This window comes from Corticium candelabrum, chromosome 8, assembly GCF_963422355.1.
Source record: "Corticium candelabrum chromosome 8, ooCorCand1.1, whole genome shotgun sequence".
In the NCBI taxonomy this organism is placed as follows: domain Eukaryota; kingdom Metazoa; phylum Porifera; class Homoscleromorpha; order Homosclerophorida; family Plakinidae; genus Corticium; species Corticium candelabrum.
Genome location: NC_085092.1, coordinates 7,118,284 through 7,176,116, shown reverse-complemented (window position 1 = coordinate 7,176,116; position 57,833 = coordinate 7,118,284). Strand labels below are relative to the sequence as shown.

The 57,833-nt window shown below is 41.3% G+C and overlaps 4 protein-coding genes, 1 long non-coding RNA gene and 1 pseudogene across 9 annotated transcripts in view; 2 read left to right on the top strand and 4 right to left on the bottom strand.

The window, feature by feature from the left end:
- Positions 1-5,386: 5,386 nt before the first annotated feature.
- LOC134182993 (cilia- and flagella-associated protein 20-like) lies at positions 5,387-11,028 on the bottom strand (annotated as a pseudogene).
- On the top strand, positions 7,793-8,935 carry LOC134183746 (uncharacterized). Its single transcript, XM_062651338.1, has one exon. The coding sequence runs from the start codon at positions 7,862-7,864 to the stop codon at positions 8,849-8,851; it is 990 nt and encodes a 329-aa protein (XP_062507322.1). The 5' UTR covers positions 7,793-7,861; the 3' UTR covers positions 8,852-8,935.
- Positions 11,029-11,225: 197 nt separating the features above from the next.
- LOC134182992 (uncharacterized) lies at positions 11,226-26,369 on the bottom strand. The gene is made up of 15 exons (XM_062650436.1): positions 25,971-26,369; positions 25,808-25,899; positions 25,589-25,687; positions 25,532-25,535; positions 25,389-25,487; positions 24,585-24,598; positions 22,405-22,411; positions 22,340-22,345; positions 22,187-22,285; positions 21,142-21,255; positions 20,437-20,550; positions 20,297-20,372; positions 12,088-14,334; positions 11,983-12,030; positions 11,226-11,831 (listed from the first exon to the last, which is right to left on the bottom strand). Exons 1-15 carry the CDS (start codon positions 26,367-26,369, stop codon positions 11,458-11,460), a joined length of 3,792 nt encoding a protein of 1,263 aa, XP_062506420.1. The 3' UTR covers positions 11,226-11,457.
- A 6,038-nt stretch (positions 26,370-32,407) lies between these two features.
- Positions 32,408-34,154, top strand: LOC134183503 (uncharacterized). The gene is made up of 4 exons (XR_009970519.1): positions 32,408-32,593; positions 32,668-32,741; positions 33,749-33,870; positions 33,938-34,154. It is a non-coding gene; the product is annotated as an uncharacterized LOC134183503 (long non-coding RNA).
- Positions 34,155-36,061: 1,907 nt separating this feature from the next.
- On the bottom strand, positions 36,062-42,705 carry LOC134183434 (uncharacterized). Of its 3 annotated transcripts, XR_009970505.1 has the most exons (3): positions 41,842-42,604; positions 41,694-41,767; positions 36,062-36,294 (listed from the first exon to the last, which is right to left on the bottom strand). XR_009970505.1 is itself a non-coding variant. In XM_062650967.1 (2 exons), exon 1 carries the CDS (start codon positions 42,640-42,642, stop codon positions 42,064-42,066), a length of 579 nt encoding a protein of 192 aa, XP_062506951.1. In that variant the 5' UTR covers positions 42,643-42,705; the 3' UTR covers positions 36,062-36,294; positions 41,694-42,063. The 3 variants fall into 3 exon arrangements, 2 of the variants coding, with proteins under 2 accessions (XP_062506951.1, XP_062506952.1); XM_062650967.1 differs by having other exon boundaries at positions 41,694-42,705; XM_062650968.1 differs by lacking the exon at positions 36,062-36,294 and adding an exon at positions 40,679-40,899 and having other exon boundaries at positions 41,694-42,705.
- An 861-nt stretch (positions 42,706-43,566) lies between these two features.
- LOC134183552 (ankyrin repeat domain-containing protein 17-like) overlaps positions 43,567-57,833 on the bottom strand; it is a 14,984-nt gene continuing 717 nt past the window's right edge. Inside the window, exons 3-11 of one of the 3 annotated variants that reach the window (XM_062651130.1) lie at positions 57,247-57,345; positions 55,046-55,144; positions 54,047-54,160; positions 52,230-52,340; positions 52,090-52,165; positions 46,620-46,687; positions 45,380-45,908; positions 44,822-45,144; positions 43,567-44,319 (exon numbers count right to left, since the gene is read on the bottom strand). In XM_062651130.1, coding sequence (XP_062507114.1) covers positions 43,840-44,319; positions 44,822-45,144; positions 45,380-45,908; positions 46,620-46,687; positions 52,090-52,165; positions 52,230-52,340; positions 54,047-54,160; positions 55,046-55,144; positions 57,247-57,345 — 1,899 coding nt within the window. In that variant the 3' untranslated portion in view covers positions 43,567-43,839. Of the gene's footprint in view, positions 44,498-44,821; positions 45,145-45,379; positions 45,909-46,619; positions 46,688-52,089; positions 52,166-52,229; positions 52,341-54,046; positions 54,161-55,045; positions 55,145-57,246; positions 57,346-57,833 lie in introns of all 3 variants that reach the window. The other 2 variants (XM_062651132.1, XM_062651131.1) reach the window with 2 other exon arrangements.

Below are 57,833 nucleotides of genomic sequence, written 5' to 3'. Positions count from 1 at the left end.
AATATTGGAGGCGAGCGACGCGGGAATAAGACTAATTTCTGCCCCCGTGTCAACGAGAAAAGGGTGATAACCCGGCCCACCAAGTTGTACATCAACACAAAGAAGCCCGTGCTTTTCAATTGCTAGGGCCATAACACGGCCTTTTCCGAAGGAAGGCCTGGACGGTTGGTTAGCTCTACACTCACGTGCGTAGTGCCCCGGTTTCAAACAGCGGTAGCAATGGTCGCGATGAGGGCAGAACTTTCTCGTGTGATTGTCTTCACCGCAGATGGAGCATTCGTGAAAAATGCGTGATCGCATTTGTGGACCGCTATTTGAATAGCCAGAGTAACTGCCTCTTGACGGGGCTGTCTTGTGTCGTACTACCTGCATGTGGCTGGTTTCCGTCTCGCTGGTGCCGTCGTCGCGATCAGTCATAAACTGATAGACTCGCTCTGCAATCTGATCTACTAAAGACGGGCTAGCGTGAGGTGCATCCGGGTCTGTAACCGTTGCCTGGGCAACGCGTGCAGTCTGCGTGTCGTGCTTCCCACTCCAGCTAGTTGTAATCGTACGACTTCTGCGGCTAGGTCTTGAACCTTCTTGGTTGTAGTTTGCGGGTCTCGCCGTAGAGCCACGCGTAGCTCCAGTGGTAGTCCTTTCAAAAAAAACAATCCCTCGCTATGGTATAAAGCGCATCCGCGCCAAATCCGGGATATGCCAGTTTAGTAAGGCGGCAAATGTCATGTGCAAATGAAGCTGGAGACTCACCTGGACGCCAAGATCGTCCTGTAAGCTCGTGTATAGCGGTATCTCGATCTCTCTCTGCTTTGACAAACTCCTGCTTGAGCTCGTCTGCAACCACTGCTGGGTCTTTTTGGTGTTCTTCGCTCATGCGCGCATAGCACTCGAAAGCTGGTCCATCTAGGCGCGATGCCATGGCCAGAGCTTTCTTTTCCCAGCTGTAACCCTTCAAGGCGGCCCTCACGTCTACTTTCTTTAACCACACCACTGAGTTTCCTTCTCCTGTGAAGGTGCGAGGCGTGTTGACTTCGATCCCACTCCGGTCACCAGTTGTAACGGTAGAAGTACTGTTAGACATGTTCGCGCTCAAAGCTAACTCAACACCAACTCCCCGTATAACCTCGCATACCCTTACATGTCGCTATGTTTGTACCTATGTTTGTATGTTTGTTTGTAAGCGTGTGTCACGCTCAAGGAGTTTGTCGAGCCAATCAGCAATCATTTTGGGACGCGAGACGTAGGTGACGTATAACTAGCTTGTCAGCGTGAATCACTCTCGGGAATTTGTTGAGTGGAAGACCAACAATGGATGACGTAACAATCCCGCGCACTAGGACAGAAAGCCGAGATGTCGTAAACCTCCATTTTATGGTCAAACTGTCGTCAAACCGAAAAGCGCAGAGTAAAGTTCAGGTAATAGTTGTATGTGTTTGTTACTTTTTACAAAAGAATCTCAAAACAAACGAATTCATCGTTCTTCAAAAAGCCAAGCGAAGGTCACATGGGACCATACATCTAGCTAGGCACCGTTGCATGCGCACCACCAGCATGTCATCCGCGATCTTCGAGACAGCAATATGTTCTAAGTAGGACTGGTGATGAACGATCGACGTCGTCTTGTAAGAAAGATTCGTAGGAAACGTTGACGCTGCTTTCTTCTGGATCCGGTCGCTAGATGTACATGATGTCGCTTCACAGTATTTTCTATGCAGTTAGGAGACGTACATCGAGCTCTAGCTACAACGAATTAGCGGAACGAAAAATGGCGACGGTTCAAAAGTATGATAATGATCTGATATTCCATCTCAATAGTTAATTAATTTATTAACTTGCAGTGATGCAAGAGCGCTATACATGCAGAATTGAAACATAACGTGGATAAGAAGCCCGCTCCGTGTAAGAGTTGCGTAGCTGTGTGAATTCGAAGTAGTGTGGGACATTGATGGTATCTAGTTAATTATCTTTAATCACATTGATAAACCCATGTGTTTTCAAAGAACTACCGTTTACATTCTTGCAACTATTAAGCTAATAATTAATTAATGAAAATGACAATAAATAAACAAAATTTAATAAATATACATAGATATTTACAATAAATACACACACACGGACAGACACAGACACACACAGACGAACAGACACACATACACACACACACACACACACACTCACACACACACACACACACACACACACACACACACACACACACACACACACACACACACCGTCACTTCTGTCACTTGTGCCGAATTCGAAGTATCTTTAGGGTGGGACATTGATTACTAATTATCTTTAATCACATCGACGCATCCCTGTGTTTTCAAAAAATTATACGTTCTAGCAACAAGATAATGATTAATTAATGATACAATAGATAAACAAAATTTAATAAAATTTGCATTAATATTTACAATAAATACACACACACACACACACACACACACACACACACACACACACACACACACACACACACACACACACACACACATACTGCAACACACACACACACACACACACACACACACACACACACACACACACACACACACACACACACACACACACACACACACACACACACACACACACACACAACTACATGTACATATACACAAATATATACGCTCGTAGCTCTGAAGCGACGGTGTAAACCCAGCTTCATTTACTAGTTAATTATCTTTAATTACATTGGCAAACCCATGTGTTTTCAAAGAACTACCGTTTACATTCTAGCAACAATTAAGATAATGATTAATTGATAACACACACATCTAAGCAAATATATACGCTCATAGCTCTAAAGCGACGGTGTAAACACAGCTTCATTTACTAGTTAGCTACGAGCGTAAAAGAAGGACACCACAATAAGTGGTGGACTGCTTCGCGAGAAGCTCACTCTAAACGGGATGAATTGACTTCCGGTCTCTCTGTCAATATGTCGCTATGTACCTACCTACCTATGTTTGTTTGTAACCGTATGTTCCGCCTGGGGAGTTTGTCGAGCCAATCAGCAATCGTTTTGGGACGTAAAACGTAGGTGACGTAATACTAGCTTGTCAGCGTGAATCACTCTCGGGAATTTATTGAGCCAATCGGCAGTCCTTTGGGACACCACAATGGGTGACGTAACAATCCCGCGCATTATGAGAGAAAAGCCGAGATGTCATATCCATAGTAAAACGTTAATTAATTAAACCATCTTCAAACTGAGAAGCGCAGAGTAAATCAGGCTACAGTTGTACGCGTCTGTTACTTTTTTACAGAAGAATCGCAAAACAAACGAATTCATCGTTTTTCAAGAAGCCAAGCGAAGGTCCCATGGGACAATGCACGTACAGTAGCGTTGCGCACGACCGACACGTCATCCGCCATCTTCAAGAGAGCACTAGGTTTTAGCCGTAAGTAGGACTGATGATGAACGATCGACGTCGTCTTGCAAGAAAAGATTTCTAGGAAACGTTGCGCTGCATGCTTTCTTCTGGATCCGGTCGCTACACATACATGTCGCTTCACAGTATTGGCCGTGCACGTACATCTGTCTCTACGGTAGCTACGACCAATAAATTTTAACGGAACGAGAGATGATAGCAACGGATCGACGAAAGATGATGGCAACAGCTCGACGAAAGCATGATCATCGTGTCCACCCTAAGTGATCCAAGCAAAAGCTCTAGACATGCAGAATTGAGAAATAACGTGGATAACAAGCCCGCTCCGTGCAAGAGACGCAGCTGTCGGTCATGTGCATGTACTGAATTCGAAGTGTAGTGTGGGACATTGATGATATTTAGTTAATTATCTTTAATCACATCGACGCATCCCTGGGTTTTCAAAGAATTATACATTCTAGCAACAAGCTAATGATTAATTAATTAATGGTAGTGACAATAAATAGACAAAAAATAATAAAATTTACATTAATATTCACAATAAATACACAAGCACACGCACACACGCGCGCATACACTGACACCACACAAACACCAAACACACACACGCATGCAAGCACACCATACACAACACACACACACACACACACACACACACACACACACACACACACACACACACACACACACACACACACACACACACACACACACACACACGCTTGTAGCTCTGAAGCGACGGTATAAACACAGCTTCATTTACTAGTTAATTAATTAATTAATACGCCATTGTTTATGTGTGATAACGCAAATAGGACTCACTAACATTATACTGTCATAAATTGCACGCGTTTTCTGTGTCTGTCTGTCTTCCTTTCAATCATTTTCCTTGATTTGATGCAGCAAACAAAATATACAATTCCAGTAATACGTATATCATGTTGGACAGAATCTCGTTAAACTATTGTTTACAGATATTATTGTTCAATTTGATTGATAGCACATCGCTATACTTTACAGCACATTTACAAATAAATTTTAAAATAATGACACAAAGATATGTCTCTAAATCAAAGTCACGTGACACATAATTTACTTAATAATTTGTTTGAATAAACGAGTTCTGCTTTCTGTTCGCGTTGACTTTGCGCTCAGAAGTGACTAATGTATTTGTTTACCACACTCAGATGTTAAGTGATATCCCATTAATGTTTTTAATTACGTATATTCAGCTTATTAAATAATGACCATCAACCTACATTCTATCCTCATATGAACTATAAAGATACAGATACTGCACTGGTATCACTTTCTCTTGTTGCAATGAACTAAAATCTATAGATTGTAAGTTGTAACATGTAAATGTGTGTGTGTGTGTGTGTGTGTGTGTGTGTGTGTGTGTGTGTGTGTGTGTGTGTGTGTGTGTGTGTGTGTGTGTGTGTGTGTGTGTGTGTGTTATTTGTAGGAATAAATAGAATAAACAAATAGATAAATAAATAATTGAAATAGTTTTTTTTATTATTTTCAGCGTTTACTGAGTGGTCAGCTAGATAATTTAATATTTGACATCAACATTCAATAAACATTTATTTTAATTAATTTTGTATCCACAATGCACACGAGTCATTATTTGTAGTGAAAGCATCAATGAGTGTCATTCTTATGTTACACAAATGTGTCACACTCATGACAACTACTTCCAGTAACAGAGACTGCTGCTCTAGAGAAAGCCACTTAGCCTCTCTATTTAGTGATCCCAACCATAGAAACTGTTGTCAACAATACAGTCTAGGCTATCTTTCTTTTCTTTCTATTGTTTATGATATAGAATGGAGAATCTCTAGAGTTTCTTGATGTCACTTCTGCTCTGCTGCTTGAGAGACCGGCAGAAAAAAAAACTTGAATTCTGCTGGCAGTTCATCTTCAGAGTAGAGACGATGAAAGAAATATACTCTACGAATACGACAGTTGGCATCAAGTTAGACTCAAAGAGTTTCAATGTAGTTTGTCCCATATGCCCTCCGTGTAAAGTCAGACAAGTTAAACAAGAAAGACAATTATGAATGAGAACAAAATACATTGCAATACCGTACTTGATTTTGGTCAAGTCTCAAACCATTAAAATCTTAATTAAACGTTAAAGTCACGCCTTGTGCTAAAGTTTCGTGTCTGTAAGAACATTTCAATTCCCTTACTGCCTTTAGACCACTTGTTGACCACAGAACATTTACATTCTATTTGCCTACGACAGTTTGAAGCTCTCTAACTAACTGTTCCAAAACTGCAACTGAGTTACCAGTAGTTGTCAACTAGACAATTGCAGCCACATTAGAATCACTCAACTTTGAGTAAAGTAGCTACCACCCTTTATCACCTAAATCAATTAACATGTCAATATCTCAAGTAAAGCACTTTTTAGCTCATACTTTATGGTAGGTGATGACCCCCTAAGTAGATGTTTACAAGTAGATGTAAGGGAATTAGTAGAATTGTACAGATGCAACTGAGTCTTACACATCAGAAAGAGGTACCTAGCTAGATGCAACTATTATGTACAAAATTGAAGACAATACGAACATCAATTTACCACGTGCCGATCACCTGTAAAAATTCAATATTTCAGAAAAATACATCTCTAAGTCTTGTAGTCTTATAAGACTGAAATGTCTATAAATGTCTATAAATGTGTATAAATGTATATAAATGTCTATAAATGTGTATAAATGTGTATAAATGTATATAAATGTCTACAAATGTGTATAAATGTGTATAAATGTCTATAAATGTGTATAAATGTGTATAAATGCATCTCTCAGTACACTAGAATACACTACAGGATGTAATACTAAAAGATAAAATCCACAGTAAAGTATTGTACATAAAGCATACATTTCTCTCTGCACTAAACACAGTAGTAATATAAGCACGGCTACTCGCAATATCTGAATTTAGTTCCATCCCTCATCAAGTCTCATAGGCATTCTACATATGAATGGTTTCACTCTTGTTGTCGACTGATAATTGGAAGCTCTAAAATGTCGTCTAACTCCTTTATCATCCAGCACCTACCACCACAACCATTTCATTAAAAAAAAGATGAAATAAAGCAGCAACAAAGTATCGTATACCGTCACTTCAAATGTGAAATATTTCTTCAAGTTCTTGATGATCATTACAAGGAAAGGTAGTTTTATGCCCAAAGTTTTCTTCTGTCCTTGTCTGTGACTGACTGTCTCCAGGGCACGTGATGTAAGTCATACTGGTGCGTAAAATTCACTCATCACAAATTCTTTCATCATAGAAATTTATCATTACCTGACATTTCTTCCCATAATTTCCAATACGAGAGACTGAATGTTGTTGTCAGTTATCCGCTTAATGTAACCGTTTCTGACCTAAAATTTAAATTATAAACATTATCCCTCAAAGGAAGCCCCTCCATTGAATTGTCTAACCTTTTCATCCCAGATCTGCAACGAATTGCTACCAAAGTTTGTGCCTGTCAGTATCCTTCAACTCCCTTACTGCCTCTAGACCACTTGTTGACCACAAATATTAAATATTTATTTCTACATGCAGATTGACAGTTTGAATCTCTTTTAGTGTACTTACCTGCAGTTGAGTTAGTTGTCGACTAGACAATGGCAGCCACATTAGAATAACTTCCTCCCTTTATCACCTTATCAAAGTTTCACCTAATGAACAAACAATCAGACAAACAAACAGATAAATAAACAAACAAATAAACAAATAAACGAAAAATAAGCAAAAAATAAAAAAGGAAATAGACAGACACACACCATCCAATGTGAACTATATCCATCACCTGTGTCTCTTGGTGGCAATATGACAATGCTGGTACACTCTCTCAACTCCTAAACTTAGCACTGCCATTCATGACTTCTTCACTCATGCCAATCGGCACGTACAGCCACTCAGGATACGTCTGACAAAGCTACAACAAACGACATGTCACACCAACTCTCCACTCTCTTACACAAATCGCACTAACCTTGTAGTTCTCATTCAATGGACTGTAATGCCAGTAGCCGTTGGGAATGCCCATTTGACCAAACCCTTTATCGTAATTGAAAATAGACCGGCCATTCTCACGGCTAAATTTCTTCTCTTGTAGAGAGTAGTGAAATGCATATATCTCATCATATCAATCTACAACATCAACAGAATGACTCTCACGTAATTATGTGTACAGTATATCACCCATGATAAAGTATAAATAAATAAAAAAATAAAAAAATAAATAATAAATAACTATAAATAATAAATAAATAAATAATAAATAAATAATAAATAAATAATAAATAAATAATAAATAAATAATAAATAAATAATAAATAAATAATAAATAAATAATAAGGGGGTTACAACAGATTGAGTCGACATATCAATCTTGTATTGTAAGGCTGAGCTGTTACCTTGCTGACAGTTCTGATCCTTTCATGCAGATGATACGGGAGTGTGACTCTGGAAAATCTTTACACTCGATCAAGCGCATGGCTTGTCGGTTTACTGCACAGCTGCGGAGGAGTCTTGCTTTGGACGACAAGTCGCAGAACTTACACAGGAATGCATCCATCTCGGTTGAAGGTGGCTTCGAGCAAGCGCCTAAAACAGATGCGAGACATTACCGCACGTGTTGCAGTTCTCTTCGTGTGCGATCCTGGAGCGGGAAGCCTATGCACGGGCAGTATCGTCGTCTCACTGAGCAACCGCCTGTGGACATGAAAGAGACCTACGGATGGCTAAAGGCAGCGAATCTTCCTGCTGCAACTGAGGGACTGGTTGTTGCTGCTCAAGACCAAGCTCTTCGGACTCGGTACTATGAGCGCAAGATTCTACATCGTGATGTCAGTCCTACTTGCCGCATGTGCAGTGTAGGCCTGGAGACAGTCGACCACATTGTGGCAGGCTGTAGTGCTTTGGCACCGACGGACTACACTGATCGACACAATCAGGTGGCATCCATCATTCACTGGGACGTTTGTCGCCATTTTGGGGTTCCAGTGGAGAGCAGATGGTACCGGCATCATCCTGATAGGCTTGTGGAGACGGATGACATTACTATGATGTGGGATACCACCATCCCCACTGCCAGGAAGATCAAAGCCAATCGTCCAGACATCTGTCTCAGAAATAGGAAGACAAACACTTGTCTTCTTATTGATATCAGCTGTCCTGCTGATGGCAACATTGGCAAGAAACATGCTGAGAAGTTGGCGAAGTACAGCGACTTGCGAGTGGAGATAAGCCGCATGTGGCATTGTCGAACACTGGTGGTTCCGGTGGTCTTGGGAGCTTTGGGCACAGTGCACGCAGGTATTGCACGGTGGCTGGACATTATTCCAGGTCATCACAACCTGCAGCACTTACAGAAAACAGTGCTTCTGGGATCTACTCGGATCCTTCGTAAAGTCATGTCTTCTTTCTAGACAGCCGTGATGGTCTAAGTACTTCTGAAGCAGGGTTTGCTTCCGGTACTTGTAATAGACTTTACAAACCAGACTGATCTGGTTGAGCACGACACACAATAAATAATAAATAAATAATAAATAAATAAAAATAAATAATAAATAAATAATAAATAAATAATAAATAAATAAATAAATAAATAATAAATAATAAATAAAAATAAATAAATAAATAATAAATAAATAATAAATAAATAAATAAATAAATAATAAATAATAAATAAAAATAAATAAATAATAAATAATAAATATAAATAAATAAAAAATAATAAAATCCTGCGGCAGACGTTGACAAGCTGTACACTCCGTGCACCCAGGGTGGTCAAAGGTTACAACAGATCGAGTCAACATATCAGTCTTGTATTGTGGGGATTTATGCAAACGGCCAGGAGTGTGATGTTAGGAAGTCCTCTCATGCGATCCAATGCATGGCCAGGCAGTTTACTACACAGCTGCAGGGGAGTCTCTCTAAAGACAACAAGTCAAAGAGCCTGCATGGAAGTGGGACCATCCTGTGTAATGGTGTCTTCGAGCAAGCACATCAGACGAATGCGAAATATTTCTATACATGAAGCGGTTCTTGTACAGTCCTGGAGCAGAAAACCACTGCATGGTCAGTATCGCCGTCTCACTGAGAAACCACCTGTGGATATGAAAGAGACCTACAGACGGTTGAAGCCATCGAATCTTCCTGCTGCAACTGAGGGACTGGTTGTTGCTGCTCAAGACCAAAGTCGGTGTTATGAGCACAACATTCTGCATCGAAATGTCAGTCCCATTTGCCGCTTGTGCAGTGTAGACATGAAAACAGTTGACCACATTGTGGCATATTGTAGTGCCTTGGCACCGACTACACAGTAACACTGATCGACACAATCAGGTGGCCTCCATTATCCACTGGGACATTTGTCGTCATTTTGAGGTTCCAGTGGAGAGCAGATGGTACCGGCATCATCCTGATAGGCTTGTGGAGATGGACGGCATTACTATGATGTGGGATACAGTCATCCTTACTGCTAAGAAGATTGTTGCCAATCGTCCTGACATCTGTTTCAGAAATAAGAAGACAAACACTTGTCTTCTTGTTGATATCAGCTGTCCTACTGAAAGTAACATCGCCAGGAAACAGGCTGAGAAGTTGACGAAGTACAGTGACCTACGGGTAAACATAAGCTGCATGTCGCAGTGTCGAACACTGGTTGTTCCAGTGGTGTTGGGAGCACTGGGCACAGTGCACGTAGGTATTGCACGGTGGCTAGACATTATTCCAGGTCATCACAACCTGCAGCACTTACACAAAGCAGTGCTTCTTGGATCCAGTCGAATACTACGTAAAGTCCCCTAAAGTCGGACCCTACTTAAAGTATCTATGCCCCTAAATACCAACATCTTCTATCTTTGTTGATCATGCTTAACACTCACTTGGTTCAGAAGTGCACCAGAGTATCATAGAGGTCTTGGCATTCACGATCTTTAGCAATGATGAATGTGAATGATCTGAATGTTTTGTAGGTTATCTTCAAGGGCGAGCCTTTTGTGTTTAATGGTAGCGTTTCCACTTGTAAGATGTGAGTATGCAAGGGCTAACCCCCAAAACACAAATTGGAAGACACATACCATATAAACAAAATTCTGGTGCCTACAACAAAGTCCTAGATGTGACATACAAATACAAACAGACAGACACATGCACAAGCACATACATGCACGCACGCGCGCGCGTGCGCGCACACACACACACACACACACAATAAACAAAACAGGCAAACAGACAGACAACAGGAAACGCAACAAACAAATAAATAAAAAGACAAACAAGCAAACAGACAGACAAATTGACAAACCAGTAAATGGACAAACAAACATACATACAAACATGTATACGTACGGTTACTGTACCCAGACAGAGTATCCTATCACTCATCATCCTTACCCATGTTTCTCTTCCTACGGTTTGATTGTGAAAGATAAGATGGGTTGGTGTCACGTAAAGACTGCCTTTGTGTGTTTTCTTGTGTGAGAACTTGCTCTGCAAGTGAACGTCATCAATCTACAAAAAAACGACGACTTCTACGCTTATTCAACACAAAACTATTAGACAAACGAGTTTATACCTTGGGTGTACTAATGTGCTCCATCTGCAGGCTCAGGAAAATAACTCTAACGCGCGTTAGCATGTCTTAACCTTCGAATCCCAAATACACAAACATAAAATGTTGGAAATATTTTAATTAATTAATTAATTCATTAATACGCCATTTCATGTGTGATAACGCAAATAGGACTCGCTAAGACTATACTGCCATAAATTGCACGCGTTTTCTGTGTCTGTCTGTCTTGCTTTCAATCATTTTCTTTGATTTGATGAAGCAAACGAAATATACAATTCCAGTAATACGTATATCATGTTGGACAGAATCTCGTTAAACTATTGTTTACAGATATTATTGTTCAATTTGATTGATAGCACATCGCTATACTTTACAGCACATTTAAAAATAGATTTAAAAATAATGACACAAAGATATGTCCCTAAATCAAAGTCACGTGACACATAATTACCTTAATTATTTCTTTAAATAAATGAGTTCTACATCATAACCAAATATATCACATGCCTCCTTCCTCAAACCCATCTCCAAAAGCGTTTGAACAATCAAGTCACAAGTAGCTCTTCTGCCCATTGCCTCTCTCCATTCTTCTAACATGGCTTTAGCACGCAAGAATGGCTTTCTGTATGTATCAGTGATAACGTCCGTTCTCTTTGTAGGAAACATATCTGCTGACAGAAGAGACCCGAATTCCTCCCAGCTGTGAGATACTTTATGAGCAACTTTCACTAACAGCCGAGAACTCAACTCTTCATCAAGATTAGACATTTGCGACTGTTGGCAAACTCCAGATGTTAGAGTTGACACACTTGAATCAGAAGATTCACTTTCTGAAAAAAGGAAAAAGAGATGTTTCAATTATACCATTTCAGACATTACATGATTCATAGCTACAGTAGACAATCCTCATATTCACTACATGCTACTACTCAACTGTCAATGTACACAGTAAAACACAAACAGAAAGACAACTAAACTCACTCGTTGTTTGCTCATCTTGCTGTTGTCTATCACTTCCAGTTTCAATATCTATAAGGTAACATCAATTATATACTAACCATCAACATCACAAATAATCATATTTACCTAAACTTTCCCTTGAGTCACTAAACCAGATATCCAAAGTGGGAAACTGTTTTTTTCGTGACACAAGCTCACGCTTTTGGTTTATCAAACCTTGTTGATGTGGGTACTTATCAATGGACACCAAAGTACCATCATCTATTCTTTTAGCATCTTGAGAGTCACTTGTTAAAGGCTTAACACACACAGTAAAGTTAAAGCCATCCATTCCCCTCTTTTTGACCTCATTGAGCTGACGAATGAGAAACTGGCGAATGATGCTACATTGCTGTTTCAGTCTATTCATAGGAATATCGTCATCTGGAGAGTAAACAGTAGCGATAATGTAACGTAGTTCATAGTAAACCAATTCCAGATTTAGCTCAAAATTCACATGAAAGACAGTATGACCTCTTTTCAGTATGGGAGGAGGATGGGCATATTCAGTGGCACAACGAGATACAAGACGAAAGTAGATCGACTCGGGAGTTGTGTCAAACCCATCAGGACGAAAAATAAGCGATGGAGGAAATTGATTAGAACCTGCCATTTGTTGCCATGCCAACTTGTTATCGTATCTCTGTTCCAGCAAGCAAGGAACAAAGAATGACTGTCCAACCTTCAGAACAGCCTTCAGCATCTCTGGTGATGTGATTGTAGGACAGATGACGTCGAATAGATGCAACACGTACAAGATGGACTCAAACTGACTTTCCTTGACACCTTTCTGCAGCAGCAGATAGTGAGCCAATGACCATGACATCATTCCATCTTCCTTCAATTTCTTCAGATCTTCCCAAAGTTCTGGTGGCACGTTGCTCTTATCGAGAACGGTAACAAAAACATTGAGAACATCAAACAGCCACTGTCGATCAGTGAAGACCTTCTTCTTTAACTCATTCACATCAGAATAAAATGCAATTGTGCTCAAACTTGATAAATACTGAAGTGCCGATCGACATTCTCTTCGTGTCATAATGTCACAGAATTTTCGAGCCAACTCACACACTTCTTCGATGTCCAGTATTTTGCCTTCGTTGTCATCCAGTTGAGACACTCTGCTCAACAATTTATCCAGAACTGCCCACGGCAAAGGAATAGCATCTCGTTGACTCCACAGTGACCGCACCATTGCTACAAATATCTCCTTCACCTTCATTAGCACCGGATCCGGACTGCCAGTGCCTGATCGTGTGTTGTCAATACGAAAAGTCAGTTTATTCGGGTTTTCCTCTGCCAACATCATGTGACCACCAAACTTGTTCTTCTGTACAATGTCTTGCAATATTTCTTCTTGTTCATCTAAGAATTTTGGATCCATGTCCTTTGTTTTGTCTTGTCTTGTCGAAATGGCGAATGTAACTGGTGTTTGCTTGACGTAGTCCTGACCAAGAAAAGGACCACAACCCACTACTGGATGTGCCATCTTGATGGCATTCATGTGATAAGCCAACAGCTCACGTCTCGTCGTAGGGCCAAAACGTGGCATGACCAACTGCTCGCTTCCTTGTTCTGGTCGAAACAAACATTGAGGTATGGGATCTGCAAGACTCTTTGTTCCATCCATCACTATCATGTAAGCGGTTGCACTGTGCTGACTGCTGTCTGCCATCAATGCTGCGTGTGTCATCAGAAACTGCTCTTGACCGCCGCGATCACACACTGTGATCAACATCATCTCCGCACTTTGTTCTAATGCAGCTTTGTCACGATGCAGTTCCTCTGCTAACTTTGCTTGCTCCTCGGTTAATTCTTTAGAAAACAACAAATCACGTAGCGGCTTCCTCAACTCTGTCGTGTTGCCTTCTTTACTAGTTGCTTGTCTGGCTGTTGGTAAAGCTACCATGGTGGTACTACCTGCTGGCTGCTGTTCTGCTTCTTGGATGATCTGTCCAATAGCTTCCTCTCCATTCTCATCTTGTGTCACTTGCTTTGTTTCCTCTGTTGCCTCAATTTGTTGCTGGCTTTCTACAGATGCAAGAAAGCCTCTGACAAGAACTTGATCAATGATCTCTTCTTTGTCTTTTGGTTTCAATTCCTTCCAGTTCGTGTTTGGACCACCTCCCGTTCTCATCACTTTCACGTTTGCTCCTACTGTACTTTCTCTCTTCTCTATAAATGGCTGATCTAGAAAAGCATCTCCCAATGTCGTCTTACCTGCATCTTCTTCACCAAGCATGTCAATGTTCCCTCGCATTATTGGCAACTTCCCCTTTTTCACAGCAACTTCAAAATCAGCCTTAACAATTGGACCGAGACGATCAATAGCACCTGCACAGACAGAATGATGAAGACACTGACTTACAATAATGACTGCACAACAGCTACAACGTCACCAAACAACAAACAAAAATTGTATGTCAATTAGAGACAAACTTGTACGACATCATTGAATTCAATGTGCAAAAATCTTTGCTACAATGAGATTGTAAAATAACATTACTAAAGTTATACACAAAAATTTGGGCCATGAAAACAGCTTGCATATAGTAACTTTGTTCCAGTGGTCTGGCAGCTTCATAACACTGTTTGCATGGTGAGTCACCTGCTGGACTCTTGTAGTCATGCGTAAGAATTCTTCAAACAAGTCACAGTCAGGGGACCTTCAATCTGGGAATAGGTTGTGTGAGATATGGGCATGACTACTGAAGGGTGGAGACAACATTTGCTGTGTAACTATCTATACCAGTGTGACAACTGGCATTGTTGTGTGGAATGATTCAGCATGCATGAGTTCACGACGTCTCGTTATTTAAGTAGCGCTGCACACAGCTTTTCGCGTAAAAACATGCTGTAATGTTCTTTGTTGCCCAAAGTATCCAATAAAAGTTTGTGGCAGACAAGAACACCTTCACGATCCTATGCAATGATTGTCAGGGTCATCACATTCGTTTTTCTCCCCTCCTGTACCAGTTTCTTAATATGGTGACGAAGAATGACGTCATTTGGCTGACTGCCTCTTCAGCACTGGCACATAACATCGCAGCCAGGTTTCATTGATGTCAAGGTTTCTCTGCAAGTACCTGGTGATGTGCTGCCGAGAGAGATTGACTTGACACGCATCCACTTCTGATATTCAGTCAAGGCGTGCAAGACCCATTTCATTGCAGCTTTCCTGAGTAATGAGTGATTCCTCAGAATTCGATGGGCACATGTACCTGACACCAAAACATCCACGACCACATCCTCACTACTCAAACGTAGATCTTCTTTCATAAAATACTCACACTTTCAACATGATCGTCGTCTCTCGACTCACTAAAATGTCCAGTACGAGGCTCATCTTTGACCGACTGTCTCCCAGTGCCTCAGGAAATCTGGATCACAATATTCAGACATGACCATGCCAAATTTCCTACGAGAGTGAGCAAGGTTTCCAGAAAATCTGCCTTAGGGTTAGGGATAGAGTTAGTGGCTGTGCTTGCTCTCTGAGACCATGCAGCAGCGTCACCAGCCTTCCATGGTTGGGTGCTAACTGCCAGTTGATATCAAACTTAATTAATTTAAACCAAGTAAATAAGAAAGTAACAGAACTCCTTCAAATTGAAAAAAACAGAAGCAGTAACTGGATATGGATGGGATATATGCATGAATAGTCTGCCTTTAATTAATAATCAAATTTCGCAAGAAATTAATGAGCAAACAGAATCTAAGGCAACAAAAAAGTTACCACACCCCAAAGTTTTGAAGGGTTCATGGCTCCAACACGTACCCCATAGCAACGCTGCTGGACCTTGCCCGACTTCCTAGAAAATTTGGAACTATTGAGTTTGATTTCCTGCTGTGTCCTATCTTCTGTGACAACAAAGTGAGTAAACTTTGACAGCTAATTGCGTGATTACCACTAAACAATATGAGATAAAAATTTCAGTTGACATGTAATGAAGAACATAGTGTCTAAATCTGTAAGTAGCAGTACTGTTGCTAATAATACAAACAGTTTATCAACAAGTGTCTCAAACTTTGAAATGACCCTCATAAATAAATTTGTCTATTGTATGACGTCATTGGTTCGTTTACATCGTAAACGTAGGTTAACATCAGGAGTAGAAGATTACAGAGGTTAGCCAAAACTTTGTAATGTCAATAGCTAGCGGTTGAACTATGTATTAATACAAATGACTGTGAGAACGTTGCATTGTTCGGTTAGCATTGTCTAGCTGGTAGCTTTCTTGATATGAGTAAGCGCACTAGTCGTTCAACCCGAGCATCATCCCTCACTCTTCCTCAAGAAATTGCTTTGCTTTCAAACGTGTCAATTCGATTGCTCGTAGAGCAATATCACCTTGTCTCCACTGGCTCCAGACCGGAACGGATCAAGCGACTGCCCGTTGCTCTCTTTCCTACTGACAGAGTGACCACAACAACTACAGAGCCAACAGCAGCTTTATCCACGGTGGTGACGACGGAAACACGCCTACCATGGCCACGCAAATTGACAGCACATCACTAGAGAATGTGATGCAGTCAGCAGTACAAGCATCAGTAGCTGCCATGTCTGAAGCTATTCGTCCCATGATCAGTCTTTCGAGATCCAGGTCAGGCTTTTCCCGCCACACCACAAGAGAGGGCCATACCCGGACGCAAAATTGCAATCGTGGGAACCTGAACAGTGACAGCAGCCGAAGCTCTCGCTCATTGTCAAGGTCTCCATCACCACACAAACAATGATTTAGATCGCCCAGTCGCCGTTCCCCGTACAAGATCAAAATTACGTTCCAGCCCTCGCGCATCTCTTGGCCACGCATGGATGGCAGCAGGATCTAGCAATCAACCGGCATCCTGGATGCTATCTAGGAAGACAAAGAGGAAGATACTAGCAGATGAATGTGTTGATTTTGACACCTTACTTACTAAAGTAACGACTAACATAGTGGGGTCCCCATGGCAATGAAAGCCTCGGTATCCGGTGCAAAGCGCAGGCATGTCTGCAACATCGACTCTTGGCTTCAGGCTTGTTCTGCATACACAACTACAGTCTTACTAGCAGATCTGCCACGAGGTTACAAACTTATCGGCTACCAGTCTATTGTCACTAAAGCTAGCTCAGAATACCAAACCTCAGCCTGACTGAAATACGATAGAGCCTTTCGTTATTTTGCCAGCAGGACCACGAGCGTAACATGGAACACGATTGACCATCACATGTGGGCTCAGTGCTTCAAAGGTCATGCAGCAACCTTGATCACCTGCTATACATGCAGCCAACCAGGTCACGTGGCAACAGACTGTGCACACACCGACCAGTCCTTTTTTGTCCCCCCAGGCAAGCAACCACATCTTCCGGTGACATCTTCAATCCCTCTTCGGGCAAACCCAAAATCTGCCGTCTCTTCAATGCTGGTAGATGCAAAAACCAAGCCTCACCTAGCCTGTGCAAATACCGACATGAATGTTCCATCTACCACGACGATCACCCTGACGCCACGTGTTCCTGCACGGGCACCAATAAACAAGCATAAACCAAATACTCCACTTCAGCCTGAGGTTTTGCAATGTCACTACACAATCACCCTGATTGTATGTTTGTTGAATCACTGCTTTGGTCACTACATCATAGTTTCAATCTTGGCTACACTGGTGCATGTTACTTTCGTTTATCTTCCAACCTAAAGTCCGCACTTGAGCACAAGGTTATTGTTCAGCAAGGCAGGGCTCGAAAAATAGGTCGTCAAGTCGTCATTTGACGAATTAAATTTTACAACCGACGACTAGCATTATAGTCTAGGACAACTATAGCAGACCAAGGCTAGTTTGTAATGGCTTTCTCAGTGCGCAGACGGATAGCTGTACTGTACTGAAACATGCGCCGGTTGACGCTCACATTGGGACATTTGTCGTACAATGACATGTATGCACAGTAAATTATTACGCCAACAAGATACGTTGACAAACTGCTCATATCCCGGATAATGAAACGGGGAGTGCAAGAACCATCTCAGGATTCCGACAGAGTACAGGCATGAAGTTTATGACCAGGGAGCACGCGAGGAAGCAGAGACAATGGTAAATCCTGTAGGTCAAAATAGGGTAGATATGATTTTAGTAGCAAGAAACAGACAACTTCCACAATGTGATATGTGGAAGTCTGGTTGAAACCCCGCCTTGTTTTGACAAAGAGAGGTGGTATGCGTTTAATCACTAATTCAATTAGCCATCACTCTTGCAAAGATGTCTTAGCTCTGTCTAGTGTAACACGTCGTGTCCATTGGCTCAGCGGTAATGTGTGGATACGCTTAGTTGCATGCCATTGTGGAGTACGGAATACTGCGCTGTATGTTTACTATACTCATGCCCAGTCCTCTCCTCGCACACGCTCCAAAATAGCGGTATACCACTAAACACCATGACTGATATCAACATGATGTCTTAGACTAAGTCTTGACAACCTAAAATTTTTGGAAACTCGTCAAACGACGACAACTAGTTGGACCAATTTTTTTGAGCCCTGGAAGAGCTCGATGTAGAAAGCAAACGCAGTCACATGACAGGCCCTTACAACGAACCCCCTCTGCCAACTCTCCAGTGCTCTGGCATAGGTGTTGTTCCAAAGAAAAATGATAGCTGGAGATTGATTATGCACCTGTCCTGGCGGACTCGTCAGCTGGGCTGAGATGCAAATTAGTTGCGGAAATATGATATCTCAGCCCAGCCGACGAGTTAGCGCAGCCCAGCCGATGGAATTATGACACACATCACGCGCCAAATATAGCATGGCATGAATTGTTTGCCGTTGTCGTAGCCTGTTTGACGCGGGGCAACCAATGGTCAGGCAAGCAGGTTTTATTCCACTGTGACAATCAGAGCGTAGTCAACTTATGGCAACATGGCTCATACCGCTGTCCCAATCTCATGACACTCGTCCATTGCTTGTTTTTTTCGGCGGCAAACATTAACTATACTGTCGTTATTAGACATATACCTCCCACACCTTGCCTTCCAATCACTATCAAGATCATGAGTCAAATGAAATCGGCGCTGCGAGAATGTCTTGACCTATTAACCGACGACCGTCAGATGTACTGGGCCGCATTACTAGGGCTGTCTTCGGCTTTATTCGGTGCTCAGAATTTACGGCTCCAAGCCCCAGCAATTGTGACAAAGACCGAAAGCTATTACGCTCTGATCTCACAACCGACGGCAACGGGCATCGGCTGCACATCAAGGCTTCTAAAACGAACCCGTTCTGCTTGAGCGTCGACTTACTTCTTAGACGGACAAACCATTCAGTCTGTCTGGTAAAGACGTTGAAAACCTACCTGGCCTGTCCTAGAGCATCAAATCTACCACTATTTGCACAAGCAGACGGGTCCTTTCTCACTCCCCTCTGTCTTACCTCTATAATTCGATCTTTGCTTCACAAATTGGGGTACAATGAAGACCATTACGGTGGTCACAGCTTCCGGATCAGAGCAGCAACAACTGCAGCCACCGCTGGCCTGCCAGATTGGCTGATCAAAACTCTCGGTTGTTGGTCTTCAGACTGCTACCAACGATACATCCAACTGAGTGGCAACGCCCTCTCTTCCGCGGCAAACACGCTCACTAAAGCCCACATTCCTACCAACTTTCCATCGTGGTCCGCTGACTGACATCTGTTTTCTTTCACATTTACTTACGATAAAGAAAGTTAATACTCATATATGTTGAATTTGATGTGCAAAGGTTGTATCCCAGCGCCCTGGTACACACGCAGTCTCCTGGCTCTCTTTGGGAAAGCGTGCCATTAGGCAAGGGGCCTCGTTCAGTCTTGGCTCAACATTACTACTCAGGTTGCAACGTCAACACAACTAACATCTTCCGCACAAGGCAGTTGTCTCACATACGTCATTAAACGGAATGAGTTCTGTGATAGTGTGCTGAGCCTCCAATGTCAACTCCACTGACCTCTTGGGCTCAAGCGAGGTGAGACAGTCTCCAACGTCAGCTTGACTGACCTCTTGAGCTTAAGTACCTTGTTGGTTCTAATGGCATTGATCCTCCAACGTCACTCTGAGTGACCTCTTGGGTTCATGCAACTTGTCGGAGCTCAGCGTATGAGCTGACCACTCTGGTTAACCCATTGTTCACAAATCCCTCACAACCTAGCACGTTGCCCATTGAAGCCCACACTATCTCATGTCTAGGTGGTATAGCAACTAGCGGGCATGTTGCTTACAACATAGTAGTGTATTACGAGTGATGTTAATGTCTATTGTATGACATCATCAAATGTTTTTATTGTCTCACTTACTTGGATGATCGTTGTCAGCAACTGCAGTTGTACTATCTGTGATGTTTGATGCTGAATTTCCAGCTGCAACAGAACTCTAACATCGCATACAACCACTAATCAATACACATAACCTATACTGTGTGACAATCAGCTCATACATTCTCATTCAATTCTTTCAAATAAGAAATAATTCGACAACGATTTTTTATATTTTGATCATTCCGGTCTTCTTGCAACTGTTGTTCTGCAGCTTGTAATGGTGTTTGTCCTTTCTGTCCAATAGACAGTATTATTAGTGTAATAAAACATAACAATATCACACAGTACAAAGTACATATAATCAATAAATAGCTAACCAACTTATTATCCATCACATACACAATGCACAATCAGCATAGCAAGTGTGTCATAAAAGTGAATGTTAGAAAGACAATTACGGTTACAATTACAAAACATCTCTTTAGCTGTTGTGCCACACAGTTGTGCAGCAACTCATTCTATTACTGCTCACACATTAACTAAGCAAACTGATGTTCACTGCTGATTCAGTCATCATTTACAATCAACACGTAGCTATGTCATATGCTGTCATGTGACTGACCAATGAGGATAATAATTCATTACTCTCCATGAATTCCAACATCATAATCATGACTTCAAACAAAATCATTATCAATGTATGATTCCACTTCCATGCAGTCACACCACCAACTAACAACATCATCACTTCACCATTATAATTTACAATACCACTCTGATTATAATTTACAATACCATTATGACGACTGATGGACCCAAGCGTTGAAGGATCAGTCAACATTAGCAAGATATACTGTAAACAAACACAACAAATGTACACTTACATTGTCTACTGCTGACAAATCAGCTCCTGATAATATCAACAACTTGACAATTGACAGATGACTATCATAACAAGGATACCATGAGCAGGAAAAATGTAAAGGTGTTGATCCATTCTAAAACAAGCAGTTGAAATGAGATAAAAAAACCAGTAAAACGACAAGAGATTATAGTAAGTAAGCCGCTCACAACACACGTGCATGTCAAATTCTGTCACATTGCCATTGCAACTTTGTCATCACTTAATCTTTCTTGACAACACGACACACAAATTAAAGTGTTTGCTCATGCATCTAATAATTATTAGTGTTTGAGGGTGCTTTCAGTTAGGGTTACTGATGATCCTGACATGCACATTAAAGTACACAGATATTACTTGAAGAAAGTCTACTTGAATCAACATGCCCAACAGGTTCATCACATAAACACACTAGTACTTATAGCCCATTCACACAAGCACTTGTACCTGGGAAAATACAAGTCAGCATGGGTTGGCTAGCTCTGAAAGGCTGTGTGAACACGAGCCGATCTAAGTCGTGTTGGAATGGCCCACCTCAAACAGCAATGCCAGTACAGCTTGGCTCACCTTGACACTTCATCGTGTGAACAGTAACCAAGCTGAAATGGAGTCTCACATAACCAGACCCTCTCCCCTCGTCATACTTTAGCAATACAACTAATCTTCTCAATGTATTTCAGCATTTGACTGTTGTAACACTATCGAGAAATTTGCAGGCAGATTGTAGCCGATCCATGATCAAGGAAAGGTAGCGCAAGTGTTCCAAACACACATGTGATCGTCTGTAGCTTAGCAACAGATACACACACTAAGTGAGCTGCATGGCTCGCTTTTTCTGAACGCTGTGTAAACAAGGGGATGGCTTGACTCGGATTGGAAAGAAATCGCATGAAACTTACATGACTGACAGCAAAATTAAGAGTGATGACTGCATGCTAAACTTTTAGGTAAAGAGTTGTGACACTCATTCACATCATTTCTCAATTCGCAAAGTACACACAAATACTATTACATACAAATACACTCACATAGGCCCTGAGATCTTTCTCACAACCAGAAGTCAATAATTTCTCCACAATAGACAAATGACCATTCTGACAAGCACAATGCAAAGCTGTCCATCCGCGCTACCATTGATAAGAGACATCACATGTTATTATCAGTGAGTACATTATGAATACATGCATCTACAAGTATCAACACAAACTGACTATAAAATAGCACATCAACCTCACATACAACTCACGTCTGTCCTTAACCAAACACAATTCCACAATGTAACCTCAATACTCTAATCCTTTAACTGTTACACAAGCAAACACTCATATTGGTAGCCACATACAACATTTTCTATGTGTAATTTAATATTCATCTAAAGTAAATCTAGTAAAATCAAGTCATCACTAAACCAGTTTTTGTCAAACTTTCTTTCAATACAGTAAGTGCATTTGCCATAGAACTTCATCCCACCCTCCTGTTCAGCATCAACAAACAAACAAACAAACACAAGTGCACATGCAATGCAAATACTGTTACAGTAGACTATAATTAGCTAGGAGAGTAAATGAAGGACACCACAATAAGTGGTGGACTGCTTCAGAAAGGCTTACTCTAAATGGGATAAATTGACTTCCGGTCTGTCGGTAAGTTGTTATCTATGTTTGCACACCTGTATGTTTGTAAGGGTTTGTCACGCTCGGAGCCAATCGGTAGTCATTTTGGGACACAGAAAATAGGTAACATAACACTAGCTTGTCACTAGCTTGTCAGCGTGAATCACTCTTGGGAATTTGTTGAGCCAATCAGCAGTCCTGGAACACCAACAGTAGGTGACATAACAATCTCGCGCATTATGACGGAAAGGCTGAGATGTCGTATCCATAGCAATGAAGTTAATAAGGTCAAACTGCTGTGGAACTGAGTAGCACACAGTAAAGTTCGGGTAATAGTTGTACGCGTCTGTTAATATTTTACAAAAGAATTACAAAACAAACGAATTCGTCGTTCTTCAAGAAGCCAAGCGAAGGTCCCATGGGATACCGTTGCACATGACCAACATATGTCATACACAATCTACAAGAGAGCAATATGTTTTAGATGTAAGACTGATGATGAACAACCAATGTCATCTAGCAAGAAAGATTCATAGAAAACCTTAAAGCTGCTTTGTTTTGGATCCTGTCGCTAAATGTCGCTTCACAGTTATTTCCCATGCAGCTACAGGAGACCTACAAGATCTCTAGCTACAGCAAACTAACGGAACGAAAGATGATAGCAACGGCTCAATGGAAGCATAATACCGTGGTAATCGTGTCCACCTCAACAGTTATATTCAAGTGATGCAAGAGCACTACATCAGAATTGAGAAATAACGTGGACAAGCCCCCTTCCTGCAAGAGTAACGCAGCTATCACGCATGTGCATGTGCTGGGTTCGAATTATCTATAGTGTGGGACATTCATGATATTAAGTTAATTATCTTTGATCACATTGACAAACCCTGTTTTTTCAAAGAATTATACATTAATTTTAGCAACAAGCTAATGATTAATTAATAATAATGACAACAAAGACCAAAAGTAATAAAATTTACATTAATATTCACAATAAACACACACACACACACACACACACACACACACACACACACACACACACACACACACAAACACACACTTACATGCACATACGCTCGTAGCTCTGAAGCGAGTAGAACACAGCTCTATTTACTAGTTACGAAGTAGTAGTATGTAAGCTACACAAACACATACACATTTCCCAAATTAGTGTTTGTACTCATCTACAGAAGTGACACTCCTACATACTTCTATGTATCCTACATAATATGACACTCCTCAGTCCCTCTAATTCAGAGAGTTTTCCTACATAAACTTGCTAGTACAAGATTTCTTGCAAATCAGAAATAGCACATCTACTAAACTGTGTTGATAAGAAATATTTTGTGTTGATTTATAAGTGGATGCTAGAACTATAATATGTGTAGATCTCATACCATAAACTACATCATCATTGTCATCATCGTCATCACCACAACCACTACTACCATAATCATCATATCATTTTCATTGAGTTAACTGCAATCTTGTGCACTTGCAACAAACTGTTTACAAACAATAGGCGTAGTTTACGTTGTAGTGTGTGTGTTTGTGGCATAGTACACAGCCAACCGACGTGTTTTTTCCAAAGTGTGGCAGCTCTGCATTAAGCGACTTAATTACACATCACAGTCTAACACTCGTATGTGTCATACAAGCCTCTTACATCACCCATCCCTATTAACTGCATACAAACACTTATTATTACATTCTTGTGTCTACTGCTGCACAACAACTCAACCATCACAGTTTGTTGATATAAACAGTGAAAGTAAATCTTGCCAATAACATTCTATCGAGTACAACAAACCTCCCACAGTTGCACTGTAATATAATCTAATGTATTATCCATAACACAACATATAAACAAGGAATAAGTGAAATAACACACTCAACAGTTACTGCTTCATGCATTTTCCTAACCCTTTCAAACATGCATCCTCGTCTATTGCACAAATTTAGCCAAGCCCCCAAGAGGCGTGGTCAAAGTTGGTGATGTAGGTGATGTTATATCCTGACCCTAGCTCTAATTGGAGCTCACAAAGACACTAACTTTGGACAATACACTGTACAGTTGAGTTCCCGCTGTAGGCATCCGGGATTTGTGTTGTCATTTTGCATTCACATGCACGCACTCCTACTGTTTTGTCTGCCATCACTGTACTATGATTATCTATCTACACACAGGCATCCAGAAAGGAGGTGTTTGCAAGTGTGAAGTTGAAGGGCCAGCAGCACATCAATAGCTTTGCTTCATTAATTTTATATCTATGTTTATTAGATTATTTAAGCCCTTCCTACAAAGAACCCCCAAGGAGTCATAACTTGATATCTATGACTCTATTTTAACATGTTGTCTAGTTCACTACACTTGTATATAAGGACATCTCCACCTCAAAGTTGTAAAGTCAATATTACAATAACTTTTACTGTACAAGTTAATTTAGTACAATAAGTGTCTCTACCAAATACTCAATTGGTATGCAAATATGAATGTGAATGACTTGTGACTACTAATGTGTGTTGTACTGGAAATTTCAAAATATTTTTCTGTTTCTCTCTCACTCATCCACTAACACTCGTCTCTCTTCTATTCTCTCCAGTTAATTCTTACTGTTACAACACTTTCACCAATATTCTCTCTTGTTGCTTCATTGTTTTGTTGTAACCTACATGCATTGGCCTTATTGTTCTTTCTAATCAAACTTGCACACTTCACTCAATTACATCAACTAATAGACCAAGTAACAATTATACCAGCCTTACAATTCACAAAATAAAAACACAAATACTGTCACAAGCAAACACACTCACTCTATCCCTTGCTTCTTTGTTACAACCTGCTGACAATAATTTCTCCACAACAGACAAATCACCATACCGACAAGCATAATGCAGAGCTGTCCTTCCACCCTACCATTGATAAGAGACATCACATGTTATTATCAGTGAGTACATTATGAATACATGCATCTACAAGTATGAACACCGACTGACTATAAAAATAGCACATCAACTTCACATCCAACTCACCTCTGTCCTTCATTCAATTTAACCAAACACGATTCCTCACAATACAGTGGAGTCTGCTTAACTCGAACCTTCAACGGACCATGATAACAGTTCTACTTAAACGAAATTCTACTTATCAGAAAAGCTATATTTCTACTCCTTACATACAGCCACTCCTACCTACAGTACTTGCACTGAAAAAAGACTCTAGAGTTGGCTGAAATCGGTTCTCCATAGCAAAGACATCAATCTGTCTCTCTAATTTGTTTAGCTTCTCTAGTAAGTCGGAATCACCATCTCTTTGTGCAACAAAAACCCTATCTACGTCCTCGTGCACAGCTCCTCGAGCTCTTTTCTTGTTCAAGTCCGTCTTTCCTCCATAGAAAAGCCTTTGGTATCTGTCTTTATCACGAAGTATAGTCGACAGCGTGTTTGGCGCTATTCCAAAGTCGCTCGCAATTTCTTTCTTTCTCTTTCCACCACTTTCAACGCACTGTATCAACTCAATCTTTCTCTTAAGCGACAGCGTTACCAACTTTCGAGAGCTCGAACGATAACGTTCTGATGTATGTTCTGTCGACATGTCTGGACACGGACGACGTCTGATACAGCACAACCACGTGCCGCAGTCACGTGATCATTTCTTCGAGTTACCCGGACATTTCTCATGCACGGGTCTGCTGCATTGATCGAGATAGGCGAAACTTCGACTTACGCAAATTCGACTTACCAGGAACTCTTTGTATTACTTCGATCGGCATTCAACCGGGACCAAGAGAATCCTTCGCGCTATCCGGAAGTTCGACTTACGCGAGTTCGACTTATGTGGACTCCACTGTACAATGTAACCTCATTACACTAAACATTTGACATCACAACATGCAAACAACCAGACCAGCAGCCATGTGACTAGATAGTCTAACTGTCCACAATCACAAATCTGTCAATTAAGTGTGGTGGGCAACACTAGTCAGCAGGTGGGCAAACAGATTGCCATGCAAACTACATCATCAATCATATCAACCTTACTAAACAACAAATCTCATCTTTTCATTTAAAAATAACTCACTAACAACCCACTCTCACAATATTTTCTAATTTCAACAAAATATCAAAACTATCTATTCATTCTAACTGTGACTGTTAGCACCTTTCTCTAGCATATACATTCAACTGTTCAATCAGACAGGCACAAATACAATGAGCATCCATTAATATTTCTATTCATTTTAACCACAGGAAAGAGATGCCATTACCATTACTAACTAAACTCATTTATTTAAACACAACAAACTGCATCCATATTTGCACTCTTACCCTTTTCTCATGATAGTTTATGTTTGCTTGATGCTGTAGCAGCAAGTCTACCATCTCAATCGATGAATTAGCACATGCTACTTGCAACGCTGATGGAAGACCAAACACACGACGATACAATCTCTACGAAATACACAATTGGCCACTAAAGTCAATGAAGTGTGTCCAGTGTAGGTCACGTGTAAAGGGCGTGACCATATTAGAACGACAACGACAGCAAAGCAACGACGTAGGAGCGCATGAGACGAAACGATTCATTCACTAATACCGGTAGAGAGAAAATGAGGCGGCACTTCCAACCAACGCCACCTCAACATCGTAAATGATCGTCACTTTCTCATACATTTCCTCATTTACCAACGTCCAACCCAATCTCTCTAGTCTACAAACTAGATCTGTAAATTTACACATCAATCAATTCTTACCCTCTTTCTTGATAATACGTTTACATCTGCTCTTTTCTTGAGAGCCGCCGATGCTTTATTTACATCGTTTGCCAACACGGCATTAAAAAGAGCTCTACTGGAAGCCCATCTATACATATTGTGAACGCTGCGTATAACCTTCGTCTTCTAATATATGCGCATGCGCAAATATATTTAAGTAAGTTAATTAATTAACTTAATCCGTTTATTAATTAATGAGCATCAACTTACTAAAAAGGACATTCTATTCTCATAACCATAAAGTTTTTGCATTGGTATCACTCTCCTGCTAGAATGAAATAAATAATAGAGAAAATGAATTGTAACATGTGTGTGTATTATTTGCACAAATAAATAAATTACATTGACATAAATAGAAATAAAATTTTGATTATTTTCAATGTTCATTGAGTGGTCAGCTATTTAATTAATATTTGACATCAACATTCAATAAACATTTATTTCAATTATTTTGTATCCATAATGCACACGAGTCATTATTTGTTGTCAAGAAGCATCAATGTGTGTCATTCTTATGTTACAACACATGAGGTACATTTGCTTACTAAAATTTATTATTTTGTTACTCTTGTCTTGCAATACACTTCTGTTTCTGTCTGCTTGTCTGTTGATTTATTATTCTATTTATACCATGATTCTGTCTGTGTTGTATGTATTAACATGTTCTAGGACTCCTTTCTCTTTCCGCCAATTCTCTGTTTCTCGTATGATGCTTGCAAGACAAGATTGTGTTGATTGCCCAGGCAGCACAGCGCACACGCACACACACACACACACACACACACACACACACACACACACACACACACACACAAACACACTAAACACACACACACACACACACACACACACACACACACACACACACACACACACACACACACACACACACACACACACACACACACACTTCTTCACTTCACTTCACGCTGCGTTCATTTCAATGAGAAACGATGCAGGCCAAAGTCACCATAGGCTATATCGAAGGAGTGGATGTTCTCTGACAGCAGAAACGCTCGTGATTGTGGAGGCCTTGTTGGCAGAATGTTTGGTGACAGTACTGACATTGACTAGTCAGGAACTGACCATGTTTCTGTCTCTGGTGGTTTACAAGGCCGGCATGATTTACAGCAGTAAATCCACAACCATCAAAGCTGCAGTGTAAAGCAAACTCTGATGTTGTTTGCCTTGCTTCGCGGCAAAGTTTCTGCTCATCCTTGCGGTATTTCTCTTGTTCTTCCTTCTTGAAATTTACTTCTTGTGTGGCAGCCCAGATATGATTCCTCCACTCATTCCTATCTTCTGCTAGTATCCTCCAAACCCCATCAAGATTGCAATTCCTTAAATCCCTCAGTACCAAATCGTTCCATCTCATTCTCTGGCCTCCGACTGAACGTCTACCTTGGGGTGATGCACACACAAAAGCTTCCTTGGCAGACAACACTCATCCATGCGCAAGATGTGCCCCAATAACCGAAGACGTCTCTGTGTCAGCATGGTGGAGATTCTTTGTAGGTTGGCTATCTTTCTGATGGAGGTGTCTCTCTTCCCGTCCCATAGGGACACTCCAAGGATGGAGCTGAGGCTTCGCATCACAAAGCTCTGTAAGCGATGTATCTGCGGCTCCAGAAGTACTGCTGTTTCCAAACCATATACAAGGGTGGAAAGAACTACAGAGACAAAGATGTTCAGCTTGGTACTAGACTTGATCTTCCTCTGGTGCCAAAGGATGTGGTTAAGTGACCCACTTGATTGAGATGCTTGGTTATCCGTGTTGATATCTCAACATCCACGGAGCAATTATTAGAAAGATAACTTCCAAGGTACTGAAAGGATGGTACCACCTCAATTGGATACACACACACACACACACACACACACACACACACACACACACACACACACACACACACACACACACACACACACACACACACACACACACACACACACACACACACACACACACACACACACACACACACACACACACACACACACACACACACACACACACACACACACACACACACACACACACACACACACACACACACACACACACACACACACACACACACACACACACACACACACACACACACACACACACACACACACACACACACACACACACACACACACACACACACACACACACACACACACACACACACACACACACACACACACACACACACACACACACACACACACACACACACACACACACACACACACACACACACACACACACACACACACACACACACACACACACACACACACACACACACACACACACACACACACACACACACACACACACACACACACACACACACACACACACACACACACACACACACACACACACACACACACACACACACACACACACACACACACACACACACACACACACACACACACACACACACACACACACACACACACACACACACACACACACACACACACACACACACACACACACACACACACACACACACACACACACACACACACACACACACACACACACACACACACACACACACACACACACACACACACACACACACACACACACACACACACACACACACACACACACACACACACACACACACACACACACACACACACACACACACACACACACACACACACACACACACACACACACACACACACACACACACACACACACACACACACACACACACACACACACACACACACACACACACACACACACACACACACACACACACACACACACACACACACACACACACACACACACACACACACACACACACACACACACACACACACACACACACACACACACACACACACACACACACACACACACACACACACACACACACACACACACACACACACACACACACACACACACACACACACACACACACACACACACACACACACACACACACACACACACACACACACACACACACACACACACACACACACACACACACACACACACACACACACACACACACACACACACACACACACACACACACACACACACACACACACACACACACACACACACACACACACACACACACACACACACACACACACACACACACACACACACACACACACACACACACACACACACACACACACACACACACACACACACACACACACACACACACACACACACACACACACACACACACACACACACACACACACACACACACACACACACACACACACACACACACACACACACACACACACACACACACACACACACACACACACACACACACACACACACACACACACACACACACACACACACACACACACACACACACACACACACACACACACACACACACACACACACACACACACACACACACACACACACACACACACACACACACACACACACACACACACACACACACACACACACACACACACACACACACACACACACACACACACACACACACACACACACACACACACACACACACACACACACACACACACACACACACACACACACACACACACACACACACACACACACTGTATTCTCTGTTGGCTAGTGTCTGGATGAAGCATTATTTCAGTCTATTTCGTCATTGGTTGATACATGAGATTCAAATACTCACTCGCATGCTCCCATACAAATCCCCACAATGAATACGTTCGGCTACTCAATCTACACAAAACTGTCATGATGCAAGTCTCTACTTACTCCACACTAATTCACTTTACTTACTCTAGCTCTTTTCGCTCTTGTTTGTAGTTGCCAAGAAATGTTCCAAACTGACACGAACTGGCATGTCGTGGAGCTCAATGAGGAGTTTCTCATGAAACTGGAAAGTACATGGAAACTGACACTTGAGCTGCCACACAACTTCAAGAAATCGGAGAAAAACAGGAGAAATCTCTTTGCTGTCACCATCTAAATGGCCACACCTAAACAAAAGAATGACAATCAGAGACAAACTAAAAGTGGTCTTACTTAGATGTGTGTGTGTGTGTGTGTGTGTGTGTGTGTGTGTGTGTGTGTGTGTGTGTGTGTGTGTGTGTGTGTGTGTGTGTGTGTGTGTGTGTTCAAGAACATTCCCAGCTGCATCCTAGGCAGCCCTAGCTAGACGACTGAGAAGAATGGCAACACCATAAAGATGAGATGAAAAAATCACTAATCTGGATACCCTCCCGTCCCAACTTGTCTGGATAAGTGACACTCTATGGTAATGAAACAACAGATAAACAAACAGCCATGCAGGCAGAGAAACAGACAGACAAATAGAACAAAACAAAGAATGCTGTTTATTGCAACACAAATTCTGAACTCTTACCCGTGGGTGGGTGTCAACTACATACATGTATCCTTTGTTGGGATTCGCTCGTGCAATCGTTTCCAAATACGTTTCGTCGTCTGATGATCGTTTGACCATCCCACTTAGTGGCTGCTGCAACGACATAATGCTGCCTGCCTATAAACAAATCATAACAAACAGATGACAAAACAAACAGATAAATAAATAGACAAACAAATAAATAAACAAATAAACAAACAAATAAATAAACAAACAAATAAACAAATAAACAAACAAATAAGCAAAAAACAAGAAAAGTAAAGAGACAGACACACATATCCTCCAATGTAAACTCACGTTCGTCCCAACCGAGACCAGACCGAACCGACAGAGGTTGCCACACGAATTCGACGCCTTCGCACGCAAACTCCGCCTTAGACTACACGCGGAGAGATGGGAGACCCGAGAAGAAGCCTCGGTCACACCGACCGCTATGTCTCCGGACGGCAAATTTTTTTTTTGGGTCCACTTCACACACACATCCCGGATATATAGCCCGGATAAGTTTAACTTGCACGTGCACGGTAGACCATTCTCACGTGCACGCATGGCTCACGATCATGATTTAGTAGTTCGAAATGTGTTGTTATGCTAACAGATCGTGGGAATTGCGCTTTCTCTGCGAGCAGTTACCACACTGAGTAAGCAACAGTGGCAGTGAAAGGAGAGCCCCAATACGGGGAATGTTGGTTGCTACAAACCGTTTTCTTTGCAGAAATCGACTTTCTCGAGAAACTGTTGACTCCAGAAAAGCTTTACGTGATGCAGTTATTATACAAGACGGCAGAGGTTTGTACATTTTGCTAATTAGTTGATAGTAGTTGATGAACTAATTATTAATTTATTAGAATAAAGTATTTAGTAACATTATAGCACAGTTTATGTATTTATGGTAGTATTTTTAACCTTAAATATGATTTAATAAATAGTAATTTATAATTTATAAGTGTATATACAGTAGTGACCAAAGTATTTGCTGGGCAAGAAATTTCAAGGGTTTTTCAGTATGTCTGTATTTGGGTGGAAGCACAAAATACTAATAAAGCGACTTCTTGGTCAATGTTTGTCATGCAATGGCAAAATCGAGACTACTTGGTATAGAATTGAGTCTAAATCAGTTGGTTGTTGCAATTTAAGATTATAGTTACAACCTAGTTAAAAGCCGATTAAGTTTACATTACAACTTATCAAAGCATATTCAATGCAAACAATATTACAACCTTTGAAAACAAACTAACTTATCCATTTGTGATCACATCAGCACCTATTTCCATTCTGTAGGCCAGAATATGATGAAAATCAACAAAAAACCTACCCGGCAAATACTTTTGTCCACTACTGTATATACTAGTAACTATTGCAGAAGAACCTGTTTATTAATCATGTACTCTGCTGTTACCGCAATTAATTTGTTTGCATAAGAAATGTATGGCAAACAGACAGAATTACAGGAAGTTGTTGATCTGGACAGTCTGTTGCCACAGAACACAGTTTTTCATTAGCCTAAAATACGTAGAATCAATCCATGATCCATTTTAACAATAAAATTAAAACACACACAATGAAGATGCCTATTTTTCTAGTGGGTGCACAGTTTGCTGGACTTAAAACAGGAATGACTTGTTCTGAACACTCATTCTGAACACACTAACTACAATCTGTTCCTCTCTTTATATCAAGGAATATAAACAATCCAGGACATTTGTTTTAATTTATATGGTCAATAATGATTGGTGAATAGAGGTTTAGTATTAGATGTTGTATGTGATCAATAGTATTGATTTTGTTTGTTGCAGATTCTAGATGAGTAACCTGGATAACTTCCATTATTGCACCTGCCAGTAGTCGAATTGCATGTGTGGTTTAGGCATAAGTCATCTGTGTTTCAATTAATTAACATTTTCTGGATCTCAATAAGGTACTTGCATGCAATGTCTCAGTTGTACGTACTGCACTTGTAAGTCAAAGAAGGTTTGAATTTTTAGTTCATCTTTTGAGATTCTCCACACAGTTACACAGAAAGTGCCTTTTCTTCAGGGAGCTACCGAGACCATTTTTCTGAAGAAATGAGTGCAACTAAGTTTGTATAGCTGCATTGCATTTTGACTCGTAGTGCTTTAGCTATTGTACTTTGTAAATTTGATAGATTATTTGCTGGATCTTTTGGCAGACCAGCCATGCTGAAAGAGATTTCTGAATAAATTTGCATACATCATATGTATATCTATTTGCCATATATCTATAATGCTCACTTGAATGATCTGTTGTCATTCATTGTCCCTGGCTGTTAGATTGGGAGTTGCTCTCAGATAGGGTTTCATGTAATTACATTAGGGTTAGCTGTTAAATCAGTAATCTTGGTTTCAAAACTTGATAAATAACAAAGGGCGGTGTTTCTTTACTATGATGAGATGGAGCAGTTGATTATGCATATACGTTGTTAATTAAATACCTCACAAGTCACTTGGGAAGTAAGAGATCATGTCTGCTTGTTCATCAAATGTATGACTTACCACTTGAGCTATTGGTCATACATCGATGTATGGGAATGTTTTTGCACATGCCACAGCTGGTTTCCCCAATATAGGTTCTAGCTTTTGATCAGTCTTGTGATAAAAAGTATTATTTATATAAGTAACCGAAGTTTCAATGACCTTCAATCTATTACAGTACACTCACACTCTACTATGGTCTACCGCAACTGGGAAAATGACTTCAAATTCAAGGTTCAAGGTTCAACATTCAAGGTGTGTGTGTGTGTGTGTGTGTGTGTGTGTGTGTGTGTGTGTGTGTGTGTGTGTGTGTGTGTGTGTGTGTGTTGTGGCTGTAACTCTATTATGAGAGTTGTTTATGGTGAGTGGAAACATCTGGGACTTTCGGTTGGAAGTTCAAGTGTGGGATGAGCACTGGCGAGCAATGTGGTGTCGTTGGCAATGGTCAATCACTAACGGGTATGGTAGCTTGGCTGGAAACTCTGATCATGAGTAGCGCTGGAGCCATGTGTATATATATATATATATATATATATATATATATATATATATATATATATATATATATATATATAAGGCCTACTAGCGAATTTGGGGTTTCCGTTTTTTTATCAGTGTAGACGTCATGAGCGTAACCATCTGCACGTGCTACTTGTTTGTCGTGCACGTGCAGGTTTCATTTTCTCGCGCCAAAGCTCTCCAGCTAAGTGTGCGTTTAGACCCGTCTGTTTCTTTCGCGTTCTTTTCAATTTCGCGACATGTTTGACAATTTTCCGAGCTCGTTTCTTACCGCATTCAAGGGCAGGTGAGATACTGAAGCCGTACGTATGCACACGTACGTGTGTGTACTACAAGACTCTCTATCTGCACTCATCACGTGTACTTCTTTTTCAACGCACCTAGGTCCGTTAGACACCTAAACAGGCAAGATTGTGCGAGACTGATCTTTCCCAATGTGAGTCCAGAGAAGGGCCAGGTGATCACTGTGCCCAAAGACACTCACTTCAGCGACCCACACAGCAGCCCAATGATTCCTAATGCGTCTGTCTGCAGAAATCTGGCTGGTAGCATCAATCAGGAGGCGGGAGACAACACTCAAGCTGGTGCATTCTTATTTGGAGTGTTTGACCTCGAGGGAATTCGAGAGTTTTTGGCAATACATGAAGCCAAATCCATTGCCTCACAGGTATGTACGTGAAATTCATTAATTAATTAATTAAATACTAGTAGTTTGCTAAAGCACACTTGTAGCAGTTCCATGAAAGAGTATCTATAGCAACGTTGTACACACAGAAATACAACACAGGTTGTTATTTTATTTGCAACTCAGTACTATACCGATATGCTACAGAATGTCATGAGTGCTCAGTATATATATATATATATATATATATATATATATATATATATATTAAAGAAGAAATAGTTGTGAGGAAAACACTGTCCAATTTCAGGGAACAGCGCTATTATAGTGCAAAATTAATTTGTGTGATATATGTGGAATAACGATGTGCTTCAATTGCACAAAACCTGCATGATTCCCTCCACAATTTCCTCTTTTTCACAGTATCTTATAGTATACTATGCTCAAACTGACCACAAATGGAACTACGTATATACAAGCACAAAACATTATCATGTTACTTTCTTCAACATCTAGAGCGTACACTGTTATATCCAACTGGTAATGACTATAACTGGTTAAGATTGAGTTATGCGTATAAAGCATTGTAAACTGGTAAACAAACATCAAAAATCTGGTAAGAAATGTCACAGCAGTCACTAGATTTTGCTAGAGAGTACTTTGACATGTCAATCCCGGATCCACCTTCCAATATTCTTCACACATCCTATACACACAATGCAAAAATATTAAGTATCTCATTCTTCAGATAAATTTGTGAATCTCTTTGAAGTTTCTATGCAACGTAGTGTTCTGTCTAAGTGACTAGATGATTTTAGTTAGCATTTCATGCCCCATTTAATTATGAGGCTGTACATTACATGACCTAGTTACTTGTAATCACATGTACCACATATCCTTGCTAAGTACCTATAGCTAAAGCATGCTTCTTTTAAAGTGTGCCTACACTATTTTGTTTAGACAGTGTAGATATTAACCAATATGCATGGGGATTTGTTCCTGTCCAGAATACCACAAATTATATTAGCTCACCACTAGTCATGTTAACTGAATTCACAACTACAAATGTTGATTATTAATACTCTGCCACTTAGCTGCAGTAAAGTAACACAATACTTTGAGTTGAATGAGTTTGTTCATTAATTAAATGTCCATACTCCTGTCTAAGTATTGTCCTCCCACAGGTTATTCAAGAAGACAAGTGGTTCAACGAGGTCTGTCACATTCCTGACACTTTGAATCTTGAACTCTTGAACTTGAGCAAGGTACAGCAATTTCAACAAATTCTGTCACACAAGCCAGCCTCTGCTGTGGCATTTGGTGACGTGACTAGCTACCAAATGTCTAGACTGGCATGTGACAGATGGTTGCCTGATACACTGCTTGAAGGTATGGCATCGCTTCTCAATCGCTCGTCACAAGATTGTCTTTGCCTTGTGCTATCTGAAGTTTGCAAATTCACGTTGAACACATCCATAGCATTAGCTCTGAACAGCAGAAAGAAGATTAGACTTATATTCCTGATTGTCAACGTACAAATTGATGCCATAACTGGATCTTCTGTTGCATCAAATACATTGATGAGTGGGAATCATTGGACAGTGGTTGCTTTAGATTTGAATTCAAAAGCTTCCTTCTATGGTGACCCATTGGGATACCCAGTTCCTAGCAACTTGTTGGTAGAACTAATACAAACACTGGACTATCTAAGCACTGCCTTAGGTGAAAGAGTGGATATTCATGATTTGATTCCTATGCATAGGCCGACATTTGACAAAGATGGAAAACATGCATGCTCACGGCATTGCAAAAATTTCCCAATACAAACATGTTCTTCTCTTTGTGGGGTTATTGCCTTTGTTTTTGTGGCAGTTGCAGCATTTTCTCCAGAGAATCTGTGGGCATACATCTGTTCACCACAGCTGTCCTTCTATTGTGACAAAGCAAAACTCAAACTTTACCTTCAACCAAGCCATTATGCTCACTACCTAAGGAATACCTTGGCAGTATGGCTGCTTTCTGATCAAATTAAAATTTCAAATATCATAGATAAGTCCATACTAGCTGATGAAAACTTGCAGTCTCAGGAAATCCAAAGCCACCATCTCAAGCAACCTGAACGCCGGAAGCTTTGCTTAAGTTTGAGTAAAACATTAAAGACCAAAGTTTCAGGAGAAAAATGCAACTCTTCAGCAGCTTCACCATGCAAAGCAACTACTGATCAGCCTTCCTGCTATACGCTTGACAAAGCAAACAAAGTTGGTAGAAAAAACTTCACTCTCGCTAAGGCCGTTTCAGCTGCCAAGAGGAATCCTTTCTCGTCTAATGTAACCTGGTGCACTTCTAATGAGAGTCATTCACAGAGTACAGAAGCTGACAATGTCAGTGAAACCTCCATGCCTGCCGTAGAACAACAGTCAGTTTATGTGAAGAGATGCACTTTAAGCACAGACACATTTCAACAATTTCAAACTACCAGTGAAGCCAATCTAGAGCACTCACTTGATGCCAAACACAAATGCAAATCTGATTCAGGCCTCCCTACCAGTATTATACCCTTGCTCCCTCAGCAGTATAACTATTTTGTTGACTCCTATTGTCAGCATGAATCGGAAAGCTTCCTAGGAGCTGAAACAAGCAACTTTACTTTAGAAGCATGGACAAGTGCCAATTGTGAAACTGCAGCTGTCCAGTGGATTAAACATTTTGAAGAGGTTTCAAAAACCACCTATCGAATCACTACTGGTTTCAAAGCAAAAGGACGACGGCTCCTTTTTAAAACTGTTCGTCATTGTCATCATTACAGGAAACAGAAAACTCTGTCACAAATGTCCACAGAAAGCAAGTGTAAACTAAAGAAAACCACCATACATTGTTCCACACGAGACAAAAAGTCAATGTGTCCTAGCAGTTTAATAGTTAGGGTATACCCACCTGAGGCATCTAAAATCTCAGACCACCCTGAATATCCTTGCCTTATCAATCTGAAGTACACGCATAACCACCCGATCCACAGTGGCCATGCGCTCAGCTTTAGACCAGTCACAGAAGCTGTGAAAAAAGCGTACATTAGTCTCTTTGAGTCTGGCAGTTGTGCTGCCTCTGCAAGACATGAATACTTGACCCAGCTCCAACTGAAGAGTGATCCACGAGAAGTTGAGAGCACTCTTGCAGACAGAGCCATAAACCCAAATGTACAAGACGTTCAACGCCTATTTAGAAAATGGCGATCAGACAACATTGGACCAGAAAATGGAGAGGCTATGTTTGAGCGACTGCTCGAAGAAGTACAACGATACAACAAGGAACATGAGAAAGAGGGTGGGCGAGTATTTCTTCAACCTTATGAAGAAGCAGCTGCAATGAATACGGATGAACCTAAACCAAAGACCAGAAAGACTGATGCCATGCCCTTCCTTTTAGCTCTAGTCACTCCTCTCATGGCCAGAGTCCATGAAATGGTCACACAAAGTGCAGAGCTAGTCTTTTGTGACTCAACAGCCAGTCTTGATAACTTGAACACAGCTGTGTTCATACTTAGCTGCGGCACATCAGTAGGAGCTCTACCACTTGCTGCAGTTATGACATCCAGTGAAGATGCTGTTACCTTGTCAGCAGGGTTTACAGCACTGTGCCACATACTGCCCAAGTGTGCATTTTTTGGAAGAGGCCCAAATCTTGGACCACTAACACTATTGACAGATGACTGTGCAAGCGAACGGATTGCTCTAAAGAGTACATGGCCTCAAGCGGAATTACACCTATGTGTCTTTCATTTTTTACAAAGTACATGGAGATGGCTTTGGAGCTCAAATTCTGGTATCTGTGGCACAGACAGAATTACCTGTATGACACTAACAAAACGACTTGTTTATGCCCCAAGTGAGCAAGCATTGACTGAAATCAAACGTGAAGTAGACAAAAGCCCTTTTCAGACATTCAAAAAGAGACTAGGTGATTATTGGCAACGAAGGAAAGAATGGGCTGTGTGTTTCCGAAAGAACTTTCCCACACGAGGCAACTATACTAACAATTATTCAGAGGCTAGCATACGCATCATAAAAGACATCCTTTTCCAAAGGAATAAAGCTTGGAATGCGGTACAAATGTTCAATCTTCTCACACAGACTCTCGAACTGTATTACCAGCGACGTTTAATATCTGTTGCCACAAACAGATTAGATCATTTTGTCTCTACAAGATTTACTGTGACAGGAATGAAAGCACACACCATTCCATCTGACGACATTGTCGCAACAGATGACCCAGACGTTTATACTGTTGTGAGTCAGTCAGACAAGAATAGAACGTGGATAGTAGACTTACAACTGGGTGAGTGCACCTGTCCCATCGGAATGCAAACTCAACCTTGCAAACACCAATTTGCAGCAGCAATGAAGTATCGCAAAAGCAGTGTCAATACTATCCCAACGTATTCGCCTCAAGGCCGTCAGCTTTTTGCAGCAGTGGCATTAGGACAACACTGCCAACCCATTTCCTTTTACAGTAGTGTCCACCAAAGAGCAGAAGAAGAACATCTAAAGTCTCTTTCAATCAGTGTGAATTGGTCTGATGAAGATATCAAACGTTCCTTTGAAAAAATTGCCCCTTGTTCCTGTGATACAACTAAAGTGGCAACTGTAGCTGACGACAACATTGATTTTAGCAATACATTTCAAAGAGATCAAGCACAACCAATTAACACAGGAAGCTATGAAAAGTCAAGGGACGTCATTGAAAGAGTACTACAGGTCACTACAGATATCAAGGAAGGGCTGCATGAAAGTCATGTCACAGACAGCTTCATAGTTGCAGTAGAAAGGTTTTGTTTCAATTATTGGAAACTACGAGGCAAAGGAATCCATTCACCTGGTACACAGCAGCGACTGCTTTCTGCTCTACATATGTTTGGTAAAGAGGTGGGAGTCAGAAAACAAAAGAAAAAGATTCGAGTGCAACCTACTGCTGTAGCTAGACGACACTTCAAGTCCTTTTCTACCCGTCCAGCATCAGCAGGACGTCCAAGTTTGTTCATGAAAGCCAAAGCCACAACCAACATATTCAACAGAAACATTATCCCCAAACGAATCCACCAGAGAGCAAAGAGAAACCACAATCTGACAATAAGTTTGAAAACAAATACCCCTAATGCCATCTAAACTGTACAAGGATACAAGATTTTTTGAGTTGAGTAAACTGTCTATGTTCATATTCCTTGATATAAAGAGAGGAACAGATTGTAGTTAGAGTGTTCAGAATGAGTGTTCAGAACAAGTCATTCCTGTTTTAAGTCCAGCAAACTGTGCACCCACTAGAAAAATAGGCATCTTCATTGTGTGTGTTTTAATTTTATTGTTAAAATGGATCATGGATTGATTCTACGTATTTTAGGCTAATGAAAAACTGTGTTCTGTGGCAACAGACTGTCCAGATCAACAACTTCCTGTAATTCTGTCTGTTTGCCATACATTTCTTATGCAAACAAATTAATTGCGGTAACAGCAGAGTACATGATTAATAAACAGGTTCTTCTGCAATAGTTACTAGTATATACAGTAGTGGACAAAAGTATTTGCCGGGTAGGTTTTTTGTTGATTTTCATCATATTCTGGCCTACAGAATGGAAATAGGTGCTGATGTGATCACAAATGGATAAGTTAGTTTGTTTTCAAAGGTTGTAATATTGTTTGCATTGAATATGCTTTGATAAGTTGTAATGTAAACTTAATCGGCTTTTAACTAGGTTGTAACTATAATCTTAAATTGCAACAACCAACTGATTTAGACTCAATTCTATACCAAGTAGTCTCGATTTTGCCATTGCATGACAAACATTGACCAAGAAGTCGCTTTATTAGTATTTTGTGCTTCCACCCAAATACAGACATACTGAAAAACCCTTGAAATTTCTTGCCCAGCAAATACTTTGGTCACTACTGTATATACACTTATAAATTATAAATTACTATTTATTAAATCATATTTAAGGTTAAAAATACTACCATAAATACATAAACTGTGCTATAATGTTACTAAATACTTTATTCTAATAAATTAATAATTAGTTCATCAACTACTATCAACTAATTAGCAAAATGTACAAACCTCTGCCGTCTTGTATAATAACTGCATCACGTAAAGCTTTTCTGGAGTCAACAGTTTCTCGAGAAAGTCGATTTCTGCAAAGAAAACGGTTTGTAGCAACCAACATTCCCCGTATTGGGGCTCTCCTTTCACTGCCACTGTTGCTTACTCAGTGTGGTAACTGCTCGCAGAGAAAGCGCAATTCCCACGATCTGTTAGCATAACAACACATTTCGAACTACTAAATCATGATCGTGAGCCATGCGTGCACGTGAGAATGGTCTACCGTGCACGTGCAAGTTAAACTTATCCGGGCTATATATCCGGGATGTGTGTGTGAAGTGGACCCAAAAAAAAAATTTGCTCCGGACGACGTCACGAACGAACACGCCTACCGACTACCCACACCGCCGTTCAGAACGGTCTCGAATGGCAGCCGCCGACCACGAAAAACGCCGCCCTCGAGGCGTACATAACGCGAACGAGACGAGCTCTGGCCGAGTCTAGGCCGAGAAACAAGATCTTCCAGAATCTGGATGCGTCCGAACGCGCCGCCCTCGAGCGACTGAGCAAACGCACCGACATCGTCATGAAGAAGGCGGACAAGGGATCGATGATCGTCGTCCGTATACGTCGAAAAAGGCCTCGGGCACGTGGACGACGCCCGCACGTACGAACGACTCGACAACAACCCGACACCGGCCATAACGAGTCGAATTAATCGATCCATCTCGATCATAACGAGCACGGTCTCCTTGACCGCGACACGCTCCGGCACCTGATCAAGACGCCGAGCCGCGTCAGAACACAACAGCTCTACTTTCTGAGCAAAGTACACAAGAACCCGGTGGCCTATCGACCGATAGTATCCGGAAGCTCGGGCCCACAGAGGACTCGAACAGAACAGGTACATACGGGACTCGGGTGACTTCGTCACACGAATCGAACGCGACGCCACACTGGTCACCATCGACGTCACGTCGCTCTACACGAACATACCCCAGGACGAGGGCATTCGAGCATGCGTCGACATGCTACGACGACACTACGGCGACGACCCGGCTCTCGCCCGCATCGCAGAGGTCTTCCTACACCACATACTTGCCGACATGCCGACAACGTGTTCGCCTTCCACGGCAAGATCTACCGACAACGCTTGAGCGTCGCCATGGGCACGCGAGTCGCGCCCACGCTCGCCAACCTGTTCATGGCGTTTTCTCTGTCTGTCTGTCTTGCTTTCAATCATTTTCGGTGATTTGATGCAGCAAACGAAATACAGACCACTCGTTGACCGAAAATATTAAATATTTACATTCCATATGCCTGCTACAGTCTGAAGCTCTTTAATTATAATTAATTAACTAAATGTCCTAAATAATATGTAGACAATTGCAGCCACATTAGAATCACTCAAGTAACTCTCACACTCTAGTTAGCTATAGATATAGAGACTGCTGATGCAGAATCTTTTTCGTAATGAGGATAGAATGTAGGTTGATGCTCATTTAATAGGCTGATGAGGTAGATGAGGCTTTACCTGAGAAGTTGACATGCTAATGAATTATATTGACTTGTTTTGATTTATTGCTTGTAGATTATATTGTCTTGAGTGTACATGTGGACAGACTGGACTTGCCATTGCAAATAGATTATCATAAAACAATAGGAACACGTTTGTAGTGTTACAACAACAATGTTAGAAAAATTAATGACTGAAACTGTTGCTTAATTAAGTTAAGTTAACCAAACACTCTTTACAGGTTGCTGTCATGTAATCCCCACCACTGTACATTGTCTTCTTCAACGGGACTTTGCTGTACAACTAAATTTAGTAATACTACTGGAGTGGACCTTCACATGATAGGGTAGAACGACAAGATGCAAACAGTTGGACATGTCAACAGAAAATTTATTAACAACAGGAAATGTACAAATACTAAACCCTATTATCATAACACGTGACAAGAGTGTACACATCAAACCTGCCAATAACAATATCAAAGTTCAAACACTGAAAAACGCTACTTCAAACTTGTCTGGTCAATCTAAGAATACAGAGTGCAAACATAGCTTATTGCTATTGCTACGTAATGTTATCATAATGTGTAAGAACATAGAAATGATATCAAGTAAAAATACAACCACGTGGTTCAGTGACATGTCCACATCACCAAATGGGCTGAACAAGAGTGACATCGGCCACTCCATCCATCTTGCCCTTTACCATTCGTTTAGGAGGACACGCTTTATACTCGTCTTTCCCACGAATAGGACTAATAATATTGCGAGCTTCGGCTGCTGTTGGTCGTGTGGCAGGATTATCTCTCATCAAGTGTTTACATAAGGAACGGACGTCCAGCTGACGGATGAGTAAGACTTGATCCATTCTTTTTTGACGGTCTGGAGTAACAGCAGTGAACAGCTCACATAGGGTCACTCCCGTACTATACATATCCGTCTCCTTGCTTTTCGGTAGAGCTGGAGCGTCAAATCTCTCCGGTGCTGTGTATTCTGGACTGAGAAGGCCGGCTGATAGTGAAGCATCTTGAAAACGAGCGGCTCCTAGATCACCCAGTTTGGCTCTCATCGTTGCAGTTACCAGGATGTTCCTTGGACAGATGTCACCATGGAGAATCTCTGTGGGTTGCTATGACAACATAAGACCAGAAACAATCAAGAAAAGAACAAAATATCTACATTGATATCGTAGTTGTCTGAAGAGTTACTTGTAAGTCTGTGTTGATCCTTCCATAAGTGACAACTCTGTATAAATTAGGTTGTTTACGGTCCTATTCTTCACTTATGATGCTCATCGACTAAACAATCTATATATAATTGTGTGATAACTAACTGATTTATTCATCATTCCATGTAACTGTCAGCCTTAAAGCTTGCCTTCCTCCCCACTTGTTTGATTACCAGCATGTTTGTCTCTGTCTTCTCCTTGTCGATAAATATTATAATAGGCTAACATATTAAGCTCAAATAATCTGTCTTTCTGTCTGTCTGTATGTCTGTCTGTCCGTCTGTCTTTGCTAATCTGGCATTTGTATAATCACCTCAACTCTACTTACAATTTTGATAATTTACAAGTGATTGAGATGGCATCACCACATGGTTCAACCTCATTTTTCATTTACTGTTCTTACCATCGAGTGAATGTGATCCAATCCACACAAAGAATCATGTGCCATGTCAACTTTTTCTCGTACAGTGAGAGGTACAGCACCTCGTTGACATGCATCGATCACACTAGAAATGGAGCCGCTATGTAATTCCATGATAATCCACGCCTTCTTGACTTCTTTCTCCAGAGTGACACCACAAACAGCAGCAACGTTTGGATGATGTATCTTCCATGCTACAGACGCTTCTTGTTTCACAAGTTGAATGTATCGTTCAACATCAGCCAAATCATCATACAAACGCTTGACAGCAACAGGACAGCCACACCAATATCCAATACAAACAGCTAAATCACAATACAATTTCTTAATTTCTAGTTTATACAAGCAACCCTACACAGGAAAACACATGCAGGTCAGCTCTATGTGCAAATGTCCAGTAAATGCAGTTCAAGTCATGCTGAGCCGTGTGCTGACCTGTCCCAGCATTTATCGTTAAGCCAGCACAAGCCGGCCTTAGACTAATAGCCAGTTGTGTCGTGTAAATTCTATGAGTCTGGCCTAATAAGATGTGCATCTCACCTCCATAGGATCCACGTCCTAGTTCTGTGTCAGTCAATTGAATGTCACATGAAGGAATATTGAAAACTTGGTTTTCTCGTTCTTGCTTGTATCGTTCAATTGCAGCATCGGCATCTGAAAGCAGCTCTACAACGTTAGCCTTTCCTATTTGCTCTTCATTTAGTAATCGCACAAGATTTTCCTGATCGACGCTCATTTGCTCAATTTGTTGTCGAGCTTCATCAAGATCCTTCTGAACGCTGCGTTTGTCTTCTCGCTCTCGTTGTAATCGTCGTCGTAGATCTTCTTTCTCCCTTCTCTCTTCACCAACCGCATCTTCTTTCAGCAGTTGCTCGTCTCTCAGTGCCATCTGTAGATGTGTGATTTGCTGTCTCAAATCATCATTTTGTCGTCTCAAATCATCAATTTGCTTATCTCTTGCTAAACCGTCTTGTGTCAGTTGCTTTATCTGTTGAATCTGCTGTTGTACCAACTGCTGATCTACCGTTCTCACCGCTTCTGTTGGAGATCGTAGTATGGGTGTAGTGGTCTGTACAAATCAAAAGAAATTCTTACAATAACAAGATGAGTACAGCACACAATATACTAGCCAGTAAGTTACACTGTAAGATATCCCATTATATTACAAACATGGCACACCCACACGATCATGATAAATGCAGACTATTTTAGAATGTTAAAATGCATTGATAAAAACTCATAGCTGCACTGCTATCTCTCATGCCTCCTCCTGTATTTAGATAAACTACTAGCAGTCTGTCCATGCAAGGCTGTACAGAAAAACTGAGAAAGAAATTTGGTCCAACTTAATGAACGTTGAGATCAATACCGTACTTTGTCTTATGTCTTTGCACTTTCTCAAAGTGCTCATACGCGTATGGTCTCATCTCGATTCCAAATAAACCTCATCAACCCAAATCATTCTTTCTTCCTAACCACAAGTACCGTAGTATATCTTTCTGTTCAGAGACCATTACACTATCCCAATGTGTGTGTGTCGTCCTGCGTGCTAGAAGTTAGCTACAGCCCAGTGAACACCCACTAGCCAAAACAGTTCTATTGGATGCTTATTCTTCTGGTAATGTATACTATATATTCTAATTGATAAGTAGTAGTCTTGACTGCCTTTAGTATGCAAACCATAACTTAGTTTAAACACACACTAGACAACTAGCTACAGAAAAGAAAAATCCCTACAGAAATCAAACTAAAACCACTGATACTTAATTAATCAGCTGACCCTCATTCTTCCCGTCACTGGTGTGGAGGAATGACCAGCAGCTGCTACTGCTGTGGAGCTTGTACAACCTTTAAAAACAAAGCAAAAATAAATGGAGGATTAAGTAAATTTACTTTCAATAACTACATTTCTACATACTAAGTAATACTAAAATATTTATTGTAAACGACTATCTTACAATGTTTCAGAAAAACTGCTTCATGGAAATTAAGCATGGCCACGCAAAATTTCCCAAAATATCGAGTGCAGCTTCCAGAAAATTTAGCTTATGGTTAAGATATCATAGAGTTAGGATTAGAGTTAGGATTAGAGTTAGAGTTAGAGTTACAGTTAGGGTTAGAGTTAAGGCTTGTTCACAACATTGACGCTGACATGAATTCAGCTGAGTGTCAACATCAAAGACACCTTGACGCAGGCAGCATCCTTTGATGTTGACGCTGATGCTAATGCTGCAATAGGATTCATTTCTAGTCCAGCGTCAACATCCGCGTCAGCATCAATATTGTGAACCAGGCTTTAGGGTTAGAGTTAGTGCTTGATCTCCAAGACTGTGATTTGTAAAAAAATTGGAACGCCCATGCTTAATTTCCTGCCTTGTCCTATCTTCTGTGACAACAAAGTGAGTGAACTTTGACGGCTAATTACGTGATTACTAATAAACAATATGAGATAAAAATTTCAGTTGACATGTAATGAAGAACTCTAGTATATAAATGTGTAAGTAGCAGTGTTGTTGCTAATAATACAAACAGTTTATCAATGAGAGTCTCGAATTTTGAAATGACCCTCGTAAATAATGTCTATTGTATGACGTCATTGGTTAGTTTACATAGTAAACGTAGGTTAACGTCAGGAGTAGAAGATTACAGACATTAGCCAAACCTTTGTAATGTCAATAGCTAGCGGTTAAACTATGTATTAATACAAATGGCTGTGAGAACGTTGCATTGTTCGATTAGCATCATTCGGTTAGCATTGTCTAGCTGGTAGTTTTCTTGATATGAGTAAGGGCACTAGTCATTCAACCCGACGAGCATCATCCCTCACTCTTCCTCAAGAAATTGCTTTGCTTTCAGACGTGTCAATTCAATTGCTCCTAGAGCAATATCACCTTGTCTCCAATGGCTCCAGACTGGAACGGATCAAGCGACTGTCTGCTGCTCTCTTTCCTACTGACAGAGCCACTACAATAACTACAGAGCCAACAGCAGCTTTATCCACAGAAGTGACGACGGAAACACGCCTACCATGGCCACTCAAATCTACAGCACATCACTAGAGACTGTGATCCAGTCAGCAGTACAAGCATCAGTAGCTGCCATGTCTCAAGCTATTCGTCCCATGCTCACCCGTTCAAGATCCAGGTCAGGCTCTTCCTGCTACACCACAAGGGAGGGCCATACCCGAATGCGAAGTCGCAATTGTGGGAACCGGAACAACGACCGCAGCCGAAGCTCTCGCTTATCCTCAAGGTCTCGATCACAACACAAACGATGGCTTAGATCGACCAGTCACCGTTCCTGCACAAGATCAAAATCACGTTGTTCCAGCCCTCGCACATCTGTCGGCCACGCATGGACGGCAGCCGAATCTAGCAATCAACCGGCATCCTGGATGCTATCTAGGAGGACAAAGAGGAAGATACTAGCAGGTGAATATGTTGACTTTGACACCATACTTACTAAAGTAACGACTAACATAGTGGGGTCCCCATGGCAATGAAAGCCTCGGTATCCGGTGCAAAGCGCAGGCATGTCTGCAACATTAACTCGTGGCTTCAGGCTTGGTCTGCATACACGGCTACAGTCTTACTAGCGGATCTGGCGCAAGGTTACAAACTTATCGGCTACCAGTCTATGGTCGCACAAGCTAGCTCGCAATACCAAACCTCAGCCTGGCTGAAATACGATAGAGCCTTTCGCTATTTTGCCAGCAGGACCACGAGCGTAACATGGGACACGATCGACCATCACATGTGGCCTCAGTGCTTCACAGGTCATGCAGCAACCTCGATCACCTGCTATAAATGCAGCCAACCAGGTCACGTGGCAACAGACTGTGCACACACCGACCAGTCCTTTCGTCCCCCAGGCAAGCAACCACATCTTCCGGTAACATCTTCAATCCCTCTTCGGGCAAAACCAAAATCTGCCGTCTCTTCAATGCCGGTAGATGCAAGAACCAAGCCTCACCTAGCCTGTGCAAATACCGACATGAATGTTTCATCTGCCACGACGATCACCTTGAGGCCACGTGCTCCTGCAAGGGCACCAATAAACAAGCATAAACCAGACACTCCATCCACTTCAGCCTGAGCTTTTGCAATGTCACTAACACAATCACCATGATCGTACGTCCATTGAATCAATGCTTTGGTCACTACATCATAGTTTCAATCTTGGCTACACTGGTGCACCTTAGTTTAGTTTATCTTCCAACCTAAAGTCCGCACTCGAGCACAAGGTTATTGTTTAGCAAGGTAGGGCTCGAAAAATAGCTCATCCAGTCATCATTTGACGAGTTAAATATTACAGCCTACAACTAGCGTTATAGTCTAGGACAACTATAGCAGACCAAGGCCAGTTTGTAATGGCTTTCTCAGTATGCAGGCGGATAGCTGTACTGTACTGAAACATGTGCCGGTTGACGCTCGCATTGGGAAATTTGTCGTACCATGACATGTATGTGTAGTAAATTATTACGCCAACAAGACATGTTGACAAACTGGTCATATCCTGGATAATGAAACGGGAAGTGCAAGAACCATCTCAGGATTCCGACAGAGTACGGGCATGAAGTTTATGACCAGGGAGCAAGTGAGGAAGCAGAGGCAATGGTAAATCTTGTAGATCAAAATAGGGTAGATATGATTTTAGTAGCAAGAAAATGGACAACTTCCGCAATGTGATATGTGGAAGTCTGATTGAAACCCCGCCTTCTTTTGACAAAGAGAGGTGGTATGCGTTTACTCACTAATTCAATTAGCTATCACTATTGCCAAGATGTCTTAGCTCTGTCTAGTGTAACACGTCGTATCCATTGGCTCAGCGGTAATGTGTTGGATACGCTTGGTTGCATGCCATTGTGAAGTACGGAATACTGCGCTGTATGTTTGTACTAGACTCGTACCCAGTCCTCTCCTCACACGCGCTCCAAAATGGCAGTATACCACTAAACACCATTATTGATATCAACATGACGTCCTAGACTAAAAGGTTTGACGACCTAAAATTTTTGGATCTAACGACGACAACTAGTTGGACCAATTTCTCGAGCTCTGGAAGGACTCGATTTAGAAAGCAAATGCAGTCACATGACTGGCCTTACCCCTCTGCCAACTCTTCAGTGCTCTGGCGTAGGTGATGTTCCAAAGAAAAACGATAGCTAGAGACTGATCATGCACCTCTCCTCGCGGACTTAGTATTAACAACGGCATTAACCTGGAGGAGTACCACCTGTGGTACAAGACAATTGACGATGCCATTGCCTTCGTGAAACAGACTGGTCAGAGTTGCTGCATGGCGAAGATGGACTTTAAACATGCCTTTCGTTTGCGCTTACTCCGCCAAGAGGATTGGGACCTACTGGCAGTTTATTGGGACGGCCAATACTACGTCGACAAGTGCTTGCCCTTCGGTCTACGCTCATCACTACCACTATTTAATCAAGTAGCGGACGTGTTTGAATGGATCCTAGTAAACGAGTGCCACATTAATCGTGTTCTACACTACTTCAACGATTTCTTCTTTGTCAAACCTGACAACTCCACTTGCCGTGCATCCATGACACAGGTGAAGGACAAAGCCCATCAGCTGGGCATACTGATGAAGCCGAGCAAAGAAACAGGCCCGACTACAACCATAACTTTCCTAGGCATTGAACTTGACTCAGAGGCGCTGGTTGCAAGGTTACCTCCTGAAAATCTGAGGGATCTGATGGATGAAATTCCACAATGGCTATCATGCCATAAGGCGACCAAGTGTGACTTACATCCATAATCGGTAAGCTTAGTTTCGCATGCAAGGTCATTCCAGCCGGCCAAATTTTTCTACAAAGACTCATTGACCTGACAACCTCCGTTCGATTGAGTCATCATCATGTCTAGATTAACAGCGAAAACTAGGAAGGATTTCTAATGGTGGCACCGATTTCTCCCATCCTGAAATAAAGTCGCAATGATGTCGGATGTCCATCTCTCTGCCGCCGCAGACATGAAGCACAACACAGATGCATCCGGTTCACACGGTTTTGGCAAGTGACGTCGTAGCGTTTTGGTTTTGTCCTAGTCTGTTTGACGTGGGACAAGCATTGGTCTGGCAAGCGAGTTTTATTCCACTGTGACAATCAGAGCGTAATCGACTTATGGCAACACAGCCCATTCCACTGCCCCAATCTCATGGCACTCGTCCGTCGCTTGTTTTTTACGGCGGCAAACATTAACTATACTGTCGTTATTAGACATATACCTCCCACTCCTTGCCTTCCAATCACTATCAAGATCATGAGTCAAATAAAATCGGTGCTGCGAGAACATCTTGACCTATCAACCGACAACCATCAGATGTACTAGGCCGCCTTTACCGTGGCCTTCTTCGGCTTTCTTCGGTGCCCGGAATTTACGGCTCCGAGCCCCAGCAATTGTGACAAAGACCGAAAGCTATTACGCCCTCATCTCACAACCCATGACAACGGGTATCGGCTGCACATCAAAGCTTCTAAAACGAACCCGTTCTGCTTGGGCATCGACTTATTTTTTAGACAGACACACCATTCAGTCTGTGCAGTAAAGGCTTTAAAAATTACATGGCCTGTCCTAGAGCATCAGATCTACCACTATTTGCACATGCAGACGGGTCATATCTGTTGAATTTGATGGTCTCAAGTTGTACCCCAGCGCCCTGGTACACACGCAGTCTCCTGGCTCTCTTGGGGTAGCGTGCCATTTGGGGGAGGGGCCTTGTTCAGGTCAGTCTTGCCCCAACATTACGTACGAGTGTATCTCCACTCAGGTTGCAACGTCAACGCGACTAACAACTTCGGTGCAAGCCAGTTGTCTCATGTACGTCATTAAATGAAATAAATTCTGTGATGGTGTGTTGAGCCTCCAACGTCAACTCCACTGACCTCTTGGGCTCAAGCGGGTGTGACAGTCTCCAACGCCAGCTTGACTGACCTCTTGGGCTTGACTACATGGTGGTTCTAACGGGCTTTAATCCTCCAACATCACCCTGAGTGACCTCTTAGGTTCACACCACTTGTCGAAGCTCAGCGTATGACATGACAACTCTGGTTAACCCATTGTTCACAAATCCCTCACAGCCTGTAACTTTGCTCCATTGAAGCCCACACTGTCTAGTGTCTACGAGGTATCGCAACTAGCGGGCATGTTGCTTACAACATAGTAGTGTATTACAAGTGATGTTAATGTCTATTGTATGACATCATCAAATGTTTCTATTGTCTCACATACTTGGATGATCGTTGTCAGCAACTGCAGTTGTACTATCTGTGATGTTTGATGCTGAATTTCCAGCTGCAACAGAACTCTAACATCACACACAACCACTAATCAATACAAACAACCTATACTGTGTGACAATCAGCTCATACATTCTCATTCAATTCTTTCAAATAAGAAATAATACAAGAACGATTTTCTTTACTTGAACTACCATCTGAGTCCAACCTCTTTTCTGCAGCTTGTAATGGTGTTTGTCCTTCCTGTCCAATAATAGACAGTATTATTAGTGCAATAAAACATAACAATATCACACAAAACAAAGTACATATAATCAATAAATAGTTAACCAGCTTATTATCCAGTACATACACAATGCACAATCAGCATAGCAAGTGTGTGATAAAAGTGAATGTTAGAAAGACAATATGAATAAGACAAATGTCATGCAGTTGACTAAACATCTCTTTAGCTGTTGTGCCACACAGTTGTAGAGAAACTCATTCTAGTACTGCTCACACATTCATTAAGCAAACTGACGTTCACTGCTGTTTCAGTCATCATTCACAATCAACACGTAGCCATGTCATATGCTGTCGTGTGACTGACCAATGAGGATAATAATTCATTACTCTCCATGAATTCCAACATCATAATCATGACTTCACACAAAATCATTATCAATGTATGATTTCACTAAATACAGTCCCACCTTCATGCAGTCACACCACCAAATAACAAAATCATCACTTCACCATTATAATTTACAATACCACTCTACTACAATACAAACAATGTCCCTCAATGTCCTTATCTAATAATGTTTCTTATAACTAACTAGTTAACACCAGCAATGACAATGAGCATATGTGCTGCATTCCAATTGTCCATCCGTCCCTTGCTCCGTCCATCGTCCACAGAGATATTACTGTAACCCTAGAGCATGCGTGTCTCGAGTTAATGACTGCTCACATCTGTCATCTTTTATCATGCTTAACCCGATGCCCACAAGAACACCATGCTTTCAAGCGTTGCAACGTAATTTGGGTCGTATTGGGAGGGGTTCACAGTAGGGGATACGGTACTGTCAAACTCGAATGCTGTACACCGTTCAGAGCGCCGAACTACATTGAACCATACGATCATCATCATCAATAACATCACAGAAAACACCGTCTGGATTATTGGACACAAAACACATCCAAACTGGAGTGCTAGTTCTAAACCACCCGGAGCACAGGATTTCTTGAACCGCCTAAGGCACCAGGCTTCAAATCCAAGTAGAGCCCACCCAGACGGTAAGGCTGAACTCGCTTACGTAACCGTACCCCCACATTCCCTCCAGAGTTCAGCCTGCCACACCCAAATGCAACTCAAAGTAAGCAGACACCAAGCTAGAGTCCCATGGGCAGACGTGGCTGACGGTTACAAAGGGACTCCCCTGACTGTATCCGCTGAGGTGCGGACGTAGCATCGGTAGCAGTCGCTAGACCAGCAACCCAATGTCTGGATCAACCAAGGGGCATACCCGCAGCTGCAGTAGTTGTTGCTGCACCGATGCGGAAGCTATGACCCGTGTAGAGTGCCTCCTCGATGCCGATGCCCGCTGCATGTAACAGTAAACGCAGACAAGTGGTAAACGATCTGTGAGTTAAGCAGGCACCATCAGCACGTCGAAACAATGGCTCACCAAGAGTGCCTTCACGAATTGCCAGAAAACAGTGTAGAGCTCAAACTGCGCAGACAGAACACCCAGATGGATAAATGCAAACGGTGTGGCCCAGATGGAATGGGTCTGTCTTTATTTATCTGTTTGTTCTTCTTGCAACATTTCAGAATATCTTTAATTATTAGGCAGAGTTCACAATCACTGCTGTCACCATTTATAGATTAAGCTTCATCAAATGTGAGCTACATAGTCAACATTAGCAAGATATACTGTAAACAAACACAACAAATGTACACTTACATTGTTCACTGTTGACACATCAGCTCCTGATGATATCAACAACTTGACAATTGACAGATGAAAATCATGACAGAAATACCACGAGCAGCAAAGATGTAAAAGTGTTGATCCATCCTAAAACAAGCAGATGAAATGAGATACAAAAAACAGTAAACAACAAGAGATTATAGTAAGTAAGCTGCTCACAACACACGTGCATGTCAAATTCTGGCACATTGCCATTGCAACTTTGTCATCACTTAATCTTTCTTGACAACACGACACACAAATTAAAGTGTTTGCTCATGCATCTAATAATTATTAGTGTTTGAAGGTGGTTTCAGTTAGGGTTACTGATGATACTGACATGTACATTAAAGTACACAGATATTCCTTAAAGAAAGTCTACTTGAATCAGCATGCACAACAGGTTCATCACATAAACACACTAGTCCTTATAGCCCATTCACACGAGCACTTGTAACTGGGCAAATACAAGTCAGCATGGGTTGGCTAGCTCTGAAAGGTAGTGTGAACATGAGGCAATCTAAGCCGTGTTGAAATGGCCCTCCTCAAACAGCAATACCAGCACAGTTTGGCTCACCTTGGCTCCCCTTCACTGTGTGAACAGTAACCAAGCTGAACTGTAGTCTCACATAACCAGACCCTCTCCCCTTTGACTGTTGTAATGCTATCCAGAAATTTGCAGGCAGATTGTAGCCGATCCATGATCAAGAAAAGGTAGACCAAGTGTTTCAAACACACATGTGATCGTCCATAGCTTAGCAACAGACACACCCACTAAGTGAGCTGCATGGTTTGCTTTTCTGAACGCTGTGTGAACAAGGGAATGGCTCGACTCGGCTTGGAAGGAATTCTTGTGGAAATTAGATGACTGACAGCAAAATTAAGAGTGATGACTGCATGTTAGACTTTTAGGTAAAGACTTCTGACACTCATTCACATCATTTCTCAATTCGCAAAATACACACAAATACTATTGCATACAAATACACTCACATTGTCCTTGACATCCTTCTGACATCCTGCTGACAATAATTTCTCCACAATAGACAAAGAACCACAACCACAAGCAAAATGAAGAGCTGTCCATCCACCCTACCATTGATAAGAGACATCACATGTTATTATCAGTGAGTACATTATGAATACATGCATCTACAAGTATCAACACCAACTGACTATAAAAGTAGCACATCAACCTCACATACAACTCACCTCTGTCCTTAACAAAACACAATTCCACAATGTAACCTCAATACTCTAATCCTTTAACTGTTACACAAGCAAACACTCAAATTGGTAGCCACATACAACATTTTCTATGTGTAATTTAATATTCATCTAAAGTAAATCTAGTAAAATCAAGTCATCACTAAACCAGTTTTTGTCAAACTTGCTTTCAATACAGTAAGCATTTTCCATAGAACTTCATCCCACCCTCCTGTTCAGCATCAACAAACAAACAAACAAACAAACAAATACAGGTGCCCATGCAATGCAAATACTGTTACAGTAGACTATAATTAGCTACCAGCATAAAAGAAGGACACCACAATATAAGTGGTGGACTGATTCAGGAGAAGCTTACTCTAAAAAGGCTAAATTGACTTCCCAGTCTGTCCTTAAGTCATTATCTATGTTTGTACACCTGTATGTTTGTACACCTGTATGTTTGTAAGGGTGTGTCATGCTCAAAGCCAATCAGTAGTCGTTTTGGAACACAGAAAATAGGTAACATAACACTAGCTTGTCACTAGCTTGTCAGCTTGAATCACTCTTGGGAATTTCTTGAGCCAATCAGTGGTCCCTTGGGACACCAACAATAGGTGACATAACAATCCAACGCATTATGACAGAAAGGCTGAGATGTGGTATCCATAGCAATAAAGTTAATAAGGTTAAACTGTTGTGGAACTGAGAAGCGCAGAGTAAAGGTTGAGTAATAGTTGTAGGGGTCCGTTAATTTCTTACAAAAGAATCCAAAACAAACGAATTCATCATTCTTCAAGAAACCAAGCAAAAGTCCCATGGGATACCGCTGCCCATGACGAACATACGTCATATGCAATCTATTACTTCCCATGCAGCTACAGGAGACCTATGAGATCTATAGCTACAGCAAATTAACACACACACACACACACACACACACACACACACACACACACACACACACACACACACACACACACACACACACACACACACACACACACACACACACACACACACACACACACACACACACACACACACACACACACACACACACACACACACACACACACAATTACATGCACATACGCTCCTACCTCTGAAACGAGTAGAACACAGCTTATTTACTGTAGTTATTGTAATTGATGTAGGTGATGTTATATGCTGACCTTAACCCTAATGGGAGCTCACCAAGACACCAAATTTGGACAATACACTGTACAGTTGAGTTCCCGCTGTAGGCATCAGGGATTTGTGTTGTCGTTTTGCATTGACATGCACGCACTCCTACTGTTTTGTCTGCCATCACTGTACTATGATTATCTATCTATCTCACACAGGCATCCGGAAAGGAGGTGTTTGCAAGTGTGAAGTTGAAGGGCCAGCAACACATCTATAGCTTTGCTTCATTAATTTTCTATTTACGTTTATTAGGTTATCTAAGCCCTTCCTACAAAGAACCCCAAACGAGTCATAACTTGATATCTATGACTCTATTTTAATGTGTTATCCAGTTCACTACACTTGTAAATAAGGACCTCTCCACCTCAAAGTTGTAAAGTCAATATTACAATGACTTTTACTGTAAAAGTTAATTTAGTACAATAAGTGTCTCTACCAAACACTCAATTGGTATGCAAATATGAATGTGAATGACTTGTGACTACTAATGTGTGTTGGGCTCCACAATATTACTACTGGAAATTTCAAATATTTTTCTTTTTCTCTCTCACTCATCCACTAACACTTGTCTCTCTTCTATTCTCTCCAGTTAATTCTTACTGTTACAACACTTTCACCAATATTCTCTCTCGTTGCTTAATTGTTTTGTTGTAACCTACATGCATTGGCCTTATTGTTCTTTCTAATCAAACTTGCACACTTCACTCAATTACATCAACTAATAGACCAAGTAACAATTATACCAGCCGTACAATTCACAAAATAAAAACACAAATACTGTCACAAGCAAACACACTCACATTATTCCTTGCTTCTTTCTTACAACCTGCTGACAATAATTTCTCCACAACAGACAAATGACCATTCCAACAAGCATAATGTAGAGCTGTACATCCTTCCTACCATTGATAAGAGACATCACATGTTATTATCAGTGAGTACATTATGAATACATGCATCTACAAGTATCAACACCAACTGACTATAAAAATAGCACATCAACCTCACATACAACTCACCTCTGTCCTTCATTCAATTTAACCAAACACGATTCCTCACAATACAATGTAACCTCATTACACTAAACATTTGACATCACAACATGCAAACAAACAGACCAGCAACCATGTGAGTAGATAGTCTAACTGTCCACAATCACAAATCTGTCAATTAAGTGTGGTGGGCAACACTAGTGAGCAGGTGGGCAAACAGATTGCCATGCAAACTACATCATTAATCATATCAACTTTACTAAACAACAAATCTCATCTTTTCATTTAAAAATAACTCACTAACAACCCACTCTCACAATATTTTCTAATTTCAACAAAATATCAAAACTATCTATTCATTCTAACTGTGACTGTTAGCACCTTTCTCTAGCATA

Coding starts and splice junctions, on each gene's coding strand:
- LOC134183434 (XM_062650967.1), bottom strand. CDS start 42,642: ATGGTGACCAGTGTGGCGTCGCGTTCGATTCGTGTGACGAAGTCACCC.
- LOC134183746 (XM_062651338.1), top strand. CDS start 7,862: ATGCAGATGATACGGGAGTGTGACTCTGGAAAATCTTTACACTCGATC.
- LOC134182992 (XM_062650436.1), bottom strand. CDS start 26,369: ATGTCGACAGAACATACATCAGAACGTTATCGTTCGAGCTCTCGAAAG. Junction 25,688..25,807: donor AAATTGAATGAAGGACAGAG/GTGAGTTGGATG, acceptor TATCAATGGTAG/GGTGGAAGGACAGCTCTGCA. Junction 12,031..12,087: donor TGACTCAAGGGAAAGTTTAG/GTAAATATGATT, acceptor GTTACCTTATAG/ATATTGAAACTGGAAGTGAT.